Source organism: Onychostoma macrolepis, chromosome 12 (genome assembly GCF_012432095.1).
Source record: "Onychostoma macrolepis isolate SWU-2019 chromosome 12, ASM1243209v1, whole genome shotgun sequence".
In the NCBI taxonomy this organism is placed as follows: Eukaryota; Metazoa; Chordata; class Actinopteri; order Cypriniformes; family Cyprinidae; genus Onychostoma; species Onychostoma macrolepis.
The window spans coordinates 21,123,157-21,192,987 of NC_081166.1; the positions used below are offsets into that span (position 1 = coordinate 21,123,157).

Sequence of the window (69,831 nt, forward strand, 5' to 3'; positions counted from 1 at the left end):
GGCTGTTTCCTTATAAAGGTCCTTAATATGTCAAGTTTTTCATCAGGGCTGCGTTCAGCCCCGAAAAACGGTGCAAAACCTTTATTAAACGGAAACGGTGATGTGTTGAACACCCTGTTCTGATGACGCAAGTGTTGCAACCATGGCAGCTGAGAAGGCCATTCTTTGTGTTCTTTTTGAAGAATTTTCAGAGCCTGATGAAATCGGTATAAATACGTGTTTAATACTGCAAAATACGCTAAAAATAAAGAGCCACAAAACAGTATTTATTGTTTGAATTTCTTAAAAAATGTCAAAATTTGAAAGCTGAGACTTTCTTTCATACCAAAAGTAACCTGCTTTGTCTTGTCTGTCAGTGCATTGTCAGTGTCCTCTTTGCTCCGTGATGTATTTTTCACTGCATGAACATGATTTGTGGTGTGAGGGCGCCATGGCTTGTCAGACATAGCAACAGTAACTAAGGGGATGGGTCTTTGTGAAGGGTCAATTCCAGCATTTCATTAGCTAAGTTTTCCCGCAGTATGACTTAAATGTCATTCAAATGAATATACATTTAATATTATTGCATTTCATAGAAATAAAACCTATTCCTATAAAACCTATTATTTTATCAATGTTTTATTCATAATTTTCCAGGAATGGTGGCTGTTAATTATGCATTAAATTGGAACTGGGCTACGCTAGGCTTCCATAGGAACTGGACATTTGATGACCGTTAAAAGGAGAAAAATGCATTTATTTCCTTCATACAGTAACTCAGGGTCTAAGGTGGTGACACTAATTGGCCAAACCACATTCTCATGCTAACTAACAAAACATTCACCTCTTGGATTTTGTAAATGTAAAATCTTTTCGTAATATGCAGAATAGTATCATGTAGGATTTCGAACATGTCCACACACTCATGGTATGCAAGTCTTTTTTTTTTTTCCATCTCCAAATCTTTTCCGGTTAACCATTAAAAAATTAATTATTGATGTGCTCATTGCAATTCTTTTATGCTCTTTTTTTTTTTTCTTCAGTGAACATTTGAACGTATAAAGATGGTGAAGTTTTTAAAACATCCAAGTTTTATAATCAAATAATACATTTATAAATGTACAGGACACTTAGTCAGATCAGACAAAAATGCCTTTTAAAAAAAATAATTACTTGGCAAAGTGATGCACTGTAGCAATGGACTTCATATATAGTATGTGTCTCCAGAACTGAATCCTTCAGAAAATGTCCTGACCTTAAAAACTTTCCATCAGACAATGTAAAGATTTCAAAATGACTATTTTCCTGCTGTAGGTTCATATTTTTTTTCTTTGGTCTTGCTACAAAATTAAAGAAAAATAAGTTTGAGAAAACACCACTCCCTGGCAGTCCTTTATATTTAGCTGCCAAAGTATTCAAATAGCCTGAATACATATGCAAACAAGAGATGGGAGTTGTGTATGTTTATTACATTTGCAATCCACGTTAATGATGATTCAATGGAACTCCAGTAAAATTGAGGCACATACTATGAAATCTGTCTACATTCTTTCAAACAAATAGGTTACGTGATGTATTTGCCATCCATGTAAACAGATTAATCAACTGGAAAACATGTTTTTAATGTATTCTACTGTTTTAAAATTGTTTGATGGATGCAGGTGTGCGTTCATATCTGTCAAGCAACTGTGCATATATAATCTCTTATTATGAAAGCATCCATTTTTAGAACAAGAGACTTGATAAATACTTCACTAATAAATAGGTAAATACATACCATTTTAAAACTGCCAAAAGTTCAGCCACATCTGGAGGAAATGCTGGCAAGTTAACAGCTGTCAACAGTCAAAGTCTGCCTAGTATACAAATTTAAAACCTGTTCATGCAAACTTTTTTTGTCATCTCTCTGGCAAGAATTATTATCTAGCAAGGGCTTTTAACGCTTGAAATGGTTAACCCAGGGTCACTCGAAACCCCCAGGTAAATGGAATCCTGGGTTATCTTGCACTGCTCATAATTTACCCAGGGTTAACCCGGGCTCACACTACAGGAGTTTTAAAATCCTAACCGATTATGAAATCTGGTTGCAACACACGCATAAGGAGAATCTTTGCAGATTATCTTCCCCCAAATCTTAAACATGCACACACTACAAAATTTGAAATTCATGGCGCATCACACACTACAAGATATTATTAAGATTACCATGCCAGATGGAGCGATCTCACGGATCAGCTCATCAGCTATGTTTACATATGTTAGCTAGCAGCTTTTACTCACCTCAGCGCTTCTCTTTTTCCTTATCAGTTGTGATATGTTTTCGACGTATTATACAGACAATAGTGTTACTACAAAATTTCAAGAAGCAGTTTCCTCCGTCTCCACTATTCAACGGAGCCTTACAGCAGCTGTTTTGCGGTTGTGCACTGGCTATTACAAGTGCTGACGTAATCATATAGCCATCATCATCCCGATTTAAATCCTAAATATCAAACATGTTCGACATGTTCGGGGCGGCCCTGATTTGTGTGCTAGAGGATCGGGAGGTGCAAAGTTCTATCGGTGAACGCCTCACATTACCAGATAATCCATGCCGAACATCGGGACCGATCGAAATGCTCGACAAGATTTTCCCTCCTATTCTCGGGAGGGGGAAATCGGGGCTAAATCGGGCTAAAAATCCTGTAGTGTGAGCCAAGCATTAACCATTTTTACACTGTACATTCCTAAACCCTGGGCTACATTCTTATTTGCTTGTCAGTGTCATTGATAGTACAAAAGCAACAAACAGCCTGTTTACATGCATTGCATATCTTTAATAGGCTAAAATGCCAACTGTATGATCAAGTTTTTTTCTGAAAGGACTTCTGACTATAAAGATAAGAACAAAAGTCTAGGTAAATGGAGTCTCTTCACTCCAATTTTCTGTAACTACTGACACTTTCCCTGAAACAAATGCTGAAACAACTGTCCAAAGCACATGAATGTGAGGTTGTCTGTTGCCAAGCTTCTAGCCGCAACATTTTAACATTGGCACATGTACACATTTTGCCCCACAATGCACAGAGGTGCTAAGCCTGCTCCAGAGCAAGGATCTATAACCCTGGGTAAAAAGCACTAACCCTTCTTCTAAATTACAGGGGTGAAACATACTGTACCTTTACCTGGGTGTAAAATGCTACACAAGCTTGAGTAAACAATTTTGTGTTGAGTGGAAAAAAAAAAAAATCATGAAAATGCAAAACTTTTGCAAAGATCTTGAGCAATTTAGATCCATCAAACATATTTACAACTGTTGTACTTCACTTAAATCAGTTTGGCAGGAAAGAACAGCTTTGTACACACTACTGCACAAATACAGCAGCATATTATCTGTCACAAATCTGCTTAATAAATCAAACCTGATATAAAAATGTAAAGCCTATATAAATACTATAGATCATGAATATAAACAATTGGGAATGTAAAAATATTAAATAAAATAAACAGCACATATTCATTTATCTATTATAACATGTAGTTTTGTTCGCTTGGCTGTTTCCTGTTTCCCAGCCCCCACCCCCACCCCACAGTAAAATAATGATAACCAATATTAGAACATTATGATCCAGGGCATCAAAGCATGGCAAAGCAATTTGAAGATGCTTCATGATGACTCAAGAGTAAATTGTTTTATTTTTATTTTTATTTTTTTTAACCTGTTTCAATTAAGTTCCACACATTCAGTATCTAAACATACATACTTCTGAACATGATAGAGAATGAATACTGTAGCAGGCATTTCCTGCATTCGTCTAATTGAGGACAAACACACAGGAACTTGGAGACACAAAAAACAAGAAATTCCTTTGCAATCTAGAGCGAAATAAATGATATGGTAAACAGAGTACGAAACCAGACTGGAAAGCACCCTGAGGTATCGCTAGTGTGTTTGCGGTTACAAGCTTGAAACCTACCCTTTTAAGAGGTCAAATAATGCCATATGCAAGACAGGTCAACAGACAGACCACAGAGAACGTGAACTATGATAATACAGATGCAAACAATGACAACAACAAAATCAATGTCAAGCAAGTCACCAAACCAGCGGCGAACCAAAACATCAAATGACATTCAGTACAAAATATCTCGCCAACCCCTTGAACCTCTTGTTACCCTGGTGACATTTAGGAGAAAGGTGAGCAATTGATTTCTAGAAGATGAACTAGACAAAAGAAGAGTGAAAAATTTAAGAACTCTGGGTGTACAGTTGCCATTTTCAACCAAAGGAGGTTAACTGCATCATTTGTTTACACCATCAAATTGTTAAAACTGAATGCCAAACTTCTAATGAGAGAAATGAAATATCTTCTCAACCTTGCTTTGAGAATGATCAAAACTACAAGTGTTGGAGGATGGGTCAAAATTTGAATTAAACATTTTAGTTTGCAATTAAACATTTGATTTTCATGAGCACACTAGGCATTAAAGGAAGACCTTCCATCAGCTTAATCACCTTTCCTCTCAAAACAGAAGAGCATTATTCCAGAACAGTGGATAAATTACAGGTTAGTTTTAAAGACAATGCCATTAACTATACATGAGGCAGTGACACAATGTCCTCATCCACCTCAAACTCCTCAGCTCCATCAGGAGAGAAGAGGTAAGTGGGTGGCTTCCAGGGAGATTCATCAAGGCAGGATGGGTATAATTTACCCACGGCACAGCGGAAATCTTTGCCGAGGTCCCAGAGCACACGTTCGGACACGGGCTGCCGTAAGGACCAGCAATCGAGCTCCAGGTCGTACTGATAGAGAGCATACTTCGCCCGCTCGTTTAAGTGTGTCTCACGTATAAAGATGCATAGCGTATTCAGTAGCACCACAGCACGCACACATGGGTCAGAGTACCTCTTGGCTGGGATGTTAGCAGCCAGACGCCATTCGTTTTTGTTGACATCATATATTTCTACCGTAACTGAGGAGCCATCAATAGTGCTTGTTGGCAGACGCAAACCCGAGTTGCCCACCACATGTAGACCACCAATATAGAAGATGAGGTCTCCTAACGCAGCCGCTGAAGCAAAGCAGCGACTAGTCTGCCGCATGGCCATTTCCACCCAAGTGTCAGCTCGAGGGAAGTAGCAGTACATGAGGTCATGTGTCATGACATAGATGCAGTCCCGGGCTGTTACCGCTGTGCTCCAACTCCATGCGCAGGGAAGAGGGCTCGTCAAGCTCCATTCGTCCCGCTCACAATCGTAGCGTTCAACTGTGCGCTTATTCAACTCTCCACCAACATTATCACCTCCAATAGCGTAAATGAAACCCTGACAATACACCAGCGATGGTTTAGTGCGAGCATACAGCATCGGCGTTTTGGCCACCCATGCATTCTGCTGAGCATCCAGCCAGTAGAAGCTGTCCACTGAACAGTAGGCAGCCTGCAGCTTGCCACTTTTGCTTCCATGGGTAGCTAGAGTGCTCTTCAGTGGTATCTGTCCACCAGCAATGAACACATCATTGTCTGGGGTGACCAATGTCCCAACCTTCTGCAAGTCTCCAGGCAGGCCACAGAGTTTATAGACCTTCTCCGCTTGAGGGCTGTAACAGACCACTGTGTGACGTGGACCTATCACGACTGGGTGGCTTTCAGCTGGTGGTTCAGCCTCTACAAAAATGAGCATTTCTTCCTTGGTCATGCCCAGTCTGGGCTTAAAAAACTTTGGCATAGACTTGTACAGGCCTTGCACTACCACTGATTTGTCGTTTGGTGGAAGACCTTGGAACCAGGCACGTTGGGTCACCTCAGAAAGTGCATCAATTCGAATCTGGCTAAGGACTGAGGACAGATACTGAGAACGTGCTTCCATGTTGTATTCCAGCCACAGCATGGCCGCCTCACGTACCGTTTCCTCTTTCTCCACATTGAGATTATCGCTGCTCAGGAGGTCCAGCAAAAGCTCGTGCGAGAGCTGCAGGAAAGCCTCCTGTCGGTAGACGACAGGAAATTTGTGCTCCACCATGCGCTTAGCACTTTGCTTCAACTCTGTGCAACTAAACAAGTCACCAATGCTTAGCATGCGGACGCAGTTTTCAGCAGTGATTTTTTTGACCAAGTATTCTCGACACTGTAGTAAAACATCCTCCACCTGAAAGAAAGACAATGAAAGCCAGAAGTAAGTAGACAAACACTGATTAACACTACTGTATTGTAAATACTGAGATTTTCTAACTGCCACACTTCTAAAATGTCACTGAAATTCCATTATGATCAGTCATTCACTTCATTGGCTGTTGACCAGCTGTTTTGTAGACATTTTAGAAAGGAGACCTCTAAAAATGCTAGTGTGCTGCTCAAAGTCTGCAGCAATGGCATGTTGTGACCCATAGGTTTTGTAAGTGAAACAAGTGTTAAACTTGGTAAAACAAGTCAGTGTGAGAGCATGTATGTGGAAGGTAAATTGACAAAACATGAGCAAGCAAGTTAGATAGAGCAAAGGTTTGATGATTTTTAACACATTAACAGTAACCTGTGGAAGACTGTGCATTTCTTCCTAACCTGAAGAAAACAGGCCGTCTCGTAGAGAGGTTCCACAGTGGTGTCGTTGATGACTAAGTTCCCGGTGTAAGCATAGGTTATGATGGTCTGCAGTGTGATGGGGTCAACATTTCTAAGATGAACATGTGTCTGCTTGCTCTCACTGAGCCCACTCATAAACATGGCCCTACAGAAACAGAAAAATTACATTGGTTACAAAAAAGACCCTTGATAAAAAAATAATAATAATAAACAAATACTTAAATGACACTTTCAAATGTGTCTAATCTTGATTCATCGACTAAAGTTCTCAATTCAAAAAAAAAAAAAGATTCTGTAATTTACAAAACAAACATTAGGCTACTAAACAAAAGTAGTAATTTATTAGAGGTCTGACAGAATTATTTTTTGTCAGCCAACTTAAAATGCAATAAAAAGCAAGTATGTGGAGAAAAAAAAATATTTGGTGTCAAATTCTATTTTATGGTGTCCTTGTTACAGTGTAATTACATATTTAAGTACTGAGTAATATTAACTAACTACGTGGTAATGGTAAGGGATCAGGGTTTGGTTTATAGTTAGTTGAACATAATTATGCATAATTTATTGTTATTACTACATGTAACGTGTAAGAAGGACACCATAAAATGGGGTTACCAGCTTTAGAATATTACAGTGAGTAAATAATATCTGAATTTTCATTGTTGTGTGAACCATATGACACACATTCACAAAAAATAAGTCGTGAAGGTGCAAGTAAACTCTAAACTTTCAAAGAGGAACAGCAAAATAAAGCTCACAGTACATTTTACAGTACATTGTTCATTGTATTTAGTTTTTTTTTTTTTCTATTTTTCATATAATTAAATTGTGGTTATTACATTTAACCACAAAGGCAGATGGAACAAAAGGGTGAACTGGCATTTGAATAGGCTCTTTTCAAACTACTGGGATGGTGACCAGCACCTAGAGATGACCTCTGCAGCCCTAAACGTGAAGACCTCGTCACCTAGACGGCCAGATGAGTTCTCTACACAATCTGACTTTACTGCAGTTGGAATTGAACTGCTGGTTTCGTCTGGCCAGAGAAGAACCCCCCCCACAGAAGAGAGGGGCGGGGTGAGCAGAGCTCATTAGCATGTAAAGAGATAGGCACCGAAATCGCTGTGAACAGAGCTGTTTTTGACAAGGTAAAAAAGGGTGTTGTTATACATGACCACTGAGACCATTTCAAGAAGACCCTAAAGAATCATACCAACTTGTGGAAAATGGGCATCCGATATCCCCTTTGAAGCACAGCCACCACAAAACCACTTACTTTTAGATCATTCTGAGGTTAAATGTGGATTTAAAATCATAAAAAGAGAGTTTAATAGCTATGATACTGTTTTTGAAATCAAATCTTAGCATAGCTACAACAGGAAACACTGGAATCTAACAGTGCCTTCGGGGAAAAAATAAAAAGTTAATCTTAAAAAATAAAGCACATACATAAACCCATATAGGAAATAAAAGAGTTATCAAATAAGCATGTTATAAACTTCTGAAACATTGGCGTTTCATATTTTAGAGCAGTCACTGCAATTTATAAAAGAAATCTGTACGTGGAAGTGTGTGTGAAAAAATTCAGATGTAACCACATTTGTAATTCTTAACATTTACATAAGTAACTAATTTAATTACACATTTTTTCTCAGTAACTGTAACTGATTACAATTAATTTTATTTTTGTAATTAAATTACGTAATTCCGTTACATGTAACTATTTACTTCCAACACTGTGCACAGATACTATTTAAACTGAACTGAGCTGGACAATGACGTCACTAAATTCAATAATGAAATTACTTTAACTGAAAATTGAGTCTTTAATCTTGTCATTTTACATTACTGACACACTATTTTCCTATTCGATACTGTAAAGTTGCTTTGACACAATCTGTATTGTTAAAAGCGCTATATAAATAAAGGTGACTTGACTTAACTAGCATTTCAGGCAATACAATTCAGGCAATAAGTCCAACTCAAAAATGTCCAGTTCAGCTGGGGGCCAGAGCAATAAAGTGACATTCACTCACTGGCTTGTTGAATCAATACTAAAAAATTTAAATCATGATTTTTTTTTTTTTAAATCAACATTATGATTTTTATTTCATGTTTTTAAGACAGTATTTCCTTGCACACTTTACATTCATGAATACATTTTAGAATTCTCTTATGCGCATCAAGGCTGCATTTATTTGATCCAAAATACAGTAAAACAGTAATACTGTGAAATATTATTACAATTTAAATTTAAAAAATTCAAATGGAATTCAAAAAATGAATAATTTATTCCTGTGACGCAAAGCTGCCTTTTTATTACTTCAGTATCACATGATCCTTCAGTAATCATTCTAATATGCCGATTTAACAACTTTAATGCGTCCAATGTGTAAACAATATGATTTAAGTATTATTAATCCAGCAGAAGTGTGAGCACAATCTGCATATTTTAAACACTCATAACAGATGTCACTACCTGCTTTTCATGGAGATTAGCTGCCCACCCAGTGTTTTTCACTTGATATTTGCAAAGTTGAGCATTCAAAGCTTTTTTTTTTTCTTTAACTGCAAACACTCACTTGCTCTGCGCCAGAAGACATGCACCACGAGGGGAGTGGAAGAGAAATCAAGCTTTTTGCAGTTTAGAAATCATGCTCACATCAAGACTTTATTACAATTTTGATTAATCGTACAGCCCTAATTGTCCCAATTTTGTCTGCCCCTGAAATGGTCATATTTTTTAAATTACCAGAGCACTGAGCAGTTGAAGTAAACAGAAAAATCATAACCATGGAATGGCGTCATTAAAACGCCAATAACTGAATTTTAGAGAATGTCACATTTTAGTAAAATACTTTCATACATGTATAATTAAATTCTAATGCCTTTTTTTAAGAGGTTTATGGATTAATCAGTTGAACGTTCATACTCCACCCACCTGAAGTAAGAGCTGCAGGTGGCCAGCACCATTTTATGGCAGGGGAACTCACTCTCCTCCACCAGCAGAGTGATGTCAGTCAGCAACTTCTGCTCGTAGAAAAACTGTAGCTGTTCCAGCACAGAAACGGCATAATCTCTGTTGACTTGCCGACGCTCTCCAACCTCCGACATGTTCGTATCCCATGAGTTTTCAACCAGCTTCTGAATGTCAAAGAGTATCGGTTCCTTTCTGCAATGGCCTGTTCCCTGAATACTTCTGAAATTAAGGTAATTTCTCTATCATGTTGAATTTTTACAACTTTTACAGTGGTTCCACAGAATTCAGCTGTCTCGGAGGACGTTGGGATTGAGGGAGGAAGTGAGGTGAGGTAGAGGGAGATGTCTGCATCAGAACACCTGCAGTCCAGCGTGTCTGTGAAAAAAAAAAAAAAAAAAAAATGGGCACATTAGAAAGCTAAGGACAAAAGCCCGGCACACACCAAGCCGACGCCGACGAACTAGTGGCAACTAGCAGACTGCAGGGTTGGCTCACGTCGGCAGCGTCTAGGTCCAAAGTTGCCCTGACACACCAAGCCGACACTCGACACCCAACGGCCAAGTAGCATGTCCATTGTGTGCTTTTCTCGTGTACTGGTTCGCCAGCTGAACAGCCAATCAGAATGATCAGATGGCTCGACTGACCGACGAGCTCCGACTCAGATTCAACATTCGGCCAAAAAAAAGCCGACGAGGACCAACTTCAGCCGACGGCACGGAACACACCGAGTAAACTTAGTCGGTCGACGAACAAATACTGCCTGACGGCCGACCGTCAGCTTGGTGTGTGGCTAAAGGAGAACTTGAACCACCCCCTGATGTCCTGTAAAAGAAAATAAAATAATTTACAGTACCAATATTTATGACTGTCTACATTTATTTGCTTCAAATGTTAAACCATAAAATAACACTTTCATATACCTGCCAGCGCCAATTTTTACTTGCTTTTGGCAAATGTTAATTTTGGACCTTTAAAAGGGGGTTTTTAAAGGGAAACTCCATCCAAAAATTTTAATTCAATATTTACTCCCCCCTGAATACTTAGGACCATGTGATATTTCAGTTTTTCTTTTTTAATAAATCTGTAAAAATGTCAACAATTCTGTGTTTTTCTGTCAATATGGGGTGCTGTGTGTACATTAATGAGGAAAAAAAATGAACAAATGATTTTAGCAAATGGCTGCAATATAACAGAGTGAAAAATTTAAGGGGGTCTGAATATTTTCCGTACCCACTGTAAATTAAAATAAACCGAAATTATTTCAAATCTTTTGCAAATAAGATAAGATAAAGATATCGCTGACCCTAAACTACAACTTCCTACTTTATTCTGCTTCCATACTTTAGTTAATAATGACAATAGTTTTTGAAACAAAGCATGCTGAATTCCACAAATCGAAAAAAAAGATACATTGCAATTAACAGTGCTTGCATTTTAATGCCTTGTATTTCCAGGGCTTGCATTTTTAGTAGTGCTGGGCGGTATGACCAAAAATTTATATCACGGTATTTTTTTAAATTATACCGGTTTTACGGTATATGACGGTATTTATTTTTTTCATGCATGACCGGGTGTTAACCACATTTTCTACTGATTGAGAGAGGAAAAACTGCAGTAGATTGACTTGGAATGCCCTATTTTACTGTCGTGATGAGCGAATATTGTAGAAAAATTCCACACTATATAGTGACTAAACACGACCCATTAATACATGTTAACCAGGAGTCACTCTCATTTATAGTCGCGACATCATCTGATAAAATCAACATTCATCGAGCGGCTATGCAGCGCACTGCCTGCGTCTGAGTAACAAACTAAAAAATAAACAAAACAAAAAAAAGTGCATAATATTAACAGACGAACTATGCTCATATTTATAATCCCAAACAGTCAGTTAGTGGCAAGTGCTTGGAAACGCTGTTTTGTACTCATTTACTGACGAGTCTGTTGCGGTACGGCCAGCTGAATGCGGTGCTTCTCTGCCGCTCGCTGCACAGAACAGACGCCGAGAGAGGCGACACTGCGCCGGGAGAGTCAGATCTTGCGCTCGCGGGGCAGCACTGGCGACATCTTCCAACTGAACCATAGCTAAGGTTTATCCAAAAATGTCGCTATTGTCAGTTTGTATATTCTATGGAAAAAAGTCGCTAAAAGGGTCTGAAAGTTGCTAAATATAGTGCTAAAGTCGCGCTCGTGTGTGTGAGACGAGGGAGCTGATGGCAGCGTGCGGCGGATATTGTATGAGTTCTTCTGTCATCACGTTCTACAGCTTCAGAACTTTCACGCTTAGTAACACATACAGCTGTGTTCTTGCCACAATGCAATAGTGAAAAGAGACCCCTCTCAAACAGTGTCGCTTTCCGAACGTTATTTAAATAACACCGGTATTGCGGTATTTTAAAATTCATATCATAAGAAAAATAAACACCAGTATTCGGCATGAACCGGTGTACCGCCCAGCACTAATTTTTAGGTCCTGAAATTTAACATATGTTTATTTAAGCTGTGAATATTTCAATTCAAAATATTTCAAATGAATTGCTGAATTTTTAATTATGAAAATGTGTATTCACCTTCCAGAATTCAAAAATATTAAATCTGTTTAAAAATACGATGTATAATATTCGACAGGCAAATTTCGGTCACTTTATTTCACTTTCTAAATTCGCTGCCACAAATTCAGTGGTTAAAATTCGGCAGAAAATTCAGCGTTGCACATCCGGGAACCGCAGGAATAGCAGTAGAGCACCGATGCATGATCTCCAGCTGATGTCAGCCACTCACCAGCAGGTGGCGCAAGCCGCTGTTGATGAAGGCCATATGTGGATCAAGTCATTCATTTACAAAAACTGATTTGCAGAAATGGAGCAAGCGCTAAGTAGAAGTTTTGATTATCGGGGCCAGTATAAACATGTGGAAACGCTGATTGTATGTTTAATTCAACATCTTCGCTGTTTCCCCGTAGCCTACATGCAAGCAGCTTTCTCTACCACAAAGGAGATTATAATGCTCTTTTACCCAATGCTGAAGTACAGAACTAACATTACATCTGAGGAAGACATATATTGCTTTCGGTTGTTTAGTTTCTGTAACTTTGTATCATGGCTTGTGTGACGCTGTGCTGCAATACTGGGGTTCCCCTCATACGTCACACTCCAGGATTCCCCAACGATGCGCGCCTCAGTGAACTAATACAGTGATATAAGACCTCAGATCTCAGAATACACTTTATTGATGATTATGCGAACTATATCGACAGTTAAGCAGATGTTGAATATGAACGAACGCGCAAGGTTTCAGGCTGTTTCCCGCAGAAATCAGTTAAAGAAAACACATTACGCGGCTCAGTAGTGCACTAACACAATAACAGCTATTAGACTTGTTTGAGATGCGCCTCGCCTGAGATGTAGGCGGCTGCAGTGAGAGGAGGAGTGAAATAAGCGCAATCAAGATGGACAGTTCTGCCTTCTCGAAGTAGAACAGATACCAACGAGATCAAAGGCGGACATCGCGTTATTCTCACTCATATGCTGTGCTGCTAATAAATGTGATAGAATTTCAGTTCTGTTGCTTTTATATTTTTAAATATAAATATGATGAACAAGACACCCAAAGTGCTTGCTATTTAATACTAAAGGCATAGCCTACATTTCTACTTTAATATAAACATGTATTTTAGATTTTTATAGAAATATGACAACAATCACATATCTCACACAGAGATCACAGTGTCATAGTGTTTGGGAATATTCATGCATAATTTAAATACACAATCACATGAAATCAGATTGGCATCAGGAAATCAGGCATACGTCTCGCGGTGATCGGTTCTGCGCAGATTTTGCTCATCTCCAACAAGCCTATTAAAAGACCAAACTCAGATCTTACTGATGATGCAAACAGACGAGGATATGAATGCAAGTTAAGGAACGGGCACGTTAAACATTTCCCATAAAGAAAACACTTAACGTGGTTTGTTGCCTCAGTGATAATAAATGATTAAATTCAGCATCTAATTAATAAAATATATTACTGTATATTATGTACATTTAAGCAGATGAGCACCAGGGCTCGCAAAATTTCAAAATCCCTGGTAGCCCTTCAGGCAGGTACTCTTCAGATTTTGGTAGCCCGAAAATTAATTTAACTGCCCTAATTTTTTTTTTTTTTTTTTTAATATAGAAAATCAGATAGGAGTTTAAAATATCAAATCAAAAATATTTTCAATACACAAATATCAACAAATATGAAGGAAGGAATCTTATTTCACTATTTTAAAGATGGCGCCAGGTTGTTCTCTGGCGTGCCGTCGATTCTCATCGTTGTCAATTGTATTATATGTATTGTTGTGGGCAATATGGCTGTTCGTGGTAGAAACTTCTGCTGCCCTTACCTACGATCGCCAAGCTCTTCTTGATTTACGTCCTCTTTTGTCGGATTTCTGTAAACATATCCCGATTGAGGACCACTGTTTTAACTCACGGACGTCTTCTACCTTTCCTGTGGTTACCTGTCGACTGACGGGTTGCTGTTTTCATCGTAAAAAGTGCCTGAGAAAGAGGAAAAGAGGAAAACGCAGCGGTCTTCTTGCTAGGCTGAAGAGTTGTGGGTTTTCGTCGGTATGGTTGCACCGAGTTCGGCCTGGAGGCTGCACGCTGTTTGGTCGTCGTGGCGCGTCGGAGCTGCGGCCTGTCGGTCTCATTCCACTTCTTCCGGCTACAAAGGCCCCTTTTCGCCGATCAGCAAGACATCGTTATGTCAAGAGGGAGGTAGATTTTGAACCTCCGGACCTTGGAATACGTTAAATCAGCGGATTCACTCATGGTTATTGGCCCGCAGCAGGTGAAATTGGCGATGGTAAATGCAAGATCCATCAGTAACAAATCGTTCATTTTAAATGACTTTTTTTATATCTCAAGATCTGGACTTCTTATTTTTGACAGAAACGTGGCTCAACGCTGGTGAGTTGGATACATTAGCAGAGTTAACACCAGAGGACTGTGATTATTTCAATTCTCCGAGATTAGCGGGTCGAGGTGGAGGCTTGGCCACTGTTTTTAAAAAAGGTTTTAAATGTAGGCTAGTTCCTCTCGCTCAGCATTATTCTACATTTGAGCTGCAGATATTAAGAATTCATTTATCCAGTTCTGTGACTTGTGTCCTTATTTATAGACCTCCAAAATATAATAAGGACTTTATTCACCAGTTCGGGACTTTTCTGTCTAATATAGTTCCTACTGTGGACAAATTACTGATCTTGGGTGACTTTAATATACATGTGTGTTGCCCTACTCATTATCTGGTGAAGGAGTTTATGCAACTCATTGATTCATTTGACCTTGTCCAACATATTAATGGACCTACTCATACACAAGGACATACTATTGATCTTGTCTTATCTTTTGGACTTCCAGTATGTAACTTCAGTATTACTGAAAGTTGTTTGTCTGATCATATGCCGGTTATGTTTAATATATTACTCTCGTACTCACTTTCAAGTGAGCAGCATGATGTGTATTACACCCGAGTATTAACTTCCTCAACTGCAGAGGAATTTTCCGATGCATATTTAGAGTCCACAGCTAGAACAGTGTTAGAAACGCCATCTAATAGCCACAATACTGAGGATCTAACTGTGTTGTTTAATGAGACTTGTACAAATATTTTAGATCTACTTGCACCACTAAAACCAAAAGTTTTTAAATCGAGCTCACACCCTTGGTTCAACCATCATACCCGTGCACTTAGGTGGGAGTGCCGTAAAGCAGAACATTAATGGAGATCGGATAGGTTACAGGTTTCCAAGGAGATTTTTAAGAACTGCATGTCGGCCTATCAGTGTGCTGTTAAAACAGCTAAAATTGAATATTTCTCAGATTTAATCTCTAAAAATCCTCATGATCCTAAAGTGTTGTTTAACTCATTTGATAAAGTGGTTAATCCCAGGAAATCATCTTTTCCTGATGTTAACCCTGAGTTATGCACAAAGTTTTTGGATTTCTTTAGGAGTAAGATTGAGGTTTTATATGAATCTATTCCGAGTATGTACGTTGCCTCCGAATCTTCCAATTCGGTGACTGTTAATGCTCAGTTAACGCATTTTTATCTAATTGATCTTGATAAATTGATAGAGTTAACTTTAAAATTAAAACCGTCCACCTCTCCAGTGGATTTTATGCCTACTCGTTTCTTTAGAGAGGTGTTAGGTGTGATTGGCCCAGCTGTTCTGACTATCATCAATAGCTCGCTGAGCTCTGGCATTGTTCCTTCTTATTTTAAGCACTCAGTGATTCGGCCATCCCTGAAGAAGCCTAATCTTGACACATCTGATTTTAGTAATTTTCGACCTATTTCCACATTGCCTTTTCTGTCGAAAGTGTTGGAAAAGACTGTTTCTCTCCAATTGTCCGCATTTTTATCAGATCACCATATTCATGACCGTTTTCAATCAGGATTTAGGGCCCGCCATAGCACCGAAACGGCTCTTCTTAAAGTGTCAAATGACCTCTTGCTCACTTTGGATTCTGGTAACTCTGCTATTTTAATTTTGCTCGATTTAACTGCCGCATTTGATACAATCCACCATAGAATTTTGTTAGATCGTTTACAGCAGGAGGTTGGAATTAGTGGTAGTGCTTTACAGTGGTTTTCTTCTTATCTGTCTAATAGGTCTGTATCGGTTACAGTGGGTAATCATTCTTCTTCTGCAGTTCCTCTATCTTGTGGGCTCCCACAAGGGTCCATATTAAGTCCAATTCTCTTTTCTCTATATATGCTACCGTTGGGGAGTATTTTTAGGAAACATGGGATTGCATATCACTGTTACGCTGACGATACTCAGTTGTTTGTCCCATTACACTCAGTTGATAAGTCTTGTGCTACAATCGTCAAGTGTCTAGAGGATGTAAAATCCTGGATGGCTAAGAATTTTCTCCATTTAAATGAGAGTAAAACAGATGTGGTTGTTTTCGGTCCTCTTAGCTCTTCGACACTTATTTCTAGTTATTTGGGGCCTCTTTCTAGGAATATTCATCCATTTGCAAAAAACCTGGGTGTATTTTTTGACTCAGAGCTGAATTTTATCAAACAAGTTAATACTGTGGTGAAAACTAGTTTTTACTATTTAAGGTTAATTTCTAAGATTAAACCAATGCTCTCATTTAGAAATCTGGAGACAATCATCCATGCTTTTATATCGTCAAGATTGGATTATTGTAATGTGTATTTAGGAATTTCTCAGTCTTTGATAAATCGATTACAGCTTGTCCAAAATGCGGCTGCTAGACTAATGACTGGTAGGAGAAAGAGGGATAGAATAACTCCAATTTTAGCATCCTTACATTGGTTACCTGTTAGATACCGGATTGATTTTAAGGCCTTAGTAATAATTTTCAAAATTTTAAATGGTCTCGCACCTTTGTATTTGTCAGATCTGGTTAATTTGCATAAACCTGTGAAAAACTTGCGATCTGCTGACAAACAATTGCTCCAGGTACCGCGGTCCCGACTTAAGCGAAAAGGGGATCGGGCCTTTTCGATTGCCGGTCCTCGTCTATGGAATAATCTACCTCTAGACATTCGGGTTGCCCCCTCAGTGTCCGCTTTTAAAACGGGTTTGAAGAAGCATTTTTATGTTATGGTGTTTGAATCCGACTTAGGAGAGACGTAATGTATGTTTCTTTTTAAGATCTTGTGTTTGTCATTGTTACGTGTTTGGTTTTCCTGGAATGCTTTGTACAGCACTTTGGGCTGCTCCAAAGGCAGTAGAAATGTGCTATATAAGAAAAACTAAACTAAACTAAACTAAACTATTTACAGGGTATCTGCAGAATTTTTAAAAATATATTTAAGGCAATTTATGACCCATTTTAAGAGCTGCACGAGTAAAATGAACAGAATGGGTGGGGCTGGACAATGTCTATGGTAACATACAGTATTGAGCCATAAAATTACATGATTTACAGTTCAGATACAGGTTTTCACAAAAACAAAAATCTTATACAACAGCATTTCAGGCTATAGACCATTTTTATGAAAAGGGATAAATCAAGCATATAAATTATGTTAATATAAAACATAAATATTATGTTAAATGTTTAAAAGGCATATTAACTTCTTTCTCATTTACAACTCTATGTGTTTGCTGCGTAAAAAGTTGATATTTGCATTGATCTGACCATAAACAGCAAGAAAGGCTTATTGGAAATGCAAATTCATTCTCTGCCACGGGGTGGCGCTTTAGGAGCGCTGAAATATTGCGGTTTCCCTGGAAACACTGTACACAAAGCAGCTCCACTGCTTTATCAGGAATTATAGTTAAAATGAAATTAAAATGCCAACGACACATTTCTGAGGACAGTCGTTTCCCTTCAGATACATTCACAAAGACATCCGCGCCGCGTTTTGACTTGAAACGTGCAGCGCTATTTATTTGAAGTTTAATCCTGCCTTATCGCGTGACTCTTGTCTTTCCGTCCCAAACTATAAGACCTCTAGAAGACATTTCTTATACCATTTAACGTATTTAAAAAAAATTGTACGGCCTTAAGTTTGATACAACTCACTTTAAGAGTTTATAAGGACCCGTGAGAGATCTGTATTTAAGGAGCCCGTCGGGCAGGCGGTGATGCATTTTGGTAGCCCGACTGGAACACACAATAGCCCCGGGACATCGGCCTAGCGATTTTGCGAGCCCCGAGCACAGAATGTGAGCCCACAACCAACAAGTTTCACCAAACCATTTTTTTCTCCCATAGAAAACCAAGCGCTATAGTTTTAGGTTTGATATTCGCCTAGGCTGCTTTAGGGGACCATCTGCAAATTTACCTCACAGTACAAAACAAAGTAATAATTTATTAAATTTAAATTAAATGATTAAATTCCAATAATTTATGTTTACAGAAAATGAATAATTTACTCAAACTGACTAAATATATATTGCCAATAACTCGCCTTAGACAATAATTTCCCTAAGTATGTACACTACACAAATATTTTTAAGAAAATAAAACAGTAATTCACCAAAATGTTACTAGTGACCACTACTGACTTACTACAGTTGAAATTTTGCCAACATCTTCCTCACTGTACATACAGTATATAATTATTAAGAAATTACTGTAATAATAAATTTTTTTTTTTTTTTTTTGAAGACAAAAACGTTCATTTTCTGGTTGTCACACTCATTAAGTTACAATTTCCATCTGCTCAGGCAGAACGTTAATGTTATCTTGTGCTTTAGCAAGGTATCTCTGGCTAAAACTAGCTAACTTAAACCCTCCTTTGAGTTACCCACCGTATTTATTCTTAAATATTTTATAAATCCCTCCATTGAATATTTAATTCCCATTTGGTGGCCTTTTGCGTCCAAAATTGTGCAAAAACATCATGGGACAAGGTTTTCACACTGTAGCGGTCATTGTAAGTAGTGAGCAACTCAGTTTGTTTGTCTGAGGGAGCAACAGTAACTAAGGGGGGGCGGGGCTTACCGATAGGTCAACTGTAAATTGTACATACAGTAAGGGAGATACTGGCCAAATCTAACATGTAGTAAGTCAGTTTTGTATCTAGCAATGTACTACAACCGTTGGAACATGAAAAAAACCCTTTCCAGGGATCTTTTATACATAAATAATTGTGTACTGTACATATAAAGGGAGGTATTGTCAAAATCTCATCTGTGGTAAATCACTATGAACAATACAAGCTTTACAATTTGACTGTGTTATTTTAAATGTTAAAAGTAATTTTAATTTAAATAAATTGGACGTTTTAACCCAGTCGGTGGAATTGTCAGACGGCCTCTTGTTTGCGATAGCGCGTCAATGCTTTCTACATTTGCAGCAACAATACACCTAGGCGGTTTTGAACTAATTTTTAATGTCGATATAAAATGGTTGCTTACTGTTAAAACTAATCGTGGTATTGATATCTTTGTAGGACTGTCGACTCTATAGATCAGTGGTAAGGGAAAGCAACGAAAATGCAGCGTGTTGAGTTCTTCTGACCTCATTTGCATGCCTGTATATAGTTCACATAATCATCAATAAAGTGTATTCTGAGATCTTATATCACTGTATTAGTTCACTGAGGTGCGTTACGCGTCGTTGGGGAATCCTGGAGTGTGACATATGAGGGGAACCCCAGTATTACAGCACAGTGTCACACAAGCCATGATACAAAGTTACAGAAACTAAACAACTGAAAGCAATATGTTTTCCTCAGATGTAATGTTAGTTCTGTACTTCAGCATTGGGTAAACGAGCATTATAATCTCCTTTGTGGTAGAGAAAGCTGCTTGCATGTAGGCTACGGGAAACAGCGAAGATGTTGAATTAAACATACACACAATCAGCGTTTCTACACGTTTATACTGGCCCAGATAATCAAAACTTCTACTTAGCGTTTGCTCCATTTCTGCAAATCAGTTTTTGTAAATGAATGACTTGATCCACATATGGCCTTCATCAACAGCGGCTTGCGCCACCTGCTGGTCAGCGGCTGACATCAGCTGGAGATCATGCATCAGTGCTCTACTGCTATTCCTGCGGTTCCCGGATGTGCAACGCTGCATTTTCTGCCAAATTTTAACCACTGAATTTGTGGCAGCGAATTTGGAAAGTGAAATAAAGTGACCGAAATTTGCTTGTCGAATATTATACATCGTATTTTTAAACAGACTGAATATTTTGGAAGTAAATTCTGGAAGGTGAATATGAATTGTTGAATTTTTAATTATGAAAATGTGTGTGAAATATTTTGAATTGAAATATTCACAGCTTAAATAAACAACTATGTTAAATTTCAGAACCTAAAAATGCAAGCCCTGGAAATACAAGGCATTAAAATGCAAGCACTGTTAATTGCAATGCATCTTTTTTTCGATTTGTGGAATTCAGCATGCTTTATGTTTCAAAAACTATTGTCATTATTCTGCTTCCATACTAAAGTGTCAAATGAAGTGGAAAAGACTAAAAACGCTTATAATAGTTGGATCTGGCAACACGGAGGCTACGCCCGCGTCCTCATTCACAACTATCTCAAAGAGACTCCTTTACTTCGTCAGCATCTGGCAACGATCATTTTCATACCACGGACGCTAAAATTCTTGTAAACCGTCTAAACTGAATTATACATGTCATGCAGACATTCATATGAGGAGTTTAACAGCAATTAGTCATTCAGAGAACAAATTTTATTTTTGAACATGAAACATTTACCGAGGTTCGTTTTATGTCGATGAAAGTACAAAGCCTGTAATAAATAATATTTTAGCATCCAGATACATCGCGAATATGTAAACATTTGGATTTGTGAATGAGAGAGGTAGGCATCAGTTTTACGTTGTAATTTGTTTTTGGATTGACGTTTTTACAGCCTATAGGCTATCCTTAAGTTCAGAGGATTTGTTGTGGAGAGAAACTATTAACTGTTTATAATGTTTGTAAATATTTTGATTTACCAGCATTTTAGCCTACATTTCTGAATGTAATAAAATGCGACGCGACTTAGCCTGTTTTTTTTCCTTAAAATGCGATTTTATACAAGTAGCGTTTTTTTTTAACAATGCAGTAAACATTTTTAACTATCTGTAAAAAATACTTTATTGTCTTTAAAGCATTGATAGATTTTTTTTCTTTTGTTTAGTAGCCTACATTTAGGCAAATCTAGAAAAGATGATGCTGGCTGTGACGCAACGGGTTAAGATACCATCTCTTGTTTTTTTTTTTGTCTTTTTCTTTTTGTGTAATAAAACACTATACTTTATTATTATTATTATTATTATAGGCAAAGACAACTAAAAAAAAAAAAAAAAAAAAAAAAACTTATTAACCGTTATTTTTTTCTACTCAAACCGCTTTCGGAACGGTAATAATACAGAGGAAAGCAGGAACAGAAATGTTAAAATATCGATTCTGCTCAGAGTGAACCGATTGACTTTTTTTTTTCGTTTTCAAGCCCTGATTCTACCTAGTTGGTTGATTGAAAATATTTGGACTTTATATTTAAAAAATTACCTCAAGTTAGCATCAGCTAACTTTTTTTTCTCTCAAACAGGCTATTATAACTTTGTAATACATAATTATTGATTATATTCTTTTTTTATTTTAAGCTAAAACTGTATGCACTCTGATTTTGCTTTAAATGTTTAAAGCAAATTGCTTTGTTTGACTGGGGGGCATTTTACCCCATTTTGGTAAACATTTTATTTTTGTTAAAAATTTAACATGAAAACTCTGACATAAATTAAAAACCAAGTATGAAAAATTTCCAGTGTCACTAAAACTGATAACTTTTCTGAACACATTTAACTTTTGTTTTACAAAAAAATAATAAATTAAATTACACAGTCCTTAAGGGGGGATTTTCCCCCCACTCTACCCTAAATTTAAAAATGCAATTATTTTTCTTAACCACACCTATCTTTTTGCTTCAGAACACATTGATTCATCAACTGGGGTTGCATGTTCACTTCAGTTTTTGAAGCATCAAATTTGGGAGTCTCTATGTTCATCTGAAGTCAGTCATATACAGGTGCTGGTCATATAATTAGAATATCATCAAAAAAGTTTATTTATTGCACTAATTCCATTCAAAAAGTGAAACTTGTATATTATATTCATTCATTACACACAGACTGATATATTTCAAATGTTTATTTCTTTTAATTTTGATGATTATAACTGACAACTAAGGAAAATCCCAAATTCTGGAACATTTATGGAAAAAAACGAGATCATCATCATTGGTACTCCTGCACTTACCACCAAAGTTCCCGCTGACTTTACTTGTGATATTACTGGCACTCTAATCACTCCATCTAGTATCGTCAGAAATCTCGGTGTTATGTTTGACCCATCTCTTTCATTTCAGTATCATATTAACTCTCTCTCTAAATTGGCATTTTTTCACTTACGACGAATTGTCCAGCTCCGTCCTTTCATAAGTACCAAAGATGCAGAAACTCTCATTCACGCTTTTGTCTCATCTCGTCTCGATTACTGTAATGCCCTCTTCATTGGCTTGCCAGCTACCACTATTGCTAGATTACAGTATATTCAAAACTCAGCCGCTCGTATTCTCACCGCACTGCCGTTCAGCCCACATCACCCCTATTCTAGCTGATCTGCACTGGCTACCAGTGGCCTATCGCATCAAGTTTAAAATTATCCTGCTTACTTTTAAAGCCTTGAATGGTCTGGCTCCTTACTATCTCTGCAATCTGCTCCACCCCTATTCTCCACCACGTTCATTGCGGTCCTCTGATTCTCGCCTTCTCACCATCCCTCGATATCGCCTCTCTTCCATGGGGGGCAGATCGTTCAGTGTTGTTGCCCCTAAATTATGGAACTCTCTACCCAGATCACTCTGTCTTGCCAATAGCCTGTCTGAATTTAAATCGCTGCTCAAAACTCACTTGTTTTCAGAATGTTATCTTTCTTAGTTAACCTCTGTTTACTTTGTTTTATGTTGTATATTACTCTTTGGATTTCTGATGTTGTTTTCTTTCTGTTTATTGTTCGATGTTTTCCTCCCATTTCTGATGTTTATTGTAAAGTGTCCTTGAGCTCTGGAAAGGCGCTATATAAATAAAACTTATTATTATTATTATTAAATTCAGTATCTCAGAAAATTAGAATATTACTTAAGACCAATACAAAGAAAGGATTTTTAGAAATCTTGGCCAACTGAAAAGTATGAGTGAGCATGTACAGCACTCAATACTTAGTTGGGGCTCCTTTTGCCTGAATTACTGCAGCAATGCCGCGTGGCATGGAGTCGATCAGTCTGTGGCACTGCTCAGGTGTTATGAGAGCCCAGGTTGCTCTGATAGTGGCCTTCAGCTCTTCTGCATTGTTGGGTCTGGCATATCGCATCTTCGTCTTCACAATACCCCATAGATTTTCTATGGGGTTAAGGTCAGGCGAGTTTGCTGGCCAATTAAGAATAGGGATACCATGGTCCTTAAACCAGATACTGGTTGCTTTGGCACTGTGTGCAGGTGCCAAGTCCTCTTGGAAAATGAAATATGAATCTCCATAAAGTTGGTCAGCAGCAGGAAGCATGAAGTGCTCTAAAACTTCTTGGTATACGGCTGCGTTGACCTTGGACCTCAGAAGACACAGTGGACCAACACCAGCAGATGACATGACACCCCAAACCATCACTGACTGTGGAAACTTTACACTGGACCTCAAGCAACGTGGATTGTGTGCCTCTCCTCTCTTCCTCCAGAATCTGGGACCCCGATTTCCAAAGGAAATGCAAAATTTACTTTCATCAGAGAACATAACTTTGGACAAAATTAAAAAATAAACATTTGAAATATATCAGTCTGTGTGTAATGAATGAATATAATATACAAGTTTCACTTTTTGAATGGAATTAGTGAAATAAGTCAACTTTTTGATGATATTCTAATTATATGACCAGCACCTGTACATATGGGATGGCATGAGGGTGAGTAAATGAGTCTCGCAAAGTCTTGCAAAAAAAAACAAAAAACAAAAGAGAACTCAAGTACTGGTGTGCTCTCTGATAGATGGTTTTCTAACCATCTCAGACAATAAGACGTCCAGGGCTCCAGAATACGACCATTTTTTTTTCTGCCAGTGCAACTACATTTTGTGAGCGGTTGCACTGGTGCGACCACCGCGTTGCCCAAATAAGCGCTGTTATTATGTGTTGCATATGATAAACATCCCTTACGACAATTAACCATGTTTTTTTGTTTTTTTTGTAGTAACCATGGTTTAACTATGGTTTTTGTAGTAAAACCATAGTAACTACAAAAAAAATGTGGTTTAACTACAGTTTTACTATGGTTAATTTTTGTAAGGGATCAAACAGCAAATGAAACAAACGTGTAACAAAACCGCGCTACTCGTTTGAGCGGCGCAGCGCGGACCGATAATTGAGCTCAGCGCAAGCAAACAGGTCCAAGCTCAGAACAGGTTTACTCGGAAGCTGTGTTCATCTTGCGATACTGTTACTGCACAGCGCTGCTGCGAGATCCAGTGAGAAGAAGAAATTAAATGTTATTTTAATGGGATGACCCAAATATTCTTTGTGGTAAACACACACTTATGTAAAATTAAAACATACATCAAATCACCACTATAACCAAAAGATGGCAGCAGGAGGAGGACATATTGGGTGATTAGTCATTCATTTCTACATTTTGCTTTATATTTTGAAATCACTATTATAAAATATCAAATAAATCAAATTGTCAAAATGCTGCACTTTTTGTGTATTAAGTAAGAAAAGTCACAAAACGTCTTGAAAAACTTAACTCTTCAATTAGCGACTGAATCACACATAAAAAGCAATCCATTTATATTCACTGAAGTTCTTCGTCAGTTCTGTATAATCCTATAGAAGAATAATGCTACTCATTTAATATAAGTAGAAATTCAATAAGAGTAGAAGTTTGAAAGTATAAAGTTTCCATATGAAATTACATTTTGCACGTTATCATGTACATTCTGAACGGTACCCAACTCAAGCTCAGTGCTTTACTGTCAAATGTGCATTACCAAGAAATAAATATAATATTAGTAACTGCACTTCTTAATGCAAAACAATAGTAATTTTATGATTAAACTATCTTTATTTTTAATACCCCAAAACCACCCCCAGCGCTACCAAATCTGCTTCTGGCGCCACCATCTGTAGAACTTAGTGGCACTGGTGCCACTGCTCTCAAATGTTAGTCTGGAGCCCTGACATCACAGATTTCTTACCACGCTTGAATGGACAAACACACACAAAATTGTCAACTGCCCATCTTAGCAAGTATGCTTGTAAACATAGTTGGTTTTATCTAAGTGAACATGAACAGTTGGGATAAAAATCTTTATCTTGGATCATTTTCTTACCTGAACACTACTGTTAAATCTACGAGAAAAATTTAAAGCACTATTTATTGTTTGTATCTTTGTTCAATTGAATTTATTAGTGATATTGCTTATATTGCTTATTATTGATATTTAATTTAATACACTGTGTCAGAAGCTTCAAAGAGATAAACAGGAAAATCAAGTATGGAAACCATTCAGATTCAGATTCTGATGTAAAGCAGCTTTAAAAGACAGTAGTGTCATTGTTTAGTTCATGCAGTGGTTGGTGCTGTTTAGTTAGGGCTGCATGATGAATCATTTCTGATTTCTGCTTCTCATTATTTATTAAGCATGATCACCTGTAATATGATTATTTATCATAAAAAAAGGTTTATTTTAATTTGGCATTTGTGTTATCATGCATTGGAAGCAAGAGGAGTGACCTTGGCGTTGCTACCGCCATACTCTACTGTTGGAGCTGCAGGAAAATGACCCTTAAAAAAGCACTTTTTGCTCTACCAGCAAATTTATTATTATTTTTTTTTAATTGTTGGTCGCAACATGTAGGAGCCCGTTTCTGTTTTATTCATTTGCACTCAGTACAAGTGTGCACTGCCTCAATCAATCTAGAGGTCTGCATATACACGCACATTATCTGATGTGTGCTGTCAAAATTAAGCCACGATCACATTAAAAATGAGCACCACATTGACACATTTTTGTAGAGATGTTACAAAATTTTGAATTCAGCAAAATGTCACCACACACAATCATGTCAGATCTTTTTTTCCCCCCATGGTCAATTATTGGCCTCAGTTCAGAGTAATTCTAGGGGTGGGCAATATACCTTTAGACACAATCAGCAGTAGAGATTTTGGATGTGTCTTTATAATGCTAAAGCTCACTTGATGCTGCAGTGTTCTTGTATGAATTTTACAGTTTTGGGATGGCAACTTGATTGAAGGACATACAAGGAGGAATGCAATATCTTTTATCAAGTGTCAGAATGAAAATTTTAAAACCATCTTTTGTCACAGTGGAAACTGGCTCTGTGTCTTTATTCGGATTATATATTGAGGTCTAATGAAGCAAAATGAACAGTCTGTGCAAGAACGCAAATATTTGATTTGGACTTCCCCATTTGCCTGAGGCTATAGATTACAGGTAATAATATTTGAATTAATGTTCAGTTTCTTGCAGGTGTGTTGGAGCAGGGTTGGAATTGAAGTCTGCAGGAAGGTAGCTCTCCAGGACTAGGGTTGGAGACACCTGGGCCCGTATTCACAAAACATTTTCTCTTACCATTTAAGAATTCTCCTAAATAGCAGTAAAAGTTTTTAGCTAAAAGTCCTCTCTTAAATCCTATTCACAAAGCTGCTGAGACAAAATTTTCTAAGGAATAGATGATGTCAGCATGCTTAATAACTATGCACTCAGTGATTGGCTGATAGTGGAGGGGTCTCTGTCAGAGACTGAAGGTGCGTTCACACCATATCGTAATTACCATAATTACGAGATACCAACTTGTAAAAAGCGTTCACGTCCTTGTAGAACTCGTAATTACAACTTGTGAACTGGGAGTTTTCAGAGAGCTACGGCTTGTACCACGTGACCACTGCAACTCACGTGGAACCAGAGGAAATGGCGACGCTTTCAAAGAAAGCTATTACTGCTCTAAAAAGGGGGAAATATATACATATATAGATACTATAATATAAAAAACATTAAGTGTTAATACTAATATTTTGTTGTTGTTTGTTTAGGTTAGCAATAACACATTTATAATAATTAAACAAGTATATGTTCAGCTAATTGTCAGCCTCTTACATGTGTGCTTCTCGTAAACAATTAGTGAATATGCATATAAACAGCCTTTTAATTAAAAGAGTAGAATAATTATGGCTGATAGTAAAACATGCAAACAAAAAAGAACACCAAACTGGACGCAAGAACAGCTGTTACTTCTTGCCCTACTGGTTAATGAAAGCAAGCATATAAATCAAAGAAAAATTTGGAGTTGGGATAACCTCCAAAACCAAAGGCAATACTTTCATAAAAGCTCATTATCGTCAAATACTTCTAAAATGTTTACGTTCCGAGGCAGATTGCCGGCAACAGCCATTTTAGGATAGTTTGTGGTTTGGTCTTAGTGACTTAGGAGTCTTCTTCACTACTCCTAACGTTTCACAGATTTAGGAGCTAGTTTTAGTGCTAAAACACTTTGTGAAATACTCTTAGAGCCCTAAATTTAGGACTGACACGCCCATTATTTTCACGATTTTCTCCTAAATTGGCGATTTATGAGCTACTTTTAGCCACCGACAAGCATCTGATCTTGTAAAATGTGTGGCAAGTACTGGCGCTCCATAGTATAAACAGAGTACGTGCGATCTCGAATCTCAAAAGCGAAAGTGAAACTATAACGCGATCGACCGATTGTTCAAAAGCAGTTTCAATGCCCCACGTATTAATAGCGGCTCCCTGATGCCCGCATTTTATATACAGTATAATTACCCGACGATATAACTGCGAGAGAAAGTATTCAAATATATATATTCCCCCCTGTGTTTCCTTCCTGCTGTGAGCTACTGAAATGAGCCACACTGTGAAACAGCCAATCAGAGCAGAGATCATTATTATTCATGACCCTTCCAAATAAGCCAATAACAAACCATTTAATTCTAGGGAGAAATCCTAGGGTTGTAAATACACATGTAAAACCGTTTCTGGAGATTTTTAGCCCTTACCTAAGCCCCATACCTTCTATGTAGATATTAGAGAACAATTTAAAATACTGTATCAATGCATTCTATGGCACCTTTAAGATGTTTTGTGAATACGGGCCCTGATCTTTAATGAGTAATTAAAGACAGCTCCTTAGCTCTTCATCTTGCTCCTGTTGTGCTTGGCCCCTTAACTGCTGCTCACAGCTATATTTTTGTTATTTGTCCTACACCTTGTTCATATATTTTTTATAACAAAAGTAAAATAAAAAATGTATTTTAAAAAATTTTATTTTGATTATATTGTTATCAAGAACCCTTAGTTAATAGTCGATGTGTGTTCCCTAAACTAAAGTGTTACCAGAAAAGTAATATTACTCCCTGCCAGCATTAGGGATGTGCGGGTCTAGTCGACTAAACGGTACAGCTCCTGCTAGTCGACACTGAAAACATTAGTCAATTATGTCAAATAAGTCTCTCTTACAACGACTCAGTTGCTAAGAACTTATTTATTGAAGCGATTGGAACAAATCTCCGTCAATCTCTACACATACGTGACTGCGTTGTCTTATCCCCCGCCTCCCTTTTTCCATGGGCTGTTAGGTTCTCAAATCAACACACATAAATTATTCCATCTCTATAACACCTCCCCCTTTTACTTTTCTTTTCTCTTCCCACAAAGAAACACATTGTCTTAATTCCATTAAAGGTGGGGTATGCAATTTTTCAAAAACGCTTTCGTTTCACTATCGGTTTCACTTTCTCTTTTGAAATCAATCACGTTCAGCAAGTAGGGGACAGGATGGAAAGTGGGGGGAACAGTAACTCACGTTCTGCGAATGCTCCCCCTTGGTGCGGCCCTGGTAACACAGTGTCTAGACCGGATGCGCCGCAACAGCTGAAGTCTGTCTACACTGGACACGACAAAGCGACTGTTGAAAATCATTTGAAATTTGTGTCAGCACGTCATAAATAGAATGCGGCAGCAGTTTTCTGTCGGGGATTTGTCGTGTCGTGCAGCACCGCTCACTCCGGTGTAGACATGGTGTAACATTGGTTTTGCTTTGTTTCACAGAACTAATCGTTGCCTGGGTTTCGTACGTATGTGTGGGACGGAGCTATCAAAATATGGGTGAGACCCTTTTGGGGTAGGGGCGTGTTTGTTTTGGGGATTTCAAATATCAACATTGGCTACCAGAATTGGTTTTATTACTCTGCCTGACCTAGTCACAGTTTCTCCCTGTGTTCGCAACTCCGGTTGATTTGCATTCCTGATGTGCACTTTTCCAAGCGTCTGTTGACTCTGCACCGGTATTTCCGCATTAGGATATTCTGCTGGCACAGACTGTAGGTGTCTGCGGTTCCGCCTCTTCTCTCCCTCCCCATTCGAAGCTTGTATCATGAAAGAACGAGGAGCGATCTCTTCTGATTTGACCTGGACGGGGCCTTTCCACAGCTTTTCACCATCCAGTTTCATCAGTATCGCATCGCCCGGTTTTAATTCAGGCAATTCTCACACTCCATGTCTCCAATTGAAGTAGAAGGCTTGTTGTGTTTTAGAAGAAGCATCTCTTTCTCTCACCTGTAGTCTTTTGGCCACTTTAGCTGCAGGTTTTTCTTCAACATAGGCAGTGTGGTACGAATTTTCCTACCCATCAACAACTCTGCAGGGATTACGCCTGTAGATGAATGTGGTGTCGAGTGATAACATCAAACCGAGGAACGGGTTGTCCTGTCTGAGGATGCGTTTAGCTACTTGGATTGCTCACTCTGCATGCCCATTTGATTGCAGGGTGTATGGGCTAGATGTGACGTGTTCAAAGTCATACTTGTCCTTGAATTCTGCCCATGCCTCGCTAGTGAATTGCGGATCGTTATTGCTGAAGACCTGTTCTGGTATTCCGAATCTAGCGAATGTGGCTTTCATTCTATTTATCACCTGCACCGTTGTTGAAAGTCTTTGGCAACGTATGGGCACTGTGTCCAGATCTTTTTTTATTAATCTAAGGTACCAGAGGCTTGTGGTCAGTAATGAGGCGGAATCTGTCCAGGCCTATGAGGTACTTCTTAAATCTCTTGCACGCCCAGACCCCAGCTAAGCATTCTTTTTCAATTTGTGCGTAGCTGGTTTCTGCCCCATTTAACCTCCTCGAGCAATATGGCACAGGTTTCCAGCTGTCTCCGTGCAGCTGTAGTAGGACTCCTTCCAGTCCATAATTACTAGCATCTGCCGACACCGCTGTGGCCTTCCCAGGATCATAGTACGCGAGAACAGGTGATGTCAAAGTTTCTTTCAGCTTTTGAAACGCCCTTTCTTGAGGTTGATCCCAAGTCCAGGCCGCAGCCCCTTTCAGCAAGTGAAACAGCGGACTGCCCACTGTTGCCAAGTCTGGGATGTAACGTCCCATGTAGTTTATCATGCCGAGGACGCTTTTCAGTTCGCTCAAAGTCCGCAGCGATTGTAGTTCTGCAGTAGCTCTTACTTCCCCCGGGTCAGGCCTGACACCTCTCTCGTTTATAACGTGCCCCAGGAAATGAAGCTCTTTTTGTCTGAAGATACATTTCTCTTTGTTGAGCTTAAGTCCTGACTGCTCTATTCTCTCCAGAACATGCCTCAGACGCTCATAGTGCTCTTCTTGACTTTTTCTGTGCACAATTAGATCGTCCATATAGACAGCTACTCCATCTAAATCTCCAAGGAGTTCGTTCATTTTTCACTGGAATATTTCGGGCGCTATGCTTATGCCGAATGGGAGGCGTTTGAAGCAATATCTTGCGAACGGTGTTATGAACATTGTGAGGAGACCGCTTTCACTGCAGGGGAATCTGCCAAAAGCCGCTAGCAGCATCCAGTGACGAGAATACATTGGACCCCGCAAGTTTGGCAAGGATTTCATCGGTCATAGGTAACATGTAACGCTCTCCTTTTATGTTTTCATTTAGTTTTTTTAGGTCTATGCAGATGCGCACTTTCCCGTTAGGTTTCATTACTGGTACCATTGGGGCACACCAGTCCTTAGGATACGTTATCTTTTCAAATCACTCCATTCTCCTCCATTCGTTCATCGAATGCTGCACTGACTTACTCAATTCTCTTAACGAAGCCCATCTCTGTTTCAAATTGTCCCAAACAATTTATCCTCCCACCTGGACTGTCATATCTTGCCAGCATTTTACTCAATTTCACTATTTCCAAGCGAGTTGAAAGTCTCTTCGTTGATGACTGTGACGTCGGCTCCGGTATCAATTTTAAATTTCACTCAGGAGCCTTCCATGTTCAACTTCACAAACCAAGTCTCTGTATCCTCAGTCCCGGTTTTACTTACAGTACCCAGGTAATATAATTCATCCTCACCTGGCTGTGTGTGTGTTTCTTTTGTTACCTCATTCAATGTCCTTGAATAACACATACGTTCCCAGTGTCCTTTCTTTTTACATTTCCGACACTCAGATTCTGCTGCGGGACATTTCGCTCCGTCTCTGTGTTTCGTTTTTCCACACTTTCAACACCTGTTGCTGCTGATCATCCTTTTTTTCCTTTCTCTCGCTGATCTCTTTTCATCCAGGTCTTTTTCCTTTCAGGTCGTCTGCCTGTAACCTCCTGAACACTGCTTGATGCTCCTTCCTCCTGTTGGCTCACCTGCTGAGCGATGTCCTGTCTGTCATTAACTGTAACCTCCTTGATAGCTCTTTATCTCTGATGCCAACCACGAGCTTATCTCGGATGTTTTCGGTTTTCTGTGCACCAAAGTCACAACTCTCTGCTAATTCAAAGTGCACGGATGAACATCTCCGCCTTTTCTCCTGGTCTCTGTACACGTTGGTAAACGCACGCCTTCTCGTGGATTATATTCTTTTTCGGGATGAAATAGTCCTTGAACTTTTCTAGCACAGTGCCAAAGTCTTTATGTTCGTCTCTTTCGAACGTAAATGAGTTGAATATATTCACTGCCTCTGGTCCCATTGCATATATGAGGGTACTCGCTTCAAGGGTACCTCGCCGTCCTCCTCTGTGAGCTTCGTGGCTATCCTGTACCTCGTGAAGAGCTGACGCCATGCGGCACAATCTTGAGGTCTATCAAAGGTGAAGTTTGGGGGTGGAGCGAATTTCGCCATCTAAGTCTCCACAACTTCTGGCACCATGTCAAATAAGTCTCTCTTACAACGACTCAGTTGCTAAGAACTTATTTATTGAAGCGATCGGAAAAAATCTCCGTCAATCTCTACACATACATGACTCTGCGTTGTCTTATCCCCCGCCCCCCTTTTTCCTTTAGCTGTTAGGTTCTCAATCAACACACAAATTATTCCATCTCTATGACTGATAAAATCATGGTATTTTTTTTCTCTTGTGTAATCTTTCAAATTGCCATCATTTTAACGTTACATTTAAAACATTTTATACAAGTTAAAATAAAACTTTTGAAAACGAATACGTCAAAATATTTAAATATACATTTTTAAGTGTATCTGGGTGGGATCTGCATTTTTACCTCAGACCTCACATGTGTTTTCTTCATGTCAGTTGTGGCGAGCTCAAAATGACCACGCGAAGAACCAGCAAGGTGTGGGATTATTTTGAATTAGAAGGAAACTGAAAAGTTGTGTGTAAACTGTGTAATGTCAAATTGGCTTACAATAACTCTACTGGAGCAATGCGTAATCATATTCAATATAGGCACATATGCGTTAGCTTGGAGGCTAGCAAAAGCCAGCAAATGTCAATCATGTCATACACTATGATCACAAGCATGGTTTTGTTTTTAGACAATATAGCCAACATGAAGTACATTTTTAAAAGCTGTTTTAATGCTATTCCTTGATGAACTTTGCTGTTGTTTTTTGTGTTTTAATATGTTGGCTAACATTATATGAAAACAAGAATTCTGTCAGTCTATTGATTGATTTTTCATTTCTGCATTGCTCCAGTCGATCTGAATAAACAAGCTATGCACTGGTTTATGTTGAGTATGCTCTTCCTTTTTTTCTGTTTAACGACCGCCTAAAATTAAATAATGCGAGGGAAGCATACGACATAATCGTGACCTAGCAGAGTTCATTGAGGGATTTGACAGTGTGATTCAAAGATTAAGTATTTCAAGTGTAGGCTGTTATATAGACACGCAGTGTTTTTTTTTCTTTTGCTATTTTTTGGGGGTTTCTAGCTTTTAGACTAGTCGGATACAAAACTTCAGTTTAAACGACAGTCAAATTAGTCGCAGCACACATCCCTAGCCAGCAATAATTTGTAACATGAATATCATTAATTATACTTGTTATAAATACTACTAACGTTACTTTTGAAAAGAGTAATAGAGTGGTGGAAATATGATGTCACTTTGTAGGCAAAAACCCGGAGGCAAGTTAGCATTTTAGCACTTCCGGTTCCATCGTCCCAGAGTCAATGGTTTTTTTTTTTTATGGGATTTTGGTTAAATCCCTTAAATAAGGTCCGTGGATCATACAGGCACAAGATACTTTCACGTTTTATTCTACGACATAAAACACATCAATTACACCCCACTTGTGATTTTTTAAACTGTCACGTTTCTTAAAGACGGTTGCTAACAAGTTGCTAAATGGGACTACAGACACTGTCGGAGACATTAAACGTCATCACGCCGAACAGTTTATCAATTTACTAGGGCTGGGTATCGATTCAGATGTCCCGATTCAATTTGATTTCGATTCGCAAGCTCTCGATTCGATTATCGATTTTTTTTTATTACATTCAGTGAATATAGTTTTAAGACAAAAGCTATTGATATTTCTAAAAAATTAACAGTAAACATCAGTTTACAAATGGTAAATTAATAAAAAGAAATTAAGAACCACAGGCCTGTATTTTAAACCTATTATTTTTTTGTGTAAGGTCCTTTCTTAAACAATAATAGGGCCCTATAAAATGTTCTTAATTTTTCTGGTAATCAGATGAAGGCATAAAACATTAATTTAATTTATCCTAATCAAATGAAAATTAAACCCTTTTATTGTTTGGTAAATAAAGTGCTGCACAACAGTGGTTTACTGTTAAAATTAAAAATAAAACAAATGGGATTATTCCTTTAAAAATAAAGATTTATTAATATTTATTAGTAGTAGTAGTCTTAAGACTGCTCTTAACGTTAAACTAAACTTTTATTTTGACAGGTTGCCGTGAGGAACTTGCAGCTGCTGTGCATCATGTGATATGACGGTAGTTTTCTTAAATTAAACTGTAAAATGCTAATGAAATGACTCTGAGCAGAAGTGTGTTAATATCATCACATAGTGAGACGGCAGAAGATGAAAACACCGCGAGCGTCGTCCGCGTTTTAGTATGCGTGTCGTAAATAGTGCATCGCGCCATCCGCCATTCATTCATTCATTGCGAAAATCATGGCGCCTTATGCGTGATATCAAATGCTTCCACAGATTTATAGTATTACTATAGCATTTCACCTGAGCATTACGAATCACGCGCATGGCTTTGTTCTTGGTTCTCATCAACAGTATCTCCGCCATGATAAGCACTGAATGAATGACAGGCTTTCTGTTGTAACATCGTGCATCGGTAAATAAGGGTGACATCTAGTGAAGAAGACCAATGATAAGAATCACATTAATCAGATCTTGTTTTAAATGTGTGCTGAAATAAATACCGGAAAAGATCGATTCGCGGCTTTTGAGAATCGATATCGAATCGACGTCATTAAAAAAAAAAAAAAACGATTAATCGAAAAATCTTTTTTTTTTGCCCAGCCCTGCAATTTACAGTATTTTACAATTGTAGTATAATTTGTAATACAATTAATTGTAGAAGAAACAATGAATAGTTTCCCGCATTTTATATTGTTCTACAATGCATTTTTTGCTTTGCCCCGAAATGCAACAAGTCTTCAGATGGAAGAAGCTAATTTTATCACTTTCCTACTGATGCGGGGTTCAGACCATAAGGTAAACTCACATGATTATTCTATGTAAATGCCACATTTACCGGATTTACGAGGTTGAAGTGAAACTTTAACAATGCATACTGCTTAAAGCCACGTTAAAATTAAATGTTTGCGGCCATATGAACCTGTTAGAAAGCATTGAGGATTTCCTAGGAGCAAGGATAAAATAACATTTTGTGTACCAATTCTAACAAAACGATAGCTGAAATATGGGACTTTATTTATTAAAATAAGTTTAATCTTACCATATCCAAAAACTTGCTCACTCTGCTGTTATTTAATAGATTAAATGCACTAGAATTTTACTGAATAGTACATGGAGACACGTTTTTAATTAAAATATTCATATTAAGGATTTATTGACTTTTAATGCACCTTATTTCAAAATATACAGAAATACGTGCTTTCAAATTTCATTTATTCACTATTACTACTGTCTCAATTTTAGTTTGGCTCTAGTTTTGTATTTATTCCAGTTTATATGAAAAGCTTCATGTAGCGTGGATTAAAATTCATATACAGAGTAAATCCTTTTCACTGAACGTGTTAAAAATAAGTTTGAAAAAGTTGTCGGAAGCGCAGTGGTGGTGACGTTGAAGGCAACCGACCGTGGTGCTGTAGTTCGTTTATAGCCTAAATTTAGCTTTTAAGTTCTGGCACTTGTATTTAGGCATCAAAATTCATCAAAGTTATATTATTTTGTGAAGATTATCTTGATGGACAAAACTTGTAAGTTTCATGAACTATGATTGAACACAGAGCTTATTTTTTGTAATAATCCAAAAGCCTGTAGAAAAACCCAATTGGCTTTTTATCGAGGGAACCAGTTTCATGCTAACCGCCGATCCGCATACAAAATGACGTCATAGTTCCCCCACTCTATAAGAGAAGTAACAAATAAAATTTTGTGAGCCCACCACTGGAGATAGTGTGTTGTAAAACAGAAACAAAATTAACATTTAGAAAATATATGCATTCACAATTTTCTCTCCACCACCAATACGGATCAACGATTTCAATAGCATCGTTCTGCACTTCATCTTCTCATCAGAATTTTTGTCCAGTCAGCATTAGGGATGCTCCGATCAATTGGCTGGAGATCGGTATCGGCCGATAATCACATTTTATGACTCGATCAGTACTCACTACACTTGGCCGAACTCACAGACCGATCGCAATTTGATGACGTCAAGATTGGTCCTGTCTGTTGTTTATTAATTCAAGTGGTGACGTTCTACTATGTTGTCCGTTGACGTTGTACATAATCATGTCACTGGAATTCGAGTGATCACTGTCCCAACGTGCAGTGAGTCAGGGAACTTACCAGTGACCGAATTAGTGTATACGATCTACTGATTCACGAGCTCGGGAGCTAATTGAGACGCACCCAATGATTTGGTGATTTGATGTCATCGCCGGTGTGTAAATGCTATGATGTTTCGAGAAACACTGAAAAATTTGCTATTTGTCGTGTATGTTTTGCATCATGATATGATGAATGGATGGATGGAGCTGATCTGCACATCACTGCACACGTCTGTGGTGCGTTATGGCTCCACGGCCACCGGAGCTGATCGCGGCATGTTTCTGAAGCGCCTCTCTGCGCTGCTTGGCTAAAAATAGTCTTTTGTGAGTTGTCACAGCATGGAGGACGAAACAAAACTTCGTCGGAGCAATAAGGGGTAATGGTGACATAATACGCTGATCGTGGGCTGCTTTTAAATGAACATTTATTTATAACCAAATATCTTCTTTGGCCATATTAGCCTAATCAGTAGCATTAACACAGGCTATACTCCTTTCAAACTTTATCTGGAATGTCACCATTTCTGTCACTGCAACTTCGCAATCAGGCCAACACACACACGAAATTGTCTGCCTGATGAAAAATTATTATTTATTTATTATAATTTTTTTTAAATGTAGTTAATATTTGCATCAATTGTGATTTATTTTATCCACCTGCGACCCATCTGCAAATAATCAGAATGCATTTTTTTTTATTACCCGACCCGCAGATTATCCACAGCGCCCATGGATATAACCGTGATCTTTCCTAGTTTAAATGTTTTCATTTCTTTTTTCCTCTTCAGTCTTACATTGGACAGTATTAAACTTTATGAGTTAAATCAGACTTCTCCATGTTGGAGTTTAAATATTTCTATTTTTTTTGTCCAATGTTAAATTAAACCTAATGAGTTGCATCAAACTACTCCAATTAGTTCTTTTAGGAGTTTAAATGTTGTCGTTTTTTTTTTAAATTATTATTCATTTTGTCCTGCTCAGACTTGTGTTGGATAATGCTTAAGTTACATCAGACTCAATTTTAGGAGATTAAATGTTTATTTTGTCCTCCACAGTTTACTATTGGATGTTTAAATAAACCTTGTGGGTTGCATCAGACTGCTCCATTTTGTTTGTATTTATTTTTGTCTTATATTAAGTATCCTGAAATATATAATGTTATGCATAAATCCCATTTAAAAGGCATATTAAAATGTTGACTGTATAAGGAATAATTTTTGTGATTATTTATATAACATTATTACATAATGTTATATAAAGCTTGCCTTGAAGCATCAGAATCCGTATCGGCCGATCATCATCACAAGAAATCGGTACCCGGTATCGGCTGCAAAAACCCTGATTGGAGCATCCCTAGTCAGCATCCCTCCCCCTACGCTCTACACATTTACTACATTTTATCGTGAATGGGAGTGATTTAGACAGTATAAACATGCTTTCCATTGAGGTGAATGAAGTCTGGTTTCCGGTCACGTGAACCATGCAACTCGCATGCTGCATGCTCCGGTCCAGAAAGATGACAGCACAGAGTGGATCATACGCTCGAGTCAATGCAGGCCACAAAACGTATCCAACCCATCAAACATAACAAAATGGTTACATAGTTTCTGCATTTAAACCGCACTGATGAGTAGAAGAGATAACACTGGTGCCATGTACCAACCCGGCTTTGCTGGGCTGTGGAATGAATGAAACTGTATTGGCTATTATTTTAAAAAGAGAACGTGCCACTTCATATGTCCCAGTCTGACTTTAGTGGAAATCACATCAATACATTGAATAACTTGCATTTTAAGGTGATTTAGTGGTAGTGTTTTCACAATACCAAAATTATGACTTTGATATGATACCGGAGTAGAAATATCTCAATACCAATCCTGAACTGATACCACAGGAAAAACCTAAAACAATAGCAACTGGATAGAACATGAACTTAAAATTATTTTTATTTATTTAGCAATTTAAATAACACCACTTGAAAAGTGTTATCATTCAGAACATTGCGTTTGAATGTAGAGATTGCAGTATTGAAAAGTTAGCTAAAAGAAAAAGCCAAATTAAAATGTTATCATTGCCCTCAATTGCCTCAAACTCTGATGGTGAAAAAAGTTTGTTTATCACAAAATAAATAAAACTTGACTTCTGTTTGATGTTGTCCAATTATGTTATTAATCACATTCAGTAACCTGTTGTTTAGGGGTAGGTAATATGACCAAAATCTCCCTGTGTTTCACTTGCACAATCGCAGAAATTACACTGAGAAAGAGGATTTGCTGCAGATATGTCACTCATATTACATGTAGGCAATATTATCATGATATCTTTGCTGACTACATAAACTTAGGGATATTGTAATAAGGTTCAAAGCTTAAAGTGGCCGCACAGGCGCATACTAGACGATTTTCAAATCAAATTTTAAACACTTATTGACTGTAGGAACAATTTCACAGTGACATGAGGTCTTATGGAGACTAGCGAGATCAAATGTGACTAGAGAAGAAAAACAAATAGAGAACAACCGACGCTGTCAGCAGGCTCTCCTGGCGCGCATTCTGTTTCACAGTGAAAAACAAAGTATAACAAAGAATATGGGTGATGTATTCTGCTTTCGTGGCATTTTTGTGGCTGCCAAGTTTCAACTATAGAAGCACGCAACAGGTGACACTTGCTCGCTCTCATTGGCTATCGCAGGTATCATGTCAGAGGCAGCCCAATCAAGAATCCTAAATATCAAACATGCTTGATATTGACGATTTGAGTTCAGGGACGCTCTGTCTCGATTGGGAGCAATTAAATAATCATAATGACACACAATAGAGGATTTTTTGGACAAAAAAATAAATAAAAAAAAATTTGCTTGCAACAAGCCGCGAATCGGGCCACACTCCCCGATCATTCAGAGGTGCAAATCGGGCTTAAAATCGGCCTTAAAATCCTCTAGTGTGTGGCCAGCTTTAACTTATAAAGACAATAAACCTCCACTAAATACAACTGAACACGCTTTCATTCAGCAGAAACAGCACACTCACTTACTGCTAATTACATACTCAGAAATAAAGGGAGTGCTCTTTGCTCGGTTTCTGTTTATTATCTATTCACAATTTAAGTGAGAGTTTTATTTTTTATATATACTGCTACCTACGCACTGCAAAATTTCTGTATTGACAAATGTAATTAAATGTGGGATTGCTTCTGAAAATACAATGATTGACAGTGAAAAAAATCTGATACGCTATGTCAGAACAGATCTGCGCATTAAGTCTTGGAATGTAAATGCAATCTTACCCCCGCCACTTGTTCTATGTTTCCTTTTCTTTTCTTCAAACAAAGAAGCTTTACAGTAAGTTTTAAGTAAAAATATAGAATTAAATCTCATTAACTGTTACGTGTAGCTTAATGTTAACTGTAGCTATAATACACCTGCTGCCCAAGTGCAGTCATGCGTTTTATGTTTTCAAAAGAATTCATATAAGGTTGTAAGAAAAGGTTTGGAGTTGCCATCTAATTAATCTTTTGTTATTAGGTGGGTAAATATACATTGGGATCAAAGGAATGTGGATAGGCAATTCATGGTAGGCCAGAAAACAAATAATAATAATAATAATAATAATAATAAATGTAAAAATAAATTAATTTACATTTGACAATATTTTGTGTCACCGTCTTTTCTCCTGACAAAATCAAAATAAAGACAATATTTTCACCCTAGCAATGGTGACATTGTGATTATTAGGAAAATTAATCTGTGGCTGGATGACTGGATTGTTGGATTTCAAATAATCAGGGGCTGAGACAACATAAATAAGGTTGTAATAAGCTAAATTATGAAAAGAAACTGTCATTAGAAAAATTATTAGTAATGTTAACCTACTCATTACTGGAGACAGTAATATTACTGTAACGTGTTGCTACAAAGGAATTACTGCCCAACACATACTAGCAGCATATAGAACCATAAAACGTTCATATAAGAGCCAAAATAACTTTACTTTTGATTTAATGTGCACTTTTCATTTTTAATAAGTAAACTGTATATTTACATTTTGGATGTAGGCTATTATTATTATTATTATTATTATACGTTGAATTTATTTTCTCAAACGTCGCAGAGTTGTCATTAAAAAAAACAGGTCGCCCTAGATATTACCATGGTCCACGACATATTTCTGGGTTTGGGTCACTCAGGTAGGCTATAACGTAACCAGCCGCTGAATCACACAGCACGTAAATAATATGACGTTGTCGGTCATCGACGTCAACTCGATCAGCACGTGAAGGAATTATGAGAATGCAAGACGCAGCCTATTGAAGGCACAGTATAGTCGTGAACTGTCGGCAACAAATACAGTTCTCATTATTAAGGTTTGTAAATTGGCGGGACAGGAGCCTTTTCCTGTGAAAGCTCGTTAGTTCAGGGCTGCGTTTCCTAAAAGCATCGCAAGCCTAAATTGATCATCAATGGAGCTACGATCCGCTTACGATGCTTTAATGGGTTCATAATGCCACCACGTGAACCTATACATCCACATTTCTCTTTATATATGAAAAACGTCGAAGAAACAACTATTTAACTTTACTCGTACAGAAATACGGTTACCGATTATAATAGCTTATCTTAATTTCAACGTGTTTTGCCCCGGCATTAGTGTTGTAGTTTTGAGTACTATAATGAGAGATCAACATTCTTTGTGATACGCAAACATTTTTAGCTTCAGTGAACAGTTGCTCACATCTGGAGTCGAAAAGGGACGCAGTTATCCGGATCATAACCAGACTGCGCTGTTAAACAGGCCTGTTAGAGGTCACCTTACCTCCGATGTGCTGCTTGGAACTCCGGCTGCTGTGGGTTTCTGTCGGATCCACAACACAAAGACGAAGCTTTTTTTCACAGACAGCGGGCTGCTTAAAAAAAATGCTCTGTCCTAACCGGATCGAAACCCGATGCTATATGTGCCTACATCAAACACCCTGATCATAATTTCAATATTTCAAGAAAAATCAAGCGCATCTTACACACTGATCACTGCTGTAGCAGTATGTAGCTAAATATATCTGTATGAGAAAATCTGACATGCTAACGCAGCTAGCTAGCTCTTGTTCCCCTTATACAAACAACAATACTTTCCTGCAATCGAATAGATCGATGTTAATGTATCAAAGAAGGTCGCTCATGCACTAATTGCGTATTAAGACTAACTATGTAAGCAACGGTGAAGTGACTTATTCAGGCCCTTACACACCTTGTGAGCTACGGAAGCCTAATTTAACAAGTTGCTTCGATCAGGAAAGCTAACTGCATGCTAGCAGCTCGAGAATAAAACTGGTAGAAGAGAAACCAACGTCTTCTTCTTCTTCTTCTTTTGGTTTTATGGCGGGTTGCGAACCAACTTCAAAGGTGCATACCGCCACCTACTGTGATGGAGTGTGAAGAGAATTATCTAATTTCTATATCCTATAATATAACCCACAATTCTTGATGAATTTTTTGACTACATTTATTTGTTTCCTTGAATTTGGACTATCATTTAATATATTCGTTATACTGAATTCCGGCACCCTACTGCCTGAAGATCTTCCTTAAGAATCCTCCTTTCTTTTCATATGCTTTACATTCCTTAAAAACATGTTCTACCGTCTCATCTAACAAACAAACCTCACATAAACCTGTGTTGTGCTTCCTATAATGTGTAAAGTGTAATTTAAATTTGAATGTCCTGTTCGTAAATGTGTAAAAATAATTTGTTCTCTTCTACTTAAATTGAAACTTATTTTGCTTTTCTTTACCGTTTTTTGAATCCTATAAAAATACCGCCCCTTATGACATGTATCCCATTCTGTCTGCCATTTCCTATTGCACGCTTCTAAAATTAACTGTTTACCTTCTGCTCTACTGAGTGATATGTTTATGTTTGGCTCTTCCATTTTAATGATTCTTTTGCCACTTTGTCTGCTTCCTCATTCCCTTGAATTCCCGATGCGCTGGTACCCACATAAATCGAATTATAATTCTCATTTGTTTTAAACTGTACAACCTGGTCATGATTTCTATTAAAATGTCAGTCCTATTTGTTTCGAAGGATTGTAGACTCTTAAGAACAGCCATTGAATCAGAGCATATTATTACTTTATCAGGTCTAACTTCATAGACCCATTCAAGTGCCATTAAAATCGTTATCATCTCACCCGTATATATTGATGTACCATTTGTTATCCTTCCAGCCTTTTTCACCTCAAACTCTGTAACATAGAAGGCAGCCCCTGTCCTGCCATTATCTACATTCTTTGATCCATCTGTGTATATTTGAAGAAATGAATAATGTGTGTTTTTGATATATTCACTTACATATGTAATTAAACTAACAGCTTCACTCATTTCCCTTCTATTCTCGTGTAATTGTGTATCTATTTCAGGTTGTGCTATTAACCAAGGTGGAATTGGGGACATCATCACTACTGGAGCAAATGACATCAAGTCTAAACCACCTTCAGTAACCCACCCCTTTATTTTCCAAGCAAACCCTTTACCGGTTACATTTAAAATTTCCCAGCAGTCATTCAGGACTTCCCTTACAGGATGATTATCCCTTTGTCCCTGAAGATTTATCCAGTATGCCATAGCTAATTTCTGTCTTCTTATATATAATGGCATTTGTGATGTTTCTACTTGCAATACTGCAATTGGCGTGGTTTTAACTGCTCCTATAATAAGTCTTAATGCCTTAGCTTGCATGACATCTAGTTTCTTTAGCAACGTTGATGATGCTGACTCATAAACAATGCATCCATAATCTAGTGTTGATCGCATAAGACCTACATAAATGCCCTTTAATGACTGTTTGTCAGCCCCCCAGTCTTGTCCTGCTACTGCCCTCATTAGGTTTAAAACTTTAACACATTTTTTTAATATATACTCTATTTGATCCTTCCAGGTTAATTTATCATCAAACCACATTCCTAAATACTTAAATTTTGACACTTTCTCTAAAGAAGCCCCATATAGAGAAACCAACGTCAATCGTGTCACCGAAGGGGGTGGGAACAGGCTCATTCCGCCTGGCCTGGCCCGGCCCACAGGATGATGCTAGGAAAATTAAAAAAAGTAAATAATGCTAATAAAAACATTCTCTATATTGATGACATCTTACAGTGTGATCAATATCCTTTAGTTTCATACTTTCAGTTTTTTACTTTCATTCTACCAAATCTAATTTCGTAATATATTGGAGAACAGGCCCGTTTCTAGGACGGTTTCATCAGGCGTACGCGCCTGGACCTAAGTTAACTTCCGGTCTGTGTTTGTTTATCAGTCTTGTTAGCGGCTACAAACACAGTTAAAGTTAAAGTGATGAGTAATGAAGTTGGGCTCAGGTTGATGTGCTGTGGGATGTGTTTCACATACATTTATTTATTTGTGGCGACCCGCCACGATATAAAAACTGACCGATTTTCCAAATGGCTTCGTTGAATAAACATGAGCATGTAATGCACGTTTAAAAATCAAAACGAGGCGCAGGCGTTTTTATATCACTGTATTTCTGAAGGAACACTGTCTTTAGAAAATACTCGATGTCATTTTGGCCGCATTTACACTGCATGGTTCAAGTGACCCAATTCCGATTTTTTTTCCTCCCATGTGGCACAGATCGGATATGGCCCACGACCGTGTAAACAGGAAAAAATCACATGGATTCCGATATTCTCCGATCGGTTTCAGGCCTCATTCATATGTAGAAATAAATCAGATTTGAATCGGATACGTGCATTTGCGCCTGCCGTGTAAGCGGTCAGATCGGATATTCTCCTGTAAATGCGACTCCTACGTCATTGAAAAGTGAGGTTTTTGAAACATTTCGCGGTACAGACATACCTGTAACAAATGAAACATCTCTAGTTGAGTAGCAGAGTATTAATTTCGTTCGTTTGTGTTAAATAAAAGGCGGTTTGACGCTGAAATGTGTTGTTTTTGAAATCACGCTGAGTGCTCCTGCTGTCAGTTTCGACGGCTCGTGCTCAGACGAGCGCTTCAGTCCCGTTCGTTCCATTGAAACCACAAAATAAAATGCACACAAACATGTCCCTGCCTTTGATATACAATCACTGATGAACGCATTTAGTTTCAATTACTAAAAAAACACAAGACGATGTGACATGCTTAATAGCTAATATATCTACCACCTGAGTATTCCACTCGCAAGCTTTCAGCGGAGCTGCGTAGCCTACATCACTGTCCTGAAGAATTACTAGGATATATAATTATTTTGATGTATAGATGTAACTATTGCATTAAAAACGTTTCTATATGAATTCCATGTCAATAAATTAAACTTAATGTACCATTCAAATTGATTTGTGATGTCATGCTATTTTTGGCTTGTTTCACCAAGTGCAGTGTAAAAGGCACACATCGGATACGGGTCACTTTTAAAAGAAATGTAAGCACGCCGTCCAAAAAAATCGGATATAGTCACAAAATCGGAATTGGTCATCAAGACCTGCAGTGTAAATGCAGCCTGTCATTTCATCTTGCATGTTATATGCCTGATAAAGCGGCGTTTGTAAGCTCAGCGCTGCTTTGTGTAACTACAGCCCAACAGCTGTTTCCGGGGAAACCTCTAGTTCTCCGCTTTAAAGCGCCTCCTGCTGGCAGAGAATAAATTTGCATTTTTAAAAAGTCTGTCCAAGTAGTTATCGCTGCGCGCCCGCCGGATTCTTTAGCTAAACGGCCCCAAACCGTTTCCCATTCATTCTCAATGGTAGTGCTAAACCACTACGGATGCAATATACTTTCGGCCGCTAGCGCTCTCGTGGCGCTCTTCCGCGCTTCGGCACCGCGGGAAGTTTGAATTCACAGAAGAAGAAAACAGCCTCGGTTGTTTCATTCAACGCATTCTCAAGCATCTGTCAAAGGTAAGATACTTTATGTGACATCGGTTTACGTTTTGTTACCGTTAATGCTGAAATCACATTAGTAAACTTTGTTCGTTTCCAAACTTTGCCCTGTCGGGTTTGTTTACTATAGTTCATCGTAGGTTGATTATTTGCACGCCAAATTATGAATGAACATGGCTGTAATTGTTTCTGTGTATTGTTTGTCATCATTAATACGTCATCTGTTGATTACAAGCTAAATTATGAATGGGCGTAACCATTATTCTCATTTTTGTAATGATATTACATGTATTCCACAGTTCAAAAATGTTTTCTGACCATGGTTTTACTATAGTAACCATAATTTAGCCATGGTATTTTAGCAGTAGAGTCACAAAAATAAATTTACCATTGTTGTTACTGTATTGGCCATTATATTTACAGTACAGCCATGAAATTGTAAATAAATTTCAGTCTGCCAAGAACAGCAGGAGTACTACAGTATTATAGTGTGTGTGTGTGTGTGTGTGTGTGTGTGAGAGAGAGTGTGAGTGAGTGTGAGAGAGAGTGTGTGTACCTGTTTTTCTATTCAGGTGGGGACTTAAAACTGAATACACACAGACTCATGGGGACTCGTGTCACGGGTAAACACGCTAATAAATCACACAGAATTAAGTTTTTTTTGAAAATCTAAAAATGCCTGTAGTTTCCTGTAAGGGGTGGGTTTAGGTGTAGGGTTGGTGTAGGGCAATAGAATATACGGTCTGTACAGTAGAAGAAGCATTACGCCTATGGAGAGTCCCCACAAGGATAGCAAACCAGACGTGTGTGTGTGTTTATACTTATATTTCTATTGTGATGTTCTTGTAGAGACCACTGTTTCTACACTGCTGTCATCTTTTCCTGGTACCCATGTAGATCCTCAGTCAGATACAGGTAAATATTTGACACATCAACTACATCATGCACACAGGGTTTCTGCAGGTTTTTAAGTCTTAAAATGTCTTAATTTACCCTTACACAAATTAACGCCTTAAAGTTTTAAATCAAAGCAGAAAGCCTTAAATTCATAAAATGTTGGATGCAAAGCAAAAAGTGAATGAATCTCTTCCTCTGTATTTTGTCTTGTTTTCCAATACAAATATCAAACATCTTTCAATCAAGATATGTTTATTTCAGATGCAAATATTAATTAAGTCTTGAAAAATATAATGAAATTAAATGTTTATTCTTAAAACAATAACAAATATCAGTCTATGAGCTATCAAAACTTCCCTTTAAATTAAGGTTACTTTTTTGCCAAATGGCAGATATTAGTTCTTGTTTTAATCACAAAATCACTTCAAACAAGACTTTGTATTTTATGTAATTTTGTATCTCCAGTAAATGTATTTTATTTAAGAATCTTTAGGTGTTAGCACTGAAAAACAAGACAAAAATACTGAGGAAGAACATCACTTTTTTGCAGCATGATCTGAAGCTGCAGTAAAAGATATTTCCACATTATAGCGTCTGGAGCAGAGTGTTTCAGTGTGTTTTTGTAAAAATGAATTTAAAAAAATTATGAATATCTGTTGGAAATTGTATTTTCAAACTCTGTTAATGACGTTGGTTAATACAACTCATTATGTTTCTCTTCAGTCATTTACGTTCTACAGAACACATTTGTGTTTTTTCTCATTTGTTCCTCAAATTTGCTTTACTTGGTCGTAAAAATGTCTTAACTTAACCTTCATAAAACCTGCAGAAACTGTTTTCTTACACATTAAACTAAATATTCAACTTGTTTCAGACACCACTGGTACACTGCCTGTGCCCTCGCTGTTTTCATATCATGGTTCCGATGTGGGGCCTCTATCAGAATTTTCAGAATGCAGAAATTAATTCATTTTTTCCCCTCTGTGTAGGAAGTACATATACGCCACCTCTGCCTCTGCTGGCCTCACCTGCGACCCGTACTGGACCTGTGAAGAGTGGTGGCAGGGTGTTTGTACTGGACCACAAACACAGAGCCCATTGACAACTTGCTTAATAAACACAGTGGGAAGAAGGAAATCCTCAGGAGTATGCAGCAATGGTCCACAATTCCTCTACTGATCCAAACAGCATGCTCCATTCGACCACAAAGCTGCACATTTCACAGTATGTCAAGCACCTGGCCAAACTGCTGAACACCAGTTCTTCATTAAACAACTCCAGAGAAACGTCTTGATAGCGGGTAGTAAAACAACCAGAGTGCCACTGGTAACAATGAAGCCTGCGGATGTAAACCCACCAGCACCTGCTCTGACCACACTCCTAACTCATGAGACCATTGAGACAATTGTGTTATGGAGTAGCAGCAGCAACCTGAGCAGGAGAAGACTTGTCTTGCTTGTGGACAGCCAAAGATGGTTCCTCTATCCACTTTTCTTAATCAGCAAGGCCCTGTCAGGTACTTCTACTGTTCCACAAAGGTTTTTAATGCTTACAGTGATTAAGGACTAACAAACCCCAGAGTTATCTAAGAGTGAACTTGAGGACACAAAGAAATGGGTGGAGGAGAAAGGACAGCAAAAACACAAAAGGCCTGAAACTGAACACGTTAGTCGCTTGTGCAGATTTTGTAAAATGGAGCTGAAGCAGGGTCAAAACAGTCCTCACATACACACAGGCTTTCCTGGCGTAGCAGGGAAATATGTTCATTGCCCTGCTAAAGTCTTTTCCATTTACCAACCTCAGGACATGCAGAAAGATGACCCGGAAAGAGTTTAAAGAGTCTGCATTTTACGAGATGGAAAGACAGAGATGGGTGGCAGAAAAAAAGAAATAAATGACATTTCTTGATCTTTTGCCCCTTAGTAATATTTAACTCATGTATATACTGTATATTTTGATTTGTTTATTGTTCAGTGTGAGACTGTAATATGTATATTTTGTCAGAATTCAATTTTTCTCTATACTTTATTATTTTGGATCAGTATTTACTGATCTTAAAAAGTGCTTAAAGCATTTAATAAAAACATCTGAAAATTACAAATTGCTTCACGAGTGCTGTGTTCTTTTTCATAGGACAAATATTTTACAGTTTCTATGGTTTTGGAAACACTTAATTGATTATTTAACTTAAGTGTGACTTAAATTATTCCATCACTTAATCAATTTTCATTCAGTACTGAATATTACTTAGTTTGAGTTAAATTTAAATGCCTCTTATTTTCATTTCAAAAGTCATTTAATAGAGACCATTCATGTTTAATATAACTATTATATAATTCATGTTTTCATATAACCATGTAATGTATACTATTATTTTACTGTATTTCTTTTAATACTAATAGTGGAGCGACTAAGTGATATAATCGTTCAGTTTATGATACAAGCGTGAAAATTGGCATGAGCAGTCTCCATGGGTCACTTGACAAGAAAATTGTCCGAGCCACTTGAAATTTCAAGATGGCGGCCATTTTTCAAGATGGCCGACACCTTAGTGGAGCAGTTAAGTGATATAGTGGTTTATTTGGTGATACAAGCATGAAAATTTGCATGAGCAGTCTCTGATGGTCACTAGACAATAAGCCACCCACAGCTAATTGAAATTTCAAGATGGCCACCACCTTAGTGGAGCAATTAGACTTAAGAAATCATTTAGTTGGTGATACAAGCATGAAAATTGCCATGAGCTGTCTCAAAGTGTCATTGGACAAGAAACCGCCCACAGCCACTTGAAATTTCAAGATGGCGGCCTTTTTTTTCAAGATTACCACCACTTAAATGGAGCAGTTAAGCGATATAATTGTTTAGTTAGTGACATAAGCATACAAATTGGTATGAGCAGTCTCTACATTTACATTTACATTTAGTCATTTAGCAGACGCTTTTATCCAAAGCGACTTACAATTGGGGAATACATCGAGCGATTAATCTTGAAGAGGCAATCAGACATACGAAGTGCTTGCAACACCAAGTCTCAGACATTGTTCAAATAAATACAAACTACCAAAGGAAGGAATAAGTAAAGATAATTTTTTTTTTTTTTTTAAGTTTAGGATGAAGTCAAGTGCTGTCGAAAGAGATGAGTTTTCAGTTGTTGCTTGAAGATTGACAGGGATCCAGCATTCCGGATAGAGGTGGGAAGATCGTTCCACCAGCCAGGAATGGTGAATGAGAATGATCTAGAGAGTGATTTTGCGCCTCTCTGTGATGGTATCACGAGGCGTCGCTCACTAGCAGATCTCAGATTTCTGGAGGGGATGTAGTTTGTTAATAGAGAGTGCAAGTAAACGGGTGCTGAGCCAGTGGTTGTTCTATATGCAAGCATCAGTGTCTTGAACTTGATGCGAGCCGTGATTGGTAGCCAGTGCAGGGAGATAAAGAGAGGTGTAACATGGGCTCTTTTGGGCTCGTTGAAGACCAGTCGTGCCGCTGCATTCTGAATCATTTGTAGAGGTTTGACTGTATTAGACGGAAGTCCAGCCAGAAGAGCATTGCAATAGTCCAGCCTAGAAATGACAAGGGCCTGGACAAGAAGTTGTGCAGCATGCTCTGTCAGAAAGGGCCTGATCTTTCTGATGTTATATAGTGCAAACCTGCAAGATCGAGCAGTTTTTGTAATGTGGTCTTTGAAGGTCAGCTGATCATCAAAGATTACACCAAGATTTCTGACCGAAGTTGATGGGGTTATTGTTGATGAACCTAACTGGATCGTGAAGTCATGCTGTAGAGTCGGAGTGGCAGGGAGGACAAGAAGCTCAGTCTTTGCCAGGTTGAGCTGCAGGTGATGTTCTTTCATCCATGCCGAGATGTCCGCCAGGCAACCTGAGATCCTTGCAGTTACCGTTGGATCATCTGGTTGAAAAGAGAGGTAGAGCTGTGTGTCATCAGCGTAGCAATGGTATGAGAATCCATGTGCCTGTATGATGGGACCCAGTGATGTAGTGTATGTGGAGAAGAGGAGGGTTCAAGAACTGATCCCTGAGGAACCCCAGTGACCAGTGTATGTGCTTTGGATACCTCACCTCCCAGGCCACCCTGAAAGACCTACCAGTGAGATAGGATTCAAACCAGCGAAGTGGAATGCCAGAGATGCCCAGTGATGAGAGGGTGGACAGGAGTATCTGATGATTGACAGTGTCAAAAGCGGCAGATAGGTCCAGCAGAATGAGGACTGATGATTTGGAATGGGCTTTTGCAATTCGCAGGGCTTCAGTGACCGAGAGAAGCGCAGTCTCAGTTGAATGGCCCCTCCTGAAACCTGACTGTTTAGCATCCAGTTTGTCGTTCTGTGAAAGAAACAGTGAGACTTGGTTGAAGACAACTCGTTCAAGTGTTTTCGCTATGAACGGAAGGAGAGAGACAGGTCTGTAGTTTTCTATAAGAGAAGTGTTTAATGTAGGTTTTTTGAGCAGTGGGGTTACCCGAGCCTGCTTGAACGCAGTGGGGAAGTTACCTGTGAGTAGGGATGTGTTGATGATGTGTGTGAGTGCAGGTAAGAGTGTGGGTGAGATTGCTTGGAGAAGGTGTGAGGGGATTGGGTCAAGAGGACATGTTGTAGGATGGTTGGAGAGGAGAAGCTTGGATACTTCAGCTTCAGTGAGTGGACAGAAAGAAAAGATGGGAGTTTTAGCAGTGGATGTGGTAGGGTGAGGGTCCTGTGTGCGTGGAGGTGAAAACTGACCACTGATTGATCTAGTTTTGTCTGTAAAGAAAGTGGCAAAGTCATCAGCTGTAATAGAGGTGGAGGGAGGAGGTGGAGGGGGACAGAGGAGGGAATTAAATGTTCTGAAGAGATTACGCATGTCTGGAGCGCTGTCGATCTTGTTGCGGAAATGTGAGGATTTGGCAGTGTGGACTTTAGCAGAGAAGGATGTGAGCATAGACTGGTACCTACTGAGGTCCGACAGATCGTTTGATTTGCGCCATTTTCTCTCTGCCGCTCTGAGTGTAGTCCGATGTTCACGAAGAACCTCGGATAACCAGGGGTTGGAAGGAGCAGCCCGTGCGGGCCTAGAGGAGAGAGGACAAATGTCGTCTAGACAAGAGGTTAAGGTAGAGCATAAAGTCTCAGTAGCTGCGTTTACATCCAGAGATGAGAAATGGGTGGGTGAAGGAAGAGAGGAGGATACCACAGAGGAAAGATGGGAAGGAGAAAGGGAGCGCAGGTTTCGTCTAAAAGTAACTGGTAGGGGTTGGTGGCACAGGAGAAGCAAAGTGTAATGTAAATGTAATGAAGAAATGGTCCAGTATGTAGCGGTTGTACCAGAATGTTATCTGCAGTACAATTGCGTGTGTAAATTAAGTCAAGTTGGTTGCCTGATTTGTGCGTGCTAGTAGTGGTAAGGCGTTTGAGATCAAACGAAGCTAGGAGTGCATGGAAGTCTGTAGCATAAGGCTTGTCTAGGTGAATGTTGAAATCACCAAAGACTAGGAGTGGAGTGCCATCCTCCACGAAGAGGACAGCAGCCCGTCCAGCTCCTCTAGGAAGGTGGCTAGAATTTGGCTAGGGGACGGTAAATGACCACGATCTGGAGTTTTATCGAGCTGATACAGTAATGGCATGAGATTCAAATGAGTTGTAATTGCATAGGGAAGAGCGGGTTGAGTATTTCCAATTGTTAGAAATGAGCAGACCAGTGCCTCCACCCGGCCAACTTGCCGGGGTGTGAGAGAAAGAGAGATTAGTAGAGAGAGCAGCTGGGGTTGCTGAGTCTTCTGGACGAATCCAGGTCTCAGTCAAGCCCAAGATGCTGAGCGTGGATTTTAAAGAAAAGCAGAAATGAAGTCAGCTTTGTTGACAGCTGACTGACAATTCCAGAGACCCACAGAGAAGGAAAGAGGTGTAGTGAAGGAGGTAGAGATAAGGCGCAGGTTAGCAGGATTACGTTGCCGTCTGCGTGGGACGTTAGAGCGTGGTTGAGAGAGAACCGAATAGTTTGGAAACACATGATAGAGGTGGCAGGAAAGAGGATGGAAACGGAGAGTGTGTAAGGAAGGGGAAAAAGAAAAGATACTTAAGTGTGTCGCTCGGAGTCGTTGCTCGGTTAAAGTCGGGCAGGAAAAGTCGATGGTCTTTACCCTCGTCTGTCTTCACACGAGGAGGCTGAACGCTTCCGCTGATGCTTCCGGCGTCAGCGCTCGGACCTCTGATAAATACAGCCTAACACACTACCGTGAAAACAGCTGTGGCGGCTTCTGATTGGCCCAGCCAATAGCCTTGTGCAAATAACTCAAGGCGAAACTAACACTTCGCTAGCAAGGAGCACTGAAAATGATCCAGGTTCCTTCTTAGCCGAGGTGCAAATTATTATAATTAACAGAAAGTGCAATCAAACAACGAAACCTCAACGAAAATGCAGAATAGAAATAGAAGGAAACGAAAGTATTCCTTCCCAACAGCAGGTAAATAATTTAAACAACAGATCTATGACTAAGTATCGCAACACTTACGAGCTGCTGTCCGTCTCTTCTGGTGAATATTCGGCTTCTCCCGACTTGTAATAGCGAACAGGCAGTTTAAATACTTTTACAGTCGCTGTGGCCGGCTTCTGACTGGCCCAGCCAATAGCCTTGTGCAAATAACTCAAGACGAAACTAACACTTCGCTAGCAAGGAGCACTGAAAATGATCCAGGTTCCTTCTTAGCCGGGGTTGCAAATTATTATAATTAACAGAAAGTGCAATCAAACAACGAAACCTCAACGAAAATGCAGAATAGAAATAGAAGGGAAACGAAAGTATTCCTTCCCAACAGCAGGTAAATAATTTAAACAACAGATCTATGACTAAGTATCGCAACACTTACGAGCTGCTGTCCGTCTCTTCTGGTGAATATTCGGCTTCTCCTGGTGTCATCTCTAAGGGTTGCTTGACAAGAAAACACTCTCAGCCACTTGAAATTTCTATTTTCAAGATGGCCCATCCCTGGATCCTCGAAAGATCAATTTTCCGATAGAAATTTATTGTTTTTTTTTTCACCACGATTTGGTGTCATTTTATTTTATATGTTTTAGATTATTCTAAAGAACAACTTTTAACGCATCAAAATACAGTTGTGTTGATTATAGATAGATTAGACAAGAGTGAATATCTGCACTACCAGGGCACACTGGTGATATATCACTGCTGTTAAACTCAGAGTGGGGTTCAATGTCAGCTAATTGTAAAGTTAGTATCCCAAATGCTGTCTAATCTACCCCAAAACAGTTAGATAGCCGCACCTGAATTGACAGGTTGTGCCAGCGCGGGAGAGCCGAGCCAAGGTTAATGGGGTTTTAGTTAACCGGATGGTGTACAGATCGCACGGGATATAAATGGCATTGGATGAACGATCTGACTAAGTGTAGGGTTAAGGCATGAACTTAGTTGTATCCCATTGATCAAAGTGTTTGGTAAAAGGTGGTAAAAGGATAAACCCTCGGCCTCTGCCTATACATTTGCTGCAGACATGGCAGAAGTCATCATAACAGTTGAGAAAACTAACTGGGACAGATGTTTCATTTGTCAGCAGGACACCAAGGAAAAACTCATTCATCCGAGTTTATTCAACAGAGAGCACGATCGTACTGGTTATGATACCATTGCAAGAAATGTTCCATTATTTCATAAGATCAATGCTCTGCCTATCTTACTTAGTCCAACCCGACTAGATGAAGGTGATGGCATAGAAAACACATTGACAAGAAACAGAGCAAAATATCATTCAAGCTGTAAACTTATGTTCAATAACACAAAGCTGGAAAGGGCCCAAAAGAGAGCATCTACTGCTGCTAAAGACACTGAAGATACCAAAGATATCCATGTCAAGAGGCCAAGAGGATCCCAGCCTTCGAAAGCTTTGTGCTTTATATGTGAAGATGAGAGTGCAATGTCCCCCTTACGAGAAGCAATGACGATGAAACTTAATGAAAGAGTCAATGAATGTGCCAGGAATCTAAGCGACATGAAGCTCCTTGCAAAGCTTATTGTTGGTGATGTTGTTGCACAGGAATTTAAATACCACCTACCTGTCTTGTTGGACTGTACAACAGAGAGCGAGACCATCTCAATGCCATCAAGCAAGAGCAGAGCCTCAAAAGCTCAGCTTTTGACTGGTATCCCTCTATTTGTTCAGAACTTGTCATCTACATCACAGACATGAAGACCACAAGTGACGGCACGGATCCAGTTATATTTAAGCTTGCAGATCTAGCCTCTCTCTACAAGCAATGACTGCAGCAACTTGGTGTCGAATCACCAGATGTGAATTCAACCAGACTGAAGGAGCAGCTGCTTTCTAGCATACCTGAGCTAGAAGAACACAAGGCAGGACGTGATTCTTTCTGATGTAAGCAAATACAGTACAGCTGAAGCCATTCACTTAGCACTTCGAAGATGGATGTTAGCAGGTCCAGAAGTGAGCCGTCTAGTTGCGAACTATGAAGCTGTGTCAGGAGCTAAAGATGTGAAGAAAGGTAATCATCACCATGAACAAACAGAGGCTGCTCAAAAAGCATTTTTTGAGAAAGTGAAACGACTCACATCAGTGATGCGGGAAATGGGTAACCCTTTCATGGAAGAATCAGATGATCTGCTTGTGTTGGACACGAAGGACATTGTTGATGTCAGTTCAGCTGAGCTGATAGCAGTACATCACCAACAAGGCAAAGAACAGTTCAAGTCTTTTGTGACAGATCTACAGAGCCTTGACAGTCCATGCTCTTTCTACAAGCCTATCAAGAAGAATATGGTAACTTTCTTCAAGCACAAGCCAGTTGTCAGTGGAACAAACTCCAAGATGATGGAACTTAAGGGTGACTACCAACTTTTCTCCCTACTATTCATCTCTTGCCAGAACAGGCAGTGTGACTTACAAGAGTTCTTCATGCATGAGAACCAATCAGCTCCCGCCTCCCTCAGTGATGGAGGGAAACTCCACACGTGTACCAAATCACACCTGGCTGATTTACTACAAGCGAAAGTGACATTGCCAGAAAAAAAGCCAGAATCAGATGTTCTTATAGTGGATGGATCAGCTATGGTGAATACACTGCCACCACGTTCAAGCAAGACGTTTGATGAATATGCAATAAATGACATACTTCCAAGAATAGAGACATACAGCGATACATACAGGCGAACAGACATTGTGTTCGATGTTTACTGGAAGTCCAGTCTGAAGTCTGAGGCAAGGTCAAAACGGGGAAAAGCAATCAGAAGGAGAGTAACAGGCACAGGCAAAACTCCGTCAAACTGGCAAAGCTTCCTACGGGATGAAAACAACAAGCAGGAATTATTCCATTTTATTGCTGATAAAGTAACAGAAATGGATGCTGTTAGCAACCAAACTACTAACCTGGATGCAGTAGCCCCGTGTAGTCATGAAGAGGCAGACACACGTATTTTCCTTCATGCCCAGCATGCAGTGAAACAAGGACACAAATCCCTGATGATTGATGCCAATGACACAGACATTTTAATCATAGCCACTTCTGTTATGCCGTCTTTGATGCAACTTGGCCTGGAGAAAATGTGGGTGACGTTTGGCAAAGGAGAGAAGACAAGATGGATCCCTATACATGAGGTGGTTTCAGCCATAGGACCAGAGAAAACACGTGGTATCCTCTTCTTCCATGCCTTCAGTGGTTGTGACATTGTGTCATCCTTCCATGGCAAATCAAAGAAGTCTGCCTGGAAAACATGGGACGTGTGTGATGAGGTCTCAAACACATTTGCAAGACTCAGCAAATGTCCCTCTGCAGTGGAGGAAAGTGACCTGCAAGCTTTGGAGAGATTTGTTGTGCTAATGTATGACAGGTCCAGCGATGTCACTACTGTGAACGAGGCCAGGCTTGATCTCTTTGCCAGAAAGCAAAGACAATATGACTTGATCCCACCAACTCAAGCAGCACTCAAAGAGCATGCCAAACGTGCTTCTTATGAGGCTGGATACGTGTGGGGACAGGCATTGAAGCGACATCCACAAATGCCGAGCCCATCCGACTGGGGATGGGTTAAAAAGGACGAAGAGTGGAAAGTCTTCTGGACTCCACTTCCACCTATTGCAGAGAGTTGTTGGGAGTTGACCAAATGTGGGTGCAACAAGGCATGTACTGGAAGGTGTAAGTGCTTCAGATATGGACTCATTTGCACATGCCTATGTAGTTGCCCCTGCTAGAACCTATTTGCATGTTTCTTTTGCCAGTGTTAGTCCTCTATGTTTTCGGTGTAGGCCTATGGCTCGGCTTCCCCTCGCCACATCGGCGCATCATGTTTTATTTTGTCACCAGACTATCACTGTGACATTTTCAGTTTAGTTTCTTAGTATTGTTTGAGATACTTTCTGTTTGTCATGGTTCCATGGCTGTGTCAGCCAGAGTCGCTGTTTCCTCTGGATCTGTTCTTATTAACATTCAGTATTAGTCATTGCTAAATTTTTTGTTTGGTGCACTGTTCGTTCAGCACCACAACTGTGCTAATTTATTAATCTTATTTTTGTTTCCCCACCTCTTAGTATATGTTTAATAATTGTTAGTTAAAAAAAACAACAACAAAAAAAACCTCCCTTGTGACTGTTACCTTGTCGTGGTAAGGGAGCTTGTGTACCTCAATGAACCCTGAGAGCTATGCCGGTGGGAGGCAACTCCTGACAGGCTTTACCAATCTGGACAGGTCATGGGTGAGGAGTCAGACAAAAGCCAGTCAAACTACCTCTCTTGACAGAGTCTTTTGAGGAACCCAATACATTTCTATGAGAAAATGTATCATTTAAAGATCCACATGGCGGGCGGCAGTAATCCTGAAAAATTGCCGCCATCTTGAAATTTTATGTTGCTGTGGGCAGTTTCTTGTCAAATGACCCTTTGAGACAGCTCATGGCAATTTTCATACTGCTCATGCCAATGTTCATGCTTGTATCACCAAATAAACCACTATATCACTTAACTGCTCCACTTAGGTGTCGGCCATCTTGAAAAATTGGCCGCCATCTTGAAATTTCAAGTGGCTCGGACAATTTTCTTGTCAAGTTACCCATGGAGACTGCTCATGCCAATTTTCACGCTTGTATCATAAACTGAACGATTCTGCCAAACATAAGCACTTAGCCGCTCCACTATAATCATCTATTCATAATACACAAATTTAAAATACTTTGCAGCTGTAATGTATTGTTAAATTTTACAATTTTGTTTGATAAAAAGCACAAAGCTGTGTTTGTGTAATGGTTTAGACCTGCGTGAGTGGGATTCGAACCCCGGTCCAAATAAATGCATGAAAATAATCTGATTGGCTGTGACATCATTTCCGCTCTTTGGCCAACTGTTGAAATGCTTCAATTTCATTGGCTGTCAATGAGTTCCAACTATCCGCGACTGGCCCCCATGGAGGGGGCGCCAATAATCAATCACACTGGCACTACATTTTGGATTGTAAGTGCCACAGCTGCCCTGAAATGATTGCTGCACCCCAGCAATCATTTTTGGTGCCCCCCCCCCCAAATAATACAATAATAATACATTTTATAAAAGTATAGATAGATAGATTTTTTTTGTACTTTTTTCATAACTTTTATGATTTTTAAAGTAACTTTTATGAGTTCTAAAACTATATAAAAGTACAGATAGCTAGATAGTTATGGAACATGGCCAAAAATTATCAAGAATGTTTCTGAAAATTTTAACTATTTTGAACAAGAGAACTTAAAGTAGCCTATAGGTTGTAACGTGTAGACGCTAAATAACGTGTAAGTATTATTTTACGTGTAAAACATGTTGCATTTCATTCGTTCGTTGCATTCTACAGGCATTCGCATACTATCCGCCTTAAATAATATTCAGGACTATTTGGGGTGGATATTATGCAAATTAGACGCAGGGTACATCTGCGTCTCAGCCATGGCATCGTTAAATCAATCAGTGGGACACCTGCGCTTGCTTCTTTTTGCAAAGAAGCGCAATTCATGGTTCAATATTGGACAGCACAAGCCTCAGGTCATCTTCCACCTGAAGCCGATTTCGGTACTTTGTTTTCAAAGCCGTCAATTTTGAAAACCCGGCCTCGCACAGATAAGTTGAGGCGATTGAAAGAAGTAATTTTACAGCAGCGTCAGATAACTGAGGATGTTCAGGCATCACGCTCAACCAAAATGACGGTAGAGAGGAAGAGCTGTAGATGTGTCACAGTCTGGTGTCACTCTTTAATTCGACTAACTTCTCCCCCATGTCAACTGGAAGGTCTTTTCCTGGGAAGCTGAAGGGATCTCTGACCCAAGCAAATTAACTGAAATCCTCAGTGAAATAACGGCCGAATTGTTGTTTTAGTCCCTCAACATGTTGAGCGACTGTATTAATCAAAGGAGAGATATTTGTCCCTGTCTCTTGCACACAGTCAGCGAAGTTGGGAAACATGTCAACATTTTTATTAATCAGCCAATCACGCCAAAGATCCAGTTTGCCAATGAATGCACTGACTTTGTCTGAAAGGAGCAAGATGTTGGCATCTCTCCCTTGCATCGATGTGTTCAGCGAATTCAACCTGTCGAAATTGTCTACAAGGTATGACAACTGCACTAACCACAGGGGTTCATCCAGGTACCGTGCAAGGTCGCGGACTTCACATTAACAAGAATTGTCATCACCTCTGAACGCAATTCGTAGAGGTGATGTAAAACCCGACCTCTGGAGAGCCAGCTCCTTTTTCTCAGTGTGAAAAAGGAGCTGCTCATGTTCGGCTCCCAATTCCTGACAAAGCAAGGAAAACAAGCGTGCATTTAATGGCCGTGCTTTAATGAAATTGACAATTTACACAGCCTGCTTTAAAACTGTCTCAAGACACTCAGGCATTTTATTTGAGAGATTCACAATGAATCATACAGTGGGTCCATAGTGTCCATTCTGGACACGAGTGACAAGGCTGCTAACCTTCCCAGTCACTGAATGGGCCCCGTTCAAATCCCAACACATTTATCGACATGCCTGCATCCCATATATATCCATCCAGAACTTCAAACAATGCCTTGCCGGTTGTGCGCTCTGAAAGAGACCGACAGAAAAGAATGTCCTCCTTAATATTACTACTTTTTACATATCTGACATAGGTAAGCAACTGTGCAATCAGTTGTCTCATCAAGCTGTAGGGCATAGTACTGGCTTTGCATGATAGCTAGCAATTGCTCTTTAACGTCGTTTGCCATGTCAGATATGCAGTGGCTAACGGTGTCGTTAGAAAGGGGGATGTCACTAATCTGCTGAGCGAAATTATCTCCAAACATGACCTGACAGATATCTTTGGCAGCAGGTAAGATTAGCGCCTCTGCAATTGTGTGAGGTTTTTCGTACTTTAGCAACTCGTTTGGAGACGTAGTAGGATGCTTCTAGACACCTGTTGGACACTGATGTGTGTTTGTTGAGGTTCTGCTGTTCAAGGCCAGATAACTTTAATTTGAAAAAATCTAATGGTTTGTCTTTGAGTGTCGGGTGTTTCGTTTCTAAATGGCGCTTCAGCTTGCATGGCTTCATGCATTTGCCAGCAGATCTGCGCATATGACACATTGGGGCAGTGGTTCAGCATCTGTCCCAGCCACCGTAAAGCCAAACTGAAGATAGCTAATGTTGTACTTTCGTGTTTTACACTTCTTAGCTGACGACGCTTCGTTGTCACAACTCCTTTTCGTAAGTGTGATGAACTTATCCATAAACTTCCCAAAATCCGTTCCACTGCTAATCACTGGCATTCTGAAACGTGTCTACACTGACAGCTGGACAAAAGGCAGGCTAATAAGTTCCACCTCTCCCCACCGACAAGAAATTCAGAGGAAGAGGAATGCGTTTTTTGTTTTATTTTTATTTTTCCAAGCAAAGCGGGTTTTCTTCCAAGTCGTATATTTCATGTATATTCTACATGAAAAGTGAAACGCAATAAAATACATCCAGTACCCAAATAATACCTGGTTTCTGTTTTTTCTTGTAAACAATTTGCCCCAATTTCCCCCCTGTTAAGAACCACTGCTGTATTTGTTCAGTACACATGGTTACGAAACCGAAAGACCCGTACTGAAAATTTTCAGTCCGAATACTTATACCATTACACCCCTATTAGCCACCCACTGTTATAACCTTACTGAAAAAATGTAAAATGGAATTATCTGCACTGGATGTAATAACCAGGGGCAATCCTCCCCAACCAAGACATATGGAGAGTCATCAAACTATTCAGACCAACATAGACTTTTTCAAGCACTTGTGTAGAATTAGCTTTATACATTTGGCTGAATGTAGGGGTCACATTAGTACTCAAGTAAATAAAGGCAAGCTCAGTACATTTAAATGGAAAGGAAGTAAGTTTAAAAGTCAAAAACAGCAAGGCAAAGGGTTATTCCAAGATACACAGGCAAGAATCAGGTAACAGGCAATAAAAGACAAGACTAGACTAGACTATGAACTGAGACTAGGAAAACTAGACTGGCTCCGTAATGTAGCTATTTCTTGAAAACAATTTGCGTTATTAATTTTTTTAAATCGATTGACAGCACTAGTTTTAAAATATTATTTTATAATTTAACACTCAGTATTTAACTTAAGCGCTGCAAGCCATGCATACAGCGCCGGACATGACAGGTTTTCTAGTATGAAAAACAAGTACTTCTTTAGCTTATTACCGTTACTGTGGCAGTCAACAACAGCACAGCTTAACCCTCTGCACATTTTTATATTTAGTTATATTGAAAAAGGTTCAAGTCAGTCTATCTTTTTTACCCCGTTTTAACATGTATTTCTGTGGAGACAGACCATAGCTGTCGGGCAAGATGGCGGATAGCAGCGGCCGGCGCACAATATCCGCATTGTGATTGGTCAGATCGCCTGTCAATCAAGCTCTTTGCGAACGGTCAATTGGAGGTGCTAAATCTCAGCTGCCTTTGAGGGTGCATTGAAACTTCAACTGGAGACTTATTTCCAGTGTCCTTGATTGTTACCATGCAAATTTTCAGACATTTTTACTGTAGCATTTTGAAGTTATGGACCCATAAGTTTGGCAGATACGACAATAGGAGAAATTGCATTATTGGCCCAATTGGAGGTACCATATCTCAGCTGCCTTTGAGGGTGCGTTAAAACTTCTACCGTGCTCTTATTCTCCAGGCATTTGACTGTCACCATGCAAATTTTCAGACATTTTTCCTGTAGCATTTTTCAGTTATGGACCCATAAATTTAAGATATATGACAATACAGTAACAGCCGAACATTGTGTTATTGGCCCAATTGGTGGCACTATATCTCTGCTTCCTTTGAGGGTGAGTTAAAAGTTCTACTGTGGTCTTATTCCCAAGGCATTTTACTGTCACCATGCACATTTTCAGACATTTTTACTGTAGCATTTCTAAGATATGGACCCATAAATTTAAGATATATGACAATACAGTAACAGGATAGATTGCATTATTGTCCCAATTGTTGGCGCTATATCTCAGCTTCCTTTGAGGGTGCGTTAAACGTTCCACTGATGTTTTATTCTCAGGGCAACTGGCTGTAACCATGCACATTTCAGACATTTTTAATGTAGCATTTTTAAGTTAGGGACCCATCAATTAGGCTGATTTGACAATACAATAACAGGAGAAATTGCATTATTGGCCCAGTTGGTGGCGCTATATCTCAGCTTCCTTTGAGGGTGCGTTAAACACTTCCCCTGGGCACTTATTTCCAGTGTCCTTGATTGTAAAAATGCTATTGTAAAAATGTCTGAAAATTTGCATGGTGACAGTCAAATGCCTTGGGAATAAGCACAGTAGAACTTTTAACGCACCCTCAAAGGCAGCTGAGATATAGCGCCTACAATTGGGGCAATAATGCAATTTCTCCTAATGTCATGTCTGCCAAACTTATGGGTCCATAACTTCAAAATGCTACAGTACAAATATCTGAAAATTTGCATGGTTACAATCAAGGACACTGGAGATAAGTCCCCAGTGGAAGTTTTAACGCACCCTCAAAGACAGCTGAGATATAGCGCCTCCAATTGGACCAATAATGTGAATTCTGCTATTGTATAGTCATATCTGCCAAACTTATGGGTCCATAGCTTCAAAATGCTACAGTAAAAATGTCTGAAAATGTGCATGGTGACAGTAAAATGCATTGCGAATAAGACCACATTAGAACTTTTAACGCACCCTCAAAGGCAGCTGAGATATAGCGCCACCAATTGGGCCAATAATGCCATGTTCTGTTACTGTTTTGTCATATCTACCAAACTTATGGGACCATATCTTAAAAATTCTACAGTAAAAATGTCTGAAAATCTGCATGGTAACAGTCAAGGACCCTGGAAATAAGGCTCAAGTGGAACTTTTAATGCACCCTCAAAGACAGCTGAGACGTAGCGCCTCCAATTGGACCAATAATGCAATTTCTCCTATTGTCATATCTGCCAAACTTATAGGTCTATAATTTCAAAATGCTACAGTAACAATGTCTGAAAATGTGCATGGTGACAGTAAAATGCATTGCGAATAAGACCACATTAGAACTTTTAACGCACCCTCAAAGGCAGCTGAGATATAGCGCCACCAATTGGGCCAATAATGCCATGTTCTGTTACTGTTTTGTCATATCTACCAAACTTATGGGACCATATCTTAAAAATTCTACAGTAAAATGTCTGAAAATCTGCATGGTAACAGTCAAGGACCCTGGAAATAAGGCTCAGTGGAACTTTTAATGCACCCTCAAAGACAGCTGAGACGTAGCGCCCAATTGGACCAATAATGCAATTTCTCCTATTGTCATATCTGCCAAACTTATAGGTCTATAATTTCAAAATGCTACAGTAACAATGTCTGAAAATGTGCATGGTGACAGTAAAATGCATTGCGAATAAGACCACATTAGAACTTTTAACGCACCCTCAAAGGCAGCTGAGATATAGCGCCACCAATTGGGCCAATAATGCCATGTTCTGTTACTGTTTTGTCATATCTACCAAACTTATGGGACCATATCTTAAAAATTCTACAGTAAAAATGTCTGAAAATCTGCATGGTAACAGTCAAGGACCCTGGAAATAAGGCTCAAGTGGAACTTTTAACGCACCCTCAAAGACAGCTGAGACGTAGCGCCTCCAATTGGACCAATAATGCAATTTCTCCTATTGTCATATCTGCCAAACTTATAGGTCTATAATTTCAAAATGCTACTGTAAAAATGTCTGAAAATTAGCATGGTAACAATCAAAGACACTGGAAATAAGTACCCAGTGGAAGTTTTAACGCATCCTCAAAGGCAGCTGAGATATGGCACCTCCAACTGGACCAATAATGCAATGTTCTCCTGTTTTGTCATATCTGTCAAACTTATGGGGCCATATCTTAAAAATGCTACAATAAAATTTTTGAAAATTTGCATGGTGACAGTTAAGTGCCCTGGGAATAAGCCCCTAGTCAAACATTCAACATTCAAGGACAGCTGAGATATAGTGTACCCAATAGGGCCATGAATGCAATAGCTCAAGTCTATATTGTCATATATGTTAAATTTATATACTTTTCTTTTATTTATTTATTTATTTTTGTAATGGACAAGCACACTGGGTATAAGCCCCCTGTTAAACTTTCAACACACCCTCGGAGACAACATGGTACAATAACCAACAGTGCTCACTCAATGGCTCATTCAGTTTAATTCATATTTATTTGTATGACGCATTTCACAACACACATTGTTTCAGAGCAGCTCTACAGAAAATGCAAATTTTTCTATTACAAAACCAGAATAGTCCTTATAGGAGTGGGTATCAGAAAGAACAGTTGAAATCTAGTACAAATTATAGTATTTACAAATACCATATATGCATTCAAACAAACTTTGTGTGCATTTTAAAGCAATGAAAATGTCGTAATTTTGTATCTGGAGTCCTCTATTCACAGGTGCTTGGTCATATGAAGTCTTCATAAGATGCTAGATTTAAAAAAAAAAGTAAATTAAATAAAATTACAAAATATATATATACAGTATATATGTGTGTGTGTATATATATATATATATATATATATATATGTGTGAGTGTGTGTATATATGTATTAGAAATTATGATATAAAAATTTACTATTTGAGGAAATATTGATGAATGAATCTCTTTAACTATGTAGATGAAGGTGGGAGTAAATATACACTGCTATGTTTTTGTAAAAATCTCCTATGTACTATATGAGTGCCTGGCGGGTATTCTGTGATTTTTGTGTACCGAAAAGTTGCTTATATTTCTTATAGGAATTACAAAACCATGTTAAATACAATCAGGGACATGTGACCAATAAGAAAATGCTATTTGTATCAAAGAAATTTATTAGGTAACCAATCTAACATATACAAATTTGTCTGTGACGGGGCCTGACATTTTATGGGTGAAATGCGTATAAAAAATCATTTTATTCAATCATAAAAACATTCTGAGATGGCACAATATGTGTTTCTCATAGTTTAACATGTCCTCCATATGACTCAACGTTCAGATTTAATAATAAGATATTTTTTTTCCCCAAGATTTTTACAAGTGGAAATGTACGTTTCTGGTAGAATGTCCCTAGTGTAAACGGAGATCGTTTCTGAAACGCAGCAGAAACGCCAGTGTAAACGTTGATCGTTTTCATTCTAAAACACCGTTTTAAAACGAAAACGCATTAGTGTAAACGGGGCCCTTTTTGCGCCGACGTCACGATTATGTCACAGCGCTAGCTGGAGGCAAAACAAAGGGAAAACTGGAGGCGGCCAATTCAAACCAGCGCAGATTCGGCTACATAAGGAGCTTAAAGTATCATCTTGTTGTTGTGATGTTGGATGCAAGAATTGACATAGTACAGGCTCCCATTTGAAATTTTAATGCATACCTGCTGCCACTCCCAGACAAAAACCCGACGACAGCTGTGGTTAAACGAGATAAAACGAGCGGACTGGACAGAAACGATCGTCAAAAATGCTCGCGTTTGCAGTGCACACTTCTTCTCAGAAAAGGTTAAATAAAGTATTGTCTTTTGTTGTTATGGATTATGGTTTGTGTTTTGTATCTGAAAATTTCTTATGCATCTCACAACTATGAAATAATGTCTGTGTGCATCCCAGATAGCAAAATCCCAGCAAACAATGTCGGTCCACCAGTGTTTTTTGGGCGGCACAAATTCAGCGGTTTAATACGGTCGGACCACCATTGGCGAGCCGACCAATCTAAAAACGCTGTCGGTCAGCCGGCGTTTTTTGGGTGGCACGCCACCAGCGGTTTGCCGCGGCTGGGCCTCCGTCGGTGCACCAGTGGCAAGCGGAGGGTGTTTCTACTGAGCTCTTACATGACATCTTTGTTTTATAAATTATATATATATATATATTATATTTACGTTTTACATTACATTTTTACAGTTAAAAGGAATCTGAAGCACTGAATAAAAATAGTGAGAGTTATAATTATTAACAAAAGTTTAGTATAAAAACTGCAAGCACATTTTTAAACGAAATAAATAGTTTGAATGATCGTAAAAACAACAATACAAAATCTAATAAAAAAAATAGCAAATAAAAATAAAAGTTCTAATTTGTCCCACTATCATGTGCGGGTTGCAGTTTACACCTATGTATGAATGGGTCATATAACTACAAAACGATTAAAATTCAAAATTGAATACATTTTTTGTTGTTGTTTATGTTTATTTAAATGCTGCATGACTGTGACGTGATTTGATGGACGTGCGCTCTGAGTCTCTTTCAAACGCTGCAGCGAGGGAGTTACCATGGAAACGGGGCGGGAACTCTCCAACTGACAGCTGCAACACTGCGTCTCTCGCTGCTGTTTTCACCGTTTTCAGGTGAGTTTAATCCCTAAAATCACACAAATATTACATACAACTGTTCCTGACACTTTTCTTTCTTGTAATTGATACGCTTCTGTTGAATATTTACTTCATAAAGACGGTTTAGTGTCTTCGAAAAAGTCCGTTAGCATCTCAACTGTTTTCAGACGATGTATGCTAACTCTGTATATTGAGCTCTGATTTATCAAAATTTTGACTTTTCATCACACATTTATGTGTAGTTGGGAGATTTTAATAGCTTTGTAAAGGTTTTGTCAATGGGTTATTGGAATTAGACAATTTTATTTAGCCTAAAATATGTGCTGTAACTTTACTGTTAATCGGTGACGTCACTTAAAGGAGCATGTATTAACTGAATCTAGTTAAAACGTGATTTGATATTTAATGGCAAAAAATTATTGATAAAAATTGTTCTGTGGTTTCAGGAGTAACACTTTTACAACAGAAGAGAAGCTCCAAGATATCTAAATTTCTGAAGGAAGCTGCTGACAGAGATGTGGGAGACATAGGTAAGCTGCATGAGAAAGCTCATTAAATCACTTCATATATGCAAATATGTAGTGAAAAAATGCATATCACCATGCATCTTTTACAATTCTTTATTAAAGTTATTTAAGAAGGTTTTGACATCCAAACATGAGTGAGTGATGTTAAAATGTATTTTATTTCTGTGATCAAAGATGAATTTTCAGCATCATTACTCTTCAGTTTTACATGATGATTATTCAGAAATCATTCTAATATGCTGATTTGCTGCTCAGGAAATATTCCTGATTCGTATTTTGTTTTGTGTTTTGTGTGTATTATTCAGGATTCCTTAATGAACAAAGTTTAAAATGAACAGTGTTTTTTTGAAACAAAAATATTTACTCTCAGTTCTCATCAATTTAATGCATCTTTGCTGAATAAAAATGAATTTATTAAAAAAACCTCACTGACTGTAAACTTTAGAACAGTATTGTACAATACCATTTAAAGGTCTGGAGTCTATTTAACAATGAATACTGAGAAAAAAAAAAAAGTTTACGCTAAAATGTTTATCAGCACATCTTTTTTATATATTGTTAATAATCAGAAATGTTTCTTGAGCAGCAAATCATATTTATTTTTGAAGGATCATGTGACACTGAGACTGGAGTAATGATGTTAAATTCAGCTTTGATCACAGCAATACATTACAATTTTAACATATTCAAATAATAATAATAAAAAAAAAACAGTTCTCTTGAATTGTAATATCATTTCACAATGTTATTGTTTTAACTGTTTTTTGAGTTGTGAGTATTAGAGACTTCTTTCAAAGATGTAAAAATCCTACTGACCCCAGACTTTTTAACAGTTGTGTAAATTAGTTATGATGTTCCTCCCACTTCAATAATACTGCGGCATATGTACACTGTAAAAAATCCAATTAACAAAATGTTGAAAGGGCAAAAATATTTGGTTACACTTTATTTTGATAGCCCACTTTAGACATTCTACTAATTATAAGTAACTTTGTAACTACGTGTCAACTAATTCTCATTAATTTGCAACTACATGTCTACTAACTCTCAGTAGGGTAGGTTTAGGGTTAGTAGAATAAGTTGACATATACTTACAAAGTTTCTCATAGTCAGTATGTTGTATGTTGTGGACCCATCAAAATAAAGTGTTAGAAGATATTAAGCAGAGAGTCTACTAATACTCTTAATCAGTGCTTAATTTGTAAGTTTCGAGGTCCCGGAACAAAGTGGGGTGACGGATCCGGCATGTGATTAGAGGAGGAAGATGTAACGGAGCATTCAGCCGATCACATTGGTGGGCCAGTTTAAGTGATTAACAGCATGCATCAGTTGCTTTTATTAGGGTTCATACATAAAAAAATCCTGAAAAAGCCATGAAATTTTGAAACGGCAATTTCCAGGTCTGGGAAAAAAAAAAAAAAATGGAATTTTATTTCACAAATCTCTGTAATAGAGTTATAATTAATCCTGTCCAGAATTTCGTGGCGGGTTTTACTCATCACCGCAGCTTTCAAATTTATAATGAGGGAAATTCCTGCAAACATTTATTCAATATAGCAAGTAGGTTATATGAGTAAATAAATCCACACAAACTAGCAGATTAAATCAGTCATTTGAAAACAGCGTGAGTGATTCAGCTGGACCGCGTCTTCTCTCTTTCACTCTCTCAAAGCAGCTTCACATCAGTACATCTCATCTGCAATACAACGAGCTGCTGCACGCTGTCGATGATCCAAGACTTTCGCTCGCATTTTGGGACAGTTGACAGATTTGTCACTTGCTTAATCGGGTCATTGTTGCATCGTCACAAAAAATGCACGTCTTTTAAGCTAACCGGTACTCAAGGCCCAGAGGAGGTTTCAAGGCTGAGCGCTCACAGTCACATCCAAAGCCGCCTAGCGAGTATCATATTGAGTTATTTTTCGTAGTTTGTTGTTGAGCCTAAGTGGCCAAATACACACAAAATTGCGCAAAAATGGCCGTCCTGGCGAATATCCTGTTTTTTTCTTAAGTAAATGTGAACAGTTGAGAAATAAAATACACGCGTATAGGCTATTGGATCCGTGCATGTCTTGTGAGAGCAGAGAAGTTCACATGTCGCGTCTTTTGTGCGCTCAGGTTCTTTATTTCAAATGTAGATGTGCGGTCATTATAGAGGATTTTTCATATATGCACACTATAGGTCAGCACAAACGTCTTTCATATTGGTGCGCGAGGAGGGGGATCAGACAGAATGAGGTGCCGGATCTGATTTCGGAGGATCCGGATCCGGCTTGTTCCGGCAAAAATTAATCCCTGCTCTTAATGACTGCTAGTTGACGTGTAGTTGCAAAGTTTCTTACTAGAATGTCTAAAGTGGACTATCAAAATAAAGTGTTACCAAATATTTAAGTTTAACTCTTTTTATTGCTTGTGCTTAGTTGAGAAGACATATTAAGTCTGCACAAGTATATTTTAAAAAATATTAAATGAATGGTTATTTTCAAATCCAGTCAACATTCAGAATGCTAATGTCACAGATCCACCTATCGCATCATCCACACCAACCACTTACACCCGCTCACAATCACCAGATTACTAATCACCACCTGATGCCACTTACCTGCACACTATATCAAGACACTCACCTCACTCAATCGTTGGTTGGTCTCAAGGTTGCATACCAGTCTCTCACCACTACCTACCTCCTAGATCGCTCTGGTTCTCCCCCTCACATCTCTTGCCGGAACGTACCTGAAAGAAGGATCAAGTCAAGTTCTACTTTTGGAGTGCCTAAGTTATTTCGTTGTTTTGAACCCCTTGCGGGTAATCTCTTTCTGTTGGACATTAATAAAAAAGGAGTGTTACTACTTACCCAGTGTTTGTCTCTCCGGTCAGACGTGACAGAAGACCAACCCATAGAGGTATTAGCGGGACGATATGGAGGACCACACTCCCCCACCACCGGACCCGTTCGCCGAGCTGGTTCGCACACTCCGCGAGTCCCTTCGACCACCACCTGTCCTGCCAGCTCCTTCCGTAGGTCCCATGGCCAAACCGGCGATCTACTCCGGCGATGCCGCCGCCTGCAGTGGTTTTCTGCTTCAATGTTCCCTGTATTTCGAGTTCCAACCTCACCAGTTCATTAACGATCGGGCAAGGATTGCCTTTATCATGTCTCTGCTGTCGGGAAGAGCGTTGCAGTGGGCAGAGGCGCTTTGGAATTCGCACAGCCCGATAGTGCGATCGCTGGATGCTTTTACCGATCACTTCCGCGAAGTATTCAGTCACTCTGCTTCCTCAGTCTCCGTCCACGATGAGCTCTTCCAGCTACGGCAAGCCAAT

General features: G+C 38.8%; 1 protein-coding gene and 1 long non-coding RNA gene across 3 annotated transcripts; one reads left to right on the forward strand and one right to left on the reverse strand.

The window, feature by feature from the left end:
- Positions 1-3,642: 3,642 nt before the first annotated feature.
- Positions 3,643-41,690, reverse strand: kbtbd2 (kelch repeat and BTB (POZ) domain containing 2). Of its 2 annotated transcripts, none has more exons than XM_058793061.1 (4): positions 41,566-41,690; positions 9,482-9,895; positions 6,520-6,685; positions 3,643-6,109 (listed from the first exon to the last, which is right to left on the reverse strand). In XM_058793061.1, the coding sequence occupies exons 2-4, from the start codon at positions 9,652-9,654 to the stop codon at positions 4,553-4,555; spliced, it is 1,896 nt and encodes a 631-aa protein (XP_058649044.1). In that variant the 5' UTR covers positions 9,655-9,895; positions 41,566-41,690; the 3' UTR covers positions 3,643-4,552. The 2 variants fall into 2 exon arrangements, with proteins under 2 accessions (XP_058649044.1, XP_058649043.1); XM_058793060.1 differs by having other exon boundaries at positions 41,137-41,665.
- Positions 41,691-43,352: 1,662 nt separating this feature from the next.
- Positions 43,353-48,128, forward strand: LOC131551220 (uncharacterized). The gene is made up of 3 exons (XR_009273714.1): positions 43,353-45,837; positions 46,064-46,129; positions 47,101-48,128. It is a non-coding gene; the product is annotated as an uncharacterized LOC131551220 (long non-coding RNA).
- Positions 48,129-69,831: the final 21,703 nt, after the last annotated feature.

Bases quoted from the DNA above. Each gene is read 5' to 3' on its own strand.
- kbtbd2 (XM_058793061.1), bottom strand. From the start codon at position 9,654: ATGTCGGAGGTTGGAGAGCGTCGGCAAGTCAACAGAGATTATGCCGTT. The intron at 6,686-9,481 runs GTGGGTGGAGTA...CTGTTTCTGTAG, and splicing joins ACCTGCAGCTCTTACTTCAG to GGCCATGTTTATGAGTGGGC. The intron at 6,110-6,519 runs GTTAGGAAGAAA...TCTTTCTTTCAG, and splicing joins AGACGGCCTGTTTTCTTCAG to GTGGAGGATGTTTTACTACA.